The 60,948-nt window shown below is 39.1% G+C and overlaps 2 protein-coding genes and 1 pseudogene across 29 annotated transcripts; 1 reads left to right on the top strand and 2 right to left on the bottom strand.

The window, feature by feature from the left end:
* Positions 1-852: 852 nt before the first annotated feature.
* On the bottom strand, positions 853-29,492 carry SRRM1 (serine and arginine repetitive matrix 1). Of its 28 annotated transcripts, none has more exons than XM_039854768.1 (19): positions 29,335-29,375; positions 26,477-26,566; positions 26,062-26,184; positions 25,643-25,772; positions 23,785-23,955; positions 23,150-23,265; positions 21,479-21,682; positions 20,843-21,037; positions 20,449-20,568; positions 18,404-18,678; positions 13,659-13,739; positions 13,040-13,126; positions 11,540-11,684; positions 11,130-11,171; positions 7,675-7,785; positions 5,203-5,667; positions 4,459-4,654; positions 2,274-2,483; positions 854-1,901 (listed from the first exon to the last, which is right to left on the bottom strand). In XM_039854768.1, the coding sequence occupies exons 5-19, from the start codon at positions 23,938-23,940 to the stop codon at positions 1,797-1,799; spliced, it is 2,508 nt and encodes an 835-aa protein (XP_039710702.1). In that variant the 5' UTR covers positions 23,941-23,955; positions 25,643-25,772; positions 26,062-26,184; positions 26,477-26,566; positions 29,335-29,375; the 3' UTR covers positions 854-1,796. The 28 variants fall into 28 exon arrangements, with proteins under 28 accessions (XP_039710689.1, XP_039710692.1, XP_039710702.1 ...); XM_039854781.1 differs by having other exon boundaries at positions 13,040-13,123; positions 21,479-21,592; XM_039854769.1 differs by lacking the exon at positions 29,335-29,375 and adding an exon at positions 24,644-24,786 and having other exon boundaries at positions 26,477-26,536.
* Positions 12,658-12,776, top strand: LOC120596382 (uncharacterized; annotated as a pseudogene).
* Positions 29,493-46,020: 16,528 nt separating the features above from the next.
* On the bottom strand, positions 46,021-53,700 carry NCMAP (non-compact myelin associated protein). Its single transcript, XM_039854194.1, has 5 exons — positions 53,555-53,700; positions 53,338-53,405; positions 51,637-51,725; positions 48,325-48,409; positions 46,021-46,166 (listed from the first exon to the last, which is right to left on the bottom strand). The coding sequence occupies exons 3-5, from the start codon at positions 51,716-51,718 to the stop codon at positions 46,025-46,027; spliced, it is 309 nt and encodes a 102-aa protein (XP_039710128.1). The 5' UTR covers positions 51,719-51,725; positions 53,338-53,405; positions 53,555-53,700; the 3' UTR covers positions 46,021-46,024.
* Positions 53,701-60,948: the final 7,248 nt, after the last annotated feature.

Below are 60,948 nucleotides of genomic sequence, written 5' to 3'. Positions count from 1 at the left end.
TAAAAACTAGATATTCTGTGCTGTCCCATCATATTATTATAAAATTGAAAGAAAAGTCCCATGAAAGATCCTTGAAAACTCTTAGGTTGCTGCACACACATGAGATTCTATTACTCATCACTAGATTTAAAGTTCAGTCCCTACAGAAGTGGCTTAAGCTTTTTTGCCTTGTTGCAAATCACTCTAAAAATCAACCTGTAAAAACGGCCCCTTTCTGTTCATGTCCTTTAGGCAAAAAACAAAAACAAACCTAAGTTTTCCTGGAATTGAGATGTACAGACATTTTCTTTCTCCTTTTTGCTTCAACTGCCAGAAACTATAATCAAATTAACTGTCTATGTGTCGACCTGCTCAGCTTAGATTCGTGGTGCCAAAAACCCCTTTTTCCATGCTTTTTACTTTATATATTGTCGACTCCAAGTTTCCTCAAATTAATTGTTCTGCTAAATCTTAAATCCAAAAATGACTTGATCGTGGAGAGTCAAACATCAAACGCACACCCACACCGAGAGGGAAGTTGCTTCAGTTTTGCGTTAGCCTTTACTCCCTGGAATGTGCCGGGCTCCTCCTGCCTCAGGGTGTAGATACAGTTTGCTCTGTCTGGAACTCTTCATCCACACCCGGCTGACTCGCCTTGCCCATTTTATATGTTCCAATCACACCATGCACCGTCCCTTCACAGCACTTACCACATTAATTATTAAAATAAAGATGGTAAAACAAATTTACCACCTTTTATTTCCCTTGCCCTTCACTCTGCCCAAAGTGCCAAAGAGGTAAAAATGTAGGCACCGCAAGATCTCTAAGGTAGATAGTTCCTGCAATTGAGATAAGTAAAAGTGAGTGGCCAACATTTTTAAATTTAGAAATTTATTCTGTTTAATCCACAAGCTTTATATAGCTTTAGTTTAAAAAAACAAAACAAAACAAAAACAAAAACAGTGAAAACGAGACACTATTTCAAAGTCTGGGCCCTTCCAGCCTTCCAAATACAAGAGCTCTGAAAGTTGTATATATCAATTGGAAGAATAAGACAAAATTATGAATGGAGCCATGACATTTCATAAAACAAATTTTATATAACTGAAGGATCCTTCCTGGGACTAGTTAATTGCCTTTACAAAAAAAAAAAAAAAAAACACAACAGAATAGGATGAAATTCCAGTGTTCCAAATCAACTTGTTACACATCAATATAAACCCACAGTGTCCTGGCAAACAACATGCTTTCATTTTCTGTCTCATCCTAGAGCTCGAATCCTGATTCATTTCAGCAGAGACTCCACAGGCAACAGGAAAGATTGTGGCATTAAAATATTCATGTTATACTTTTGTGGTAGTTCAACAGTGGTCTTATTTTTGGGCAAGCTTGCAAACCATACAAGGTCGGAAGCATAACTTAAATGGGTGCTAAGACTCAAATGAAAAAAAGTAATGGGGAAAAAAAAGAAAAATGAAAGAAAAAAAAGGAAAACTTCTGGAGATAGTAAGGGGCATTTAAAGAAATCATAAGAATGCCAACAATATTTAAACCCCCTTTTTTAAAAAGGGGATTTTTTTTTGGCTTAAAATATTTCACTCTAAATGAATTTATGTCAGCTGTCAATGAAAGAATGTCACTAATACACTGTGGACACCTTTTGCAATGTAAATCCATGCCCTTTTTTACATGGTGAACTTCAACCTAGCAATTATTACAACAAATGTTATAGTCTAAAGCTCAAACACATTTTAGCAATTTTGAAATTGAATTGAGTACAAACCAAATAAAATTTACATCATAACAAACATTTCCACCTAAGACTGTGGGGACACTTGAGCCTTCCGCATTGATCTCAGGGCCTTTTCGCGTAGGTGCTTTTCTAAGTCATCAAGGTTATCTTCAGCTTCACTTTCAGTCTCCTAGAAAACCCAGAAAAGTCATATTGTTAAACTCACAAGACACTGAGTACAGAGCAAAATCAAATTGCGGTGATGGATGCCCAACTCTACGAATATGCTGTAAACCACCGAACTGTATATTATAAATGGCTAAATTATGTGGTATGTTAATTGTATCTCGAAGTGATTTTAAAAATATGCACAAGGCTTTTTTGGCAGCCATTCATATTCTCATCCCTAGTCTTGGCAAATTCCTGTTCTTGATAGGTCATCAAGAAACAGATCAATAGAATTATCATTCAAGCAGCTGATCATTAGAAAAATCATTTAGCTACTTTTCAAAATCAAATCCACCCACTTGTATAAACCACAAGACAGTGTGTCCACAAATACCTTCTTAGGCTCTGGCTCTGCCTCTGGCTCTTCCTGTGCTGATGTGGTCGTGGGAGCAGCAATGGCTGCAGGGGTCACAGTAGCTGCAGCAGCTGCAGCCACAGCCTTTTCCTTCTTGTGTTTTTTGTGTTTCTTGTGCTTCTTATCCTTTTTATGTTTCTTGTCCTTCTTTTTCTTCTTTTTCTTTCCACCTCCTTCTTGGTCTGAATTCTATAAATCAAAAAAATTACAGCAATAAAATCGATCATTAAAATTCTGTCCAACTGAACATTTCCTCAAGGAAGTAACTAAATGGACCAAACGTCAAGATTTCTTAAGGCTTCAGGGGAATAAAAGGCCCAAGGCCAATCACCACTAATAAAAGTGCTCCTAGAGATGGGAACCGCATTGAAAGCAAAGATATTCTTCACCAATTTTGAGTCAAAATGAACCTTGAAGATAACTGGTTTTTTCCAATTTTAACCAACTAACTTCATATTAAACCAGGTTTCCTGACCACAAGCTGAGTCAGGTCTCCATGACTGCAGTGAGTCAGGGTCTGTCTCCAGATGTTAAGGAAAAGCATCATGTGCAACAGAAAGAGAAGGCTCTGAACTCAAGTAGGCTTAAGGTGAATTCTGGTTTCTGAATCTAGTAACTATCTGACCTCATACAAATCTGCTCGGCTTTTTTCCTGAGCCAACCTAAACTGTGTGTAATAATCCTTGATAAAGCTGTTGTGGTGATTAAATGGGTATATCTGTAAATCACTCACACTACTAGCCTATAGGGCATGGATTTACATTGCTCTGATATGGTTATTACTCTAAATACATGCTTGTATGAACGCCATGTCTCTGATCTCTCCTATCCCTAGAATGGAAGTGGTTTATTCTTTACTGTGTATGTACCAAATTAAGCAAAGGGCAGGCTCTGCTATAATTGAATCTAATCTGTAATTCTTAAATTTCACATTTCACATTTCTAAGCAATGACTTAAAATTCCCCAATCTATTCAGTTAATTTGCACAATAATTTAGTCAACCCTATTTAGTTGGACACTTAACCCCTGATTTTATACAATACAGCAATCTGTCCAAAATCATAAAAGGGAAAAAAGGTTTAAACTCCAATAGTGCACCCTAATAATATTTAAACTTGACAATGTCAAAAAGAGTGGTATTCTTATGTAGCTTGCCCAAAACAAGACTATGTAGGACAATAAAGTACTTTCCATTCCATCTATTTCAGATTTGAAGATTCATTTTTTCTTATAGAAATAATATATAGTTGACCCGTGAATAAAATTAAGGTTAGAGGCGTCAATCCTCCATGAAGTCGGAAATTCACATATTAACTTTTGACCCCACCCCACCCCAAACTTAATTACAGCCACCCCTCAGTATCAAGAGGGGAATTGGCTCCAGGAAACCCCAAGGATTCTAAAAATCCAGAACTCTTCCTTACAAAAATGGCTTAAAAACAATGCAGTTGGCCTTCCACATTCATTTTATCTGGGGTTGGCTGAATTTGCAGATGCAACCCCTGGGGATATCAACAGCTGACTGTGTATTTATTGAAAGCCAACAAGCAAAACAAATGAACAAAAAAACACAGGTATAAGTGAACCCGCACAGTTCAAGGGACAATTGTTATTTCCACTGTAGGGAAAATAAGAGCATTAAAGAGCAAAGAAGAAAAATTCAAATTACTCAACATTCCCTTAACATGTAACCCACTGTCAACTTTTGGTATCTTTTGTGATACATACTTTTTCCTTTATAAACACCGAATCATTATTAATAGATTCAACTTACGATTTAAAGCTTTACTGATTTGTGAGATCGTAACTAGGTATCCCCAAATGTGTCAAACACTAGAGAAACCAGCAGAAAAACTAAGGTGCTTTCTCCCTCAATAACAGAATCATGGGCAATTCTTTCTTTCGTTCTTAAAGATTTTCGATATAGTCTAATCTCGACCACCAAGGTTCTGGAGTTTAACATGACTACACACATCACAAATTAATGGGTGGCTAGACTGTTAAGCATGAATTGCTGATGCAATCACCATCGCTTAATGGTGCCTCCCTGAAGTCTACCCGAACCACAAAAAATGCTCCTGAGCTACAAAAAATAAAATTTTCTCTGCTTCCAAATGACCATATACAATTATAAAGGATGTCCAAGACAGGGTAGACACATACCCTCGCCGGCGATGGGCTGGGTGTTGGGCTTTTAGCCTTTTTGACTGGTACGGCTGGTGACCAGTTGGTAGAGGGTGACTGAGACTGGACAGGAGATGGAGGTGCTGGGGGTTTTTTAGCTGCTGGCTCAGGAGATCCTGAGACAGATCGGGAAGATGAGACCCTCCTTACAGATTGAGGGCTTGGTGAGGCAGCCCTAGATTAAAGGAAAAACAAAACATTTATTATCGAAGAACAGAGATCTTTCCTAAGAGAGAATAAACGACTACCATTATACAATCAGGTCAGAAACTTTAAATACTTTACGGGCCTTAGTTTGCTGGTTGATTCTACTAACTCAGATTTATATCATCTAAGTCTCCATCTAAGCTCTACAAACTTCTTTCTATTCTAATGATTCTTCCTATATTAAAGTAACAATGCCAATTCTTTGTATTTAAGACTGCTTTTATCAGTCTCACGTAGACATCCAAGAAATGTTCTATGCATCACTTCAGAGTTTACTTTTGGAAGTACACCCTCAATTAACCTGATACTCCTAAAAACCAAGTAAAAATCCTACGGCATTGAGTTTATGCCATAAGGAACTATCCTTAAAATAGAAAAAGATCTCTGAATAGTACCTAGAATGTCTCAAAAGTTTGTGTTCACAGCTTATTCTTTTCTGTAATTTCTTAGTAAAGGAAAAAAAGCTTCCAAACACAAGGAGAGAGTTCCTAACCAAAAAGCATAAAATGTTTTTACTTTTTTGTCTTTTTGGGTTCCGGAGTCCTGGAGACTCTCCTAATGGGCCTAGTGCTTGGAGATGGGGACTGCCTTCTTTGGGGTGAAGGTGACGGTCCTCTTCGAACAGGTGGAGGACTTGAGGTCGTCTGGGGAGCTCGAGGCCGTGGTGAGGGCGAATGCCGTTTGTTTGGTTGTGGTGATCGGGCCTCCCGGGTAGATCGGCTCGGGGAAGACCCTTTCCTATGCTTTGATGACAATGAAGGTGAACGTCTCTTGGTGACTGGGGAGCTTCTTTGTTTGGGAGGTGGAGAATGGGAGACCCGATGCTTTGGTGGTGGAGACGGCGATGCCCTTCGTTTAGGAGGGGGTGGGGGAGAAGCTGTTCTTCTCTTTGGAGGTGGGGAAGGAGAGTATCTCCTCTGTATTGGAGGAGAGTATCTTCTTGGGGAAGGTGAACGTCGACGTGGAGGAGGAGAAGGAGTCCTAGAAAAAATACATCATTAAGCTGAGAGGTCCAACAAAGAAGCACTATACAAAGCAAACTAACCAGCAATTATGGCTACACAGGCATACCCCACAGGTATTGCAGGTTTAGTTTCAGATCACCAGAATAAAGAGAATATTGCAATAAACCAAGCCAAATTTTTTGGTTTCCCAGGGCACGAAAAGTTGTTTGCACCATACTGTAGTCTATTAAGTACGCAAAAACATTGCCATTTTTTTTTAAAAAAAGATATATAAATTTAAAAATACTTTAAAAAAAAAAAGTTGTCATTCTGCTGGGGGAAGATCTTGCCTTGATGTCAATGAAAACGTAGTATTTGCAAAGCTCAATAAAACGAGGTATGCCTGTACTGTACTAGCACCAGGCAAGGGAATAGATTTCTAAGTAGAAATGCTATACCTCTATCCTCATTTCAAGTAATTATTCCTGTTTATCATAGATGACTACCAAGTAGGACATTCTGAATAGAGAAATTTAGTTTTCAGAATGAATTCAGATTTGTCACATCATTTAACCTTATCCATATGAATTCAATTTAATGTTTTTTTGGAGAACAGAATCTTGTACTGCTTTGAGGAAACGGAATACCCTGTATCACTATATAATAACTAGACAACTACATTAGCAAGACTCTACTGACTGAAGTCAACTTACGAAGTTTGTGCATTAAGAGTTCTCTTCTATGTGGTACCCTTATTGAATTGGCATTTGGACTCTAGCCACTGCTAGGCAGGAAGCATCCCTGTCATACTCCAACCTGGTCTTCCTCTTAATGCTATATTCCTACATAACCCTTACTTGCCTCTTAGGAATTAGGCCTGAAAATAAGTAACAGGTCCAACTATCTAATTTGCTCTTGAAACTTTCAGACCTTGAGCTCAAATTATTTTCCTGGCTAGAATTAGATTTATACTAGGCCATTATCTTTTAGGCAACATGGTAGAGTGAAGTTCCACTTTTGTCCATGCGCAATTTTAATAACTCTGAACCTCCATTCCTTCACCTGAATATGAGAACAATACCACCCACCAAACAAGGTCACATTGAGGACTGGCAATAAAGCACATAAGCATCTAGCACTTCACCTGGCACATAACAAGCATTCAAGAATGGTAGTTGCCATTACACTGCTTGGTAACATACCTGAGCAACACCATTATAATTTTTTTCTGTAACTTTTTTAATTTTGAAATCATTTTAGATTTACATAAGAGCTACAAAAAGTGGCGATTTGCCACTTAATATCTTATATAACCATAGAAAAATCATCAGAACTTAAATCAACCTCAATTGATATTAAAATATCACTATCGCCTATTTTCCAGTAATGTCCTTTTTCTGTCCCAGGTTCCAAAAATCAGAATCCTACATTGCATTTAGTTGTCTTATATCCAAAGTTCCTGCTAATTTGTAACTGTTACTCAGTTTGTCTTTCATGACTGACATTTTTTAGGACTTACTGGTCAATTCCTCCCTAGAATGACCTTCAAATTGGGATTGTCTGATATTTCATAATTAGACTGAGGTTCTGCGTAACTGGTAAGGATTCTACGGAGATATCTAGGAATTGTGTGATGCCAATATGTATCACTGGGTATGTTAACTTTGATTCCTTAGTTAAGAAGGCATCTGCTGGAAAGTCTTCAATAAGTTAATATTTTTCTCTTTGTAATCACTAAATAGAGTGTTTCTGCCTAATGTATTTAACATCATTAACATAATTCGCATACCATAAAATCCACCCATTTAAATAAAGTGTACATTTCAATAGTTTTAGTATACAGTTGAACAATCGTTATCACTCCCCATTACCACCTTGGCAACACTAATCCACTTTCTATCTACAGATTTCTGTGTTCCAGACTTTTCACATAAATGGAATCATATAATCTGTGGTGTTTTGTGAATGGCTGAGCGATGTCACCCTAATGAAGTGTTTCGATCCTGAAGAGTCATAGCTCTCTAATAAGCCTATCTGACAGCACCTTCGTCGGGGTGGCGGTGTGGGAGACCTGCGCCGTCGGGGAGGAGGAGCAGGAGAAGGAGACCGGCGTCTTCTGGTGGGCGGTGGGGAGGGGCTTCGCCGCCGTCTACCACTAAACCAAAGAAGAATTATAGTTGATTCTGAGTTAGTGGCATTTATAATCAAGTGCACCAGATGAGTTTCAATCTTTGTAAACCCAAAGTGCAGCAACTGTTACTCTACCCATTGGAGCAGTGTTCTTCAGACTACAGGTCAAGACCAGTAGCTAAGACCATGGGTAACAACCAGCATTTTTTAAAAAATAGAAAATCAGAGTCTGTTACTTGTAATAAGGGTAAATATTGTTTTGTGAAATTTTTGTTTCAGTGTATAATTACATAGTCTGCGTTATGACAAAAACCTTAACATAATGTAGCAAAAATGTTTGAAAACACTGCCTTAGAGCACTGTTTTAAAATTGGCAGGCACGCCACAATCACCTGGGAAACTTATCTGAGCTCTGTGTTCACCAGATCTGAGCTATGAATATTCCAAACAGGCTCTTTCCAGGTGATTTTCTGATTCCTTATTACAAGTGCATTAAAGCCTAGAAAAATTCAATGTTCTAATAGAGAATCAAAACTTTTAATAGTCACCAGCAGCTTAAAGCCCCTAATCTGGGTGTTACTACTTCATAGTTCTTGATTTTTTTAAATTTCCACTGTTCAAGAGTTGTATACTACTAACACTGTCCCAAAGACAAAGGACCAAAGTCATCTGAGCATTAAAAGCTATCACTGAAAGTAATTTGGTTAAGATAGAGACAAAGATCAAACACCTTAATCTGAGCTCAATAACACAATCAACACAAAAAACACCTGAAATTATGATTTTATCAACTAGACTAACTCGTAGCAATCTCCCTATAAATATATTAAAACATACACTAAGCCCATTTGCCACCTTTTGGTTAAGTTTGTGTATATAAAAAAGTTAAATAATGTTAATTCTTAATTTCTTGCCCAGTTCAGGATTCCTGTGAATCTAAAAATATTTTCTGAAGTTTACTAGTCTTGGTTCCCCTTTCAGACTAAGAGCTCTGTTAACAGAACATAGAAACTTCTGAAATTATTAGTTTTCAATCTCTATTTGTTTATGCCTTGTGGGGACTAAGGCTTGCAGGTTTAAAATCTAACTATTAGAGGTGACATGTTAAGACAGAGAAGCTTCAGAGAAATGAAATATAAACAAAAACTATTAATTACAAGACAAGACAGTTAAAGGAGAAAACACTTCAACAGCAGGGTTCATCAGAATTATGAGACCTGGAGAAACAAGATGGCTACAGTATTGTTTCAAGAGGCAATGAAAATTTCAAATTGGAAAAGATATCTGGGTTTTGACTTAAAAAGAAAAAAGCAAAGGTTTACATTTGCAAACTTTGAGAACGAGGTGACATAAACCAGAACTCTTGAGATGCTATCAATAGGTATAATAGCATAAGGAGCTATTACATTTTGATTATGTGGATTCTCTTTAAATATTCTCTCAATTTCAGGTCACAAATTTTAATCAGAAATTCTTATTAAAAATTAGACTCAGATTAGAATCTATTATGATACATTAATGACCCAAGATATTTATTTTATGCCTGTTTCATTTGTAAAATGAAAAGCTTAGTTACTAAAAGGTCCCTTTTTCAGTGATGACCTTTAATATCCTGTGTTTCTATGTGAGAATAATCAAAAAGAGAATAAAAATAAAACCATAACCAAAGTAGTGTTAACTTAAGGAACTGCCAGAAAAATCTGATCATCATTTATAAGTGAAGTCCTGATACATACATGGCTCTATGACCTAAGGGCTATTTTCTTAACTGATCTGATAAGGCACACACTTCAGGGGTTTAAAAAAAAGCTAAGCATTTTCTCATTACTGATTACTGATGTCAAGTCACGCCTTCAAATGTGTACGGAAATTGTTGAGTAGCAAAGTTTTCCCCCTAAACTGTGTGAGAATCAGTTTCAATAAGTCTCGATATGTGATATAGCTCTTAGCTTCTCAAGAATTTAGGAATAGATGAGTATCATAAGAAGGAGCCAGCTTGCTATCTCTGCAGTGATCACTTCAGAACAATCTCACTTCACTAGTTATGCTGGTAATAGAGATGTGACAACTACCTAAGATGTCATCAACTACACTAAACATAAGTTAAGGGGTGTTCAATAACCAAAGACAATTGTTTAAAAGCATAGAAAATGTTACACTTTTCTGTGTTTATGTATACATAAAATATTTGAAACCAAGGCTGAATTTCCCCTCTTAAAATACAATAAATACTGAAGCATGATTTCAAATAATTATTTCTCCAATTCTAGACATCTGACAGCAATTTCTAACATCATTAAACTTGAGGCTACTAATATAACTTAGAACTTTTTAAATGAGAAACAAAACATCTTGGAGTACAGTAATAAACATTAGTTTTGATATTGTAGTGCAAAATCACTTTCTGGTAAAGAAAATAGTTCCATCATGGGTGGGGGAAGAAGAAAGGGAAAAAATCTTACCACTAATCTGATTTTGTGAAGTCATTTTTTAGCTGCTGTACTAGCAATTTTACAAAAGCTAGGGGTAATTACAGGTAGGAAGAGAATACCTTGAGCACCTAACTTTATCTCTTTTCAGTTTTTTGTGTTTTATTGACAAGTAACAATTACTTCCACAGTGTAAATTGCTCCACTACTAACATTGTTGACTGGTTCCAAAGAACCTTTCCAAGAAAATACTCTCATTAATGAGAACACCTAAAACAACACAGCTTCAAAAACTGAGCCAAAAATAATACCATGTGCTAGTTTCAGGAAGGATAAATGCTTAGAAATTTAGTGGCAGCTAACCCCCCAAAACTAGAAGACTAATGAAGATAGTATAATGGTACAATGTCAGTGACCCAGGTCTTTGTCACTTCGCTCATGAGATAGGCCTAATATAGAGATTTCTGAGTATAAATTGACTGTAAAATGTTATGGTTTTATGGTCACAAAGACAGTAATAATCAAAAAGGTTCAATAAGGATATGCAAATCTATCTTTCTACTATAAGGAACACCGAACAAGGGCCAAAGCCTTACATTCCTCTCCTACTTTTTTAAGTGTCTCCATAGTTTTTCTCGCCATCCCTAACATCAACATAAAGTCCTTTCCCACTAAAACTAAGGAACTATTATTATCCTACCTTTGGAAAAACCAGATACTGTAACTGCACAAAAAGCTAACTTCAAACAAGGCCCTAAAATGAACACTGTGTACAATTCTATTATTAATTTGATGTATAAAGAAATAAAATCAAAATAGCTTAACTTCTCCGTAGCCATACCCACTGTATACCTAGGAATGGAATAAGGTCACCTAAACAGTAAATTAAGCCATAAACTTTGACATGTAACCCTAATTTACAAAGTAGTGTCTAACCAACCTTTTAGTCATTGGCGATTGCCATCGCTTTCCCATCTGCATCCTGAGAGCAGTGGAGAAAAACAAATGTCAAGAATTCCGTTCACCAAATTATTTACTTTAATGGCGTTAAATTATCACTAATGGAGATATATTTTTAAAATGTTCAGACATTCAGGAATTAATGCTAGAACTTAACTGGTATATTTCTGGTCATGCACACATATGACATGGTGGCACAAAACTTATGAAGTTCTCGTTAATTAGCTAATAACCACCAAAGAGAGCGAAGAAAACCCCCAAAGCCCCCCAATCTGACCACTTCCTTGTGTGAGTCCTTAAAATGAAGGAGTTAACCAAATTCTAAAATAAGACCGTAGCCCACCGCCCTCCATGGAACATCAGTGAAGATCATCGAAGAAAAGACATTACCGAGGAGAGGTCTCTTTCTGGCGCTTTCGAGGTGATGGAGAGGCACTCCGGGAAGGGGAATGTCTGCGCCGCCTGCCTACCTCACCATTCTTCACATGGGACCTCTTGGGTCGCTCATCTTCTGAGGAAGAGGAGGAGCCAGAATCTATAATTACACAATAAATAAAATATTTCAGTACGTCTGTGCTTAAAAGTCTGTCTACGTTTTCTGAATCTAAGTAGATAGTGTCCACTAACATAAGTGAGCACGTATACAAGCTATCACTTTTGAACAAAGGCAGTATCAATATTTGCTCAATGACTTGAAACCCAAACATAAATATACATTACTATATAAATGAGATATATAAATCAATCATTTCCACAGCACAATTCAATAAGACAATGTCTTTTAAGGATCAGGCAATTTTCCAAATAAGTAAAGCCTAAAAAGCACCTTAAGCAATCACTTGATTCTTTTTACTCTAAGCACTTTTTAAGGCTATGGAAAACCCTATTAGGGTTTGAATGGCTTATTTCTATATCCTTAGCATTTATCAAACAAAGAAAAATATGTATGAGGCCTAGTGACAAATGTCTAAGACTGCAAGGAGAAAAACTTCAATTGCTTGCAAATGGTTTCCTTAAACTGAAAATAATTAACAACTGTTCCCCAAATATCAAAACTCAAATTTAAAACAAAGTCCCAGGTACCAAAAACTCCCAAGACCTATAAACATTTTCAAACCCTTCCATGATTAACCTCGCCTTAAGAAAGTTGTAAAAGCTACATAAATAACTTTTAATTGACTTTCTGCTACTGTGGGATGCTTTGGTTTCCATTTTATAAATCCAAAGCAAAGGTAGTGTGCCCAGACTGTCACAAATACCAACTGATCTAAAAATCAGAACACCTGGTTTAAAACCCAGCTTTCTATGCACATATTCTAATTTAGAAATTTCACTTCTAATTAATATTTTAGATATATTTACACAGTACACACACACTCACAAAAACAGAAATAACCTGAATGTCCAAAGAGGCAACTGGCTCACTAAATTATAGTATATTATAACAAAGAAGGCAGATCCATAGGAATAGGGAAACAGGTCTAGATATTACATTAAAATCGCAGGCAGTCTATGGCCATGCCACCATGAACAAGCCCAATCCTGTCTAATCTCGGAAGCTAAGCAGGGTTGGGCCTGGTTAGTATTTGGATGGGAGACCACCTTGGAAGACCAGGTGCTGTAGACGTAAAAAATAAAAAATAAAAATAAAACATCAGAGGTCCTTCAATCTGTGAGATCAACCAAGGGTTGCCTTGCCTTAATAAACAAACAAACGCAGGCAGCATAACCTATAGCTTGAGCTTGTGTGGATTTTTTTTTTCTTTTTAAACTACAGATGTTTATATGTGCATAATTTCTGAATAAAAGCTTTGGGGAATAAGACAGGGGAATGGGGAAAAAAACTATACTTTTCTAAGCAGGAAGAAAAAATTTAATCATTGTCCATACCAGATGAAGACTGCTGGTTCTGTCGTCTGTATTGGCGTCTTTGTTGCACAGAATCTGCTGCAGCCATTTTGCCACCTTTATCTTCTTCTGAAAGATGGATGCATTTAGAAAGTGTTTCTTTAGTTATGCATACAGAAAATATAACATATTTGAATAGGATTGAATATGGCCTCTTAAACCTTTTATCTGGTTGGGTGAAGCAATACAACTACCATGTATTATTATTTATTTATTAATTTTTGCAGAGGAGCTTAAAATGCCAATTTAGACTCTCAATCACCAAATGTACTCAAGCTTATTTAGGCATTTGCAACAGGTCAGGCTGGATGCCAAGCACTTTATAAACATTTCAGTGAAACAACAAAACCCTAAAGGGATGATATTCACATTTCAGATATGAAAAAAATGAGGCTCAGATAAATTAAGTAATTAAACAAAAATGGAGTTAAGTAGTGAAGTGTGGGATTCAAACCAGGTTGGTCTGACTTCGGAGTCCTAGCTCTTAAGCACTAAGCAATATCCTGTAACTAATCTTTAACTAAACGGGGATGAACAAATGTGCAACAACAAAGCTAATTCAGCTACAAACACACACATACACACACACACAGACACTTACCTGATTCAGATAACTCTACTTTTCTAGGCTTGGGTGCTGGTGAAGGGGACTCTCTTTTCTCAGTACCTTTATGTTTTGTCACTAAAGAGTTAAGGTAAACAAACAAAAAAAATAAACAATAAAAAACCCCCACTTAAATACAAGGGAAAAAAAGCATCACAAGACACCCTAACAGTACAAAAACAGGTATGACTATTCTCATAAAGAATTTACTGAGAATTATTAAATTCTGTAAGACCTTTTTGTCATTATCTGAACAATACCTGAAATGAAAACAATTTTTTTTTTTGAAACCAAGAATTTTTTAATGTTAGATGAAAACTCTCAAAAAGTTCTATGATTTTTGAATCTTGAGATTCTTCCAAAGAGAAAATAGTTGAGAGAAACTGGAAGCTGTTTCTGGGTAGGACAAGCTTTACACTATGTATATAACATTCAGCTCAGCAAACTTGTGTGCGACCCAAAACATACTCTATGGAAGCCTCAACAGACATAAAAGCTTTCAAACATCTATTATAGGTGAGTTCAGAAAAGTTAAATAAAAGTGATAAATGATGAAGAAACCAGATCTGCGGTAGAGGAATGAACTAGCCACCCAAGAGGATTGTAGGCTCTTAATGTAGAGCCTAACATTCACAGCAGCATGACAGATTTGAACTACCTATAAAAAGCTAGACATTCACAATGGGAAAAATAATTAAATACTAAGGCTGGAGGATTCTTTCCAAAGCTAAAAAGTAGGGGAGGGAGGGGAAAGAAGCAGCAGCAGTTCTGAGATAACCTAAGGTAGAGAAGAGCTGTGGATATCTTATGAATTATCCAACTTTTCTTTTCCCAATTGCATGGAAAATTATGGCAACCACCTTTTGTATGCTTGCTGTATTATTAAGTAGTTACTAACAATATCCATTTTACAAAAGGAACTGAGGTTTAAAAAGAATTAATTTCAAAGTCACAGATAGCATAAGGAAACTAGGATCTGAACCCGAGATTCTATTCCTAGGACATAGGCTTTAATTTCCAACTGTTACTAGCTCTGTTTATAATATCTATGCAATGCTTCAACTAAAATCAGAAGTACATAGATAGAATCATTAACCTTACCATAGATTAACCTGAAACATCATATGAAAACATTACTCTAAGAACTAAACTGGAAGACAGTGGGACCTTCACACCTCAAGTTCCTTACTACTGTTTTGGGATCTAGAATGCAGACACATTTCATTTAACAGACACTCATATTCAGAATTCTGTAAAGGTTTACTCAAGGGGCAGTAACTTAGAGAACTAAAGTTCTAAAATAGCAATCTCATCTTTGCTGAAGTAGTCAAACTGGAGAAATTTACCACTGTACTTTTAAAATGACCAGCATTTTATTAATGTTTCTGCCTAGTAAGTATTTTGGATAAACAATGGATTAGGTAAAGAATGGTTAACTCCAAATTATCATGAAATATGGTAGCAATAAGACATTTAAAACTTGTATTTTAACAAATTCAAAGAACTAAAATAGAAATACTTTTAATTTTTAAGGATGAGGCTATTTTTTTCTGGTCAGTATTCCTCATTTTTAAGTGTTAGTTAATCTTCACGTTTAAAAAAAGATTTTATAACACAAGTTATAACACAAGTAAAGATGAATACTGATTTAAAAAAAGATTTTATAGGCATCCAGTTATCTATAAAGCCACATGTCCAAGTTGCCACCTTGGAAAACTGCATTCCAAAATGTGTTTGGACATCAGAAAGCATTTTCTCCTAAGAAACATTAAAAATGTGATTATGTTTGCAAGATGCCTGGCAAATGCCTACTTAGTAAATAACACAGCTGAACTCTAATATTACTTACGTTTTTTTTCCCATGAAAATACACATTTATAGTTTTATCTTGATTCAATCTCATTAAGGGCTTAGCTAAAACAGTCTATAATTATTGTTAATATATTCATATCATTAGACAAGTATCCATTATATACCTCTACTCTGGTTTACTAGGACTAACTGAAACACATTATCATTATAAATAAAGTTAATATTTCATCGAGGTTTGTCTAAATGGATTTTAATGTTTATGTTAATGTTTTTTTCATATTCAAGAGGCAAAATCATTCTAGCGTGAAGTCAAAATCTTCTAGTCAACAGAAAAACCAGAATTTTAAATTTACTTCAACAGTCCTATTAATTATTAATCTCCCAGACTTGCACAAAGATCACTTGTAAGACAAGTCACCTTGTGACCAGAATTACTAAAATAATCATTACGTATCTACAAGTACAGTTTATATAGCTAAGAGGATCTAAACTCAAAACTATCGCTCCCACCACAGATAGAAATCCTCCTTAAACTTACTTAATTTAATATCCCACCGATTTCAAAGCACTATTTTATGTACTAAGATAACGTCGATTTAACTATGGCATGCCATTGACTATAAAATGCTTTCTGAGGACCCTTTCAGATGAGAAATGTGTATTATAGTCTGAATACTTTACCTCTTAAATTCCCCCAAATACTATTCCTGCCTTCTTTCCACTCCATTTGCCTCCTACCAACAGGAGAACCTTTTAAGTCCTGGTTGGTGACTACATGAAACACAAAAGTAAAATTTATTCCATTTCAATGCTGTCATTGCTCTTATTAGCCATGGAGACTGCAAAAAAGAAATTTCTGAAATCATACCACGAGGTAAAAAGCTAAAGAATTTCACCCTGCCTTCTATTTCCCTCCTCCAGAAAGCAGAACAGGCATTTCGAGGTAGGAGAGTTGGGCAAAGTATACATTTTTCAAATGGGAATGAGAACCTAAATTCTAGTCCTGGCTAGCTGACCTGACCAAATCACTTAACCCGAGAATCTGTTTCTCGGCAACAATCTCTAAAGTCATTTCTAGCTCTGAAATCTCATCACAGAAGGCTTTTTTACTATAAAAAGTTATTTCTAAGTAGTTAGAACCAACGATCAGCTTCAATGGTCACAAGGCAGCCTCTGACTACACTCATCGCCGTGGATCTCTTTGGTTGGGTTTTGTTTGAACATGGAAAAATCTGTCCCAGAATCCACAGGAATAGAACTAGTCCTTTTGTCATCCACTTTGACTTACTTCTTGCTTATATACCTGTCCACTGTGACTTGTTTCCAAAAGCAACAGCCACTCCCCAACAATACATCAAAACATGAACGGTTGCTACCTATGCACCTTAAAAAAGGTAACTCCTCATTCTTAACAATCAACCTATTTTAATAAGGATTCAGTCATTCTGTTCAGGTACACTTATTACCCCTTTGGCTATATGATGTAAAAAGAAATATTATAACTTGATACGCTTTTGTAAAATAACAAGTAACATTTATAGTATTTTTTCACTAAAGAGCTTTCTGTTCCAATACAAAGAAATATTAAGAGTGCAAACACTTTATAGAAAAAATAGATCAGAACGATGGCATCAGATTTGGATGTTGTCACTAGAAACTATAGACAGACTGAAATTTCCCTAAGTTTTGATCAAGAGGTAGTAAGAGACGTGAGGTTATAAAAAATATGTGATCTTAAAGCCCCTTCCCATACTTTAATTAAGCTTGAACTTGGAAGATCTAAAGGTTTCTGTTCTTATCCAGCTGCCTGTTTGGCCTAAAGAGCCAATGCAACAAAAATCACCACATAGTATTTAATTATGTAACACTAAATTAATCTTTTAAAATTTAGAAAATAATCTATATATTACTCTTTACAGATTACCATTACCTGCCAAACCTCTTTTTCACTAACAGCTTGTCTATATCTCACTAAAATAAGAGTTCAAAGAGGTAAAGCAAAATTTGCCTTTCTGGCTATCAACACGTCACAGGGTTGGGGGGAGGGGAGACAAAGTAGTAGGGGCGCTAATTAGAAACTCTGATCTCATTAAATTCATTAAAATATAGTCAAAATTTTCCCTATCCTCATTCTTTCTCACTTCTAAACCGAAAATTTAAATGTGATCAAACCAACTGCAGGTTGCTCCTTAAAAATCCAGCTTTTTAGATCTTACCCTTCCCCTCACTACTCACCTTTCAGACTGTATCATTCCAGCTCTAAGTACCAGAAGCCAGATTCAAGTACATCCTACAGTACGTATTTAATGCAAAAGAAACAAACCCCAACAGACCACAACCTTCTCTCAGACTAACAATGCATTCTACCTGCCTGGAAGGATCACAGATCATAAATTCCTCAGAATTCAATCCACAGAATAAAACAAGGACAACACTAAGAACCCTGCCTAGAGTCTAAATTAAAAAAAAAAAACAAATCAGCTTTTAAGAGGACACCGTGTCCTTCCCAATGTGGCCAAGAAAAAATTAAAACAGAATATGAAGTCCTTGAATAAAATATCAAACAAAAAAATCTTTGGGGAAAAAAGTTAACCGGTCACTTAGTAATACAATGATCTCCTATCATGACACAAACTTCAATAAGTTGCCCAAAATCAAACAGCCCCTGGCTGGTAATACATTTCTCAACCCACTCCATGCCAGAGGGCATTGCTAAAAACAAAACACTTACATGAAACTATTTCATCAAATCCCAAGAACTTAAAGTGGGAAAGAAAAGGTGAGCCTCCAAGTAATTTACAAAGAACATCACATGAAAAAATATTACCCAGTTACTTCATACTTTGAAGGGGGGAGTGGGTGGCCAACAACTGACTCAGCACTATGTAAACAAATGAAAAAACATTTGTTTTTATGTGTTTGATTTTTACCTTTACCTGAAGTTCTCCCTGGAGAGACAGAAACACGACTTTTTCTTGTACGGTTTGACTGCTGGGGTGTTGGGGAATGACGAGCTTTTGGCGGTGGAGTTGCTGGAGGTGATGGCCTATGCCTCCGCCTCGGAGGACTTGCTGAAGGAGATAACCTACGAGTTTTTCGAGGGGGACTGGATGTCCTCTTGGGAGGCTTCTTTGGCGGTGACCGGGACCGGGACGAAGAGGACGATGAGCTACTCCCAGACAAGGATGCGGATGAACGCCGCCTTCTGTGGGAAAAAAGTATTCATACTCATTAACTGCATTTGTGTAAAGAACGACCTCACAGGTATGCATAGGTTACACAGAAATACAGCTATTTTTATCAACTTTTGAGTTTATGTAGCTAAGCACATAAATGAGTCTTTAAAAAATGGGAAACAAAACCATAACCTAGCACAGGAAACAGCTAAACGACTAAAGACATAAATTGTTCTGATAAATGCGTCTACTTAAGTTGTCTCTCCAGTTATAAGATGTGAAGTGTTGTAAAACAATAACCAGTCTCTTCCTTAGGAATATTAGTGTTTTGGAGTTTGCATACAAAATCTGGGTGGCAAAGTATTTTCCATTTAATAATACACTGTCGAGCAACCCTTAGGTTACATTTTTAAAAAGATGTGCAAGATTAGGAATTCATTTAGCTACATAAACTTAGAAGCAGGGGCCTCTCGAATTCTGCAGCAAAATTTGTGGTAAGTTCTGTTGCAATTATGTGTACCTGCAGAATTCACCTTTGGCGGAAGAATTCCTGAGAACCTGAAAAAAAGAAACCCTACCTTAAGTTTGAGATAAAAACTGCCTGAAAGGGAATCTTACACAATCTGCAAAATATTTTGATCGCTAAATGGCTCAGTAAGCACAAGTAAAACACACTGTTTGCAAAACTCCAAAATAGGAAATAGCTGTTTCCACTAATCTTGCACTAGAAAGCATCAGTATTACTTTGCTAAATAGGAATAATCAGTTTTAGAAGTGTGATGCCTAAATTGACTGACCATTTATATCTTTAGTCTCCTTTATCGATAACATCAATTCTATAATTTTTAAAGTTATAAAAATGATTCGATATACCTTGACGACCCCTCCACAAAGAAAAATATATTTTTAAAAATTATGGGAATATGAAAAACCTCAAACTGCAGAAACAAATATTATGGAGCTTATTGTTCCTCCTATTTCCAAGTTGATTTGGCTCCCTGAAAATATCTTAGACTTAAACACAAAAAAATCTGTCCTGAGTATAATCTGAAGCATAATCATCAGTGCTCCTTCCAAAAACAGAAGATACATTGTCAAGAAGGCACAAAACTTTGATACCAGTGCACCAGGCCTCTATTTTGGGTATTTAGCAATGATTTTTATTAAATGAGATAGATCAAAACATTTTACTGTATGCTAATTTCAAGATAATTTTTTAAAGAATGTTGATATTGACAGGGTTACTTTTATGCCCAGTCTCTTCAAAATAACCAGACAACAAACTGCTAATAATGGTTACACCTATGGAATGAGATTTATGTTACTTGTTTGAATTGTTTACAATAAGCACTCATTATTATTATAATGAGCAAAAAACACTTAAAAATACAAAAGCACAATTTATGGATAGATTATTTTAATACAGGTAAAAGCAGCTTACTGGCTCTTTAGTCATCTACTTTTCAGAACCCAGTGGTAATTATAAGCCAAAAAAAAGAGAGAAGATGGCTAATGTCTTTGATAGGATTTCCTGGGGGTATGAAAAGTAACGGTTAACATGAGGTATCAGTAAGATGGCGAATTTTTTATTTTTCAACACTAAACTGACATCATTTTTCATTGCACAAACAGCATTAAACCTCAAATGAGACAGGCTCTTTGGAAGACGTTATCTACTATCACTCCTAAGTTCTTTCTTCCAGGAGAACATTAATACAAAGATCAGCTTAAAACAAACATATGGTGCACTTTCATACACCTGACACTTCCAAGATTAAAAAAAAAAAAGAAACCCTCACCGTCTCACTGGAGATCTACTCCTTCTATGCCTTGGTGGAGGAGGCATTCGTCTTGGTGGAGTTCTTCTGCGAGGAGATGGCCGCCTTCTTGGACTTGGCCGCCTTCTAGGTGAGTATGATCTGCCATAACAAACAAAATTAGGACCTGAATAAATGAGGAATGCGGAATGAATTGCTTGATAGCTTTTCTCAACAGGTACATTTAAAAAATGAACTCAAGGGATACAATTCCATTTATGTAGATTTTTGTGACAGAAAAAGTTCTCAATTCTCTCTAAATCTAAAGAATAACACTTTACTCAATGTTTTCTATTCTTTAAATCTATTTCTTTAATTCTTAGGAGAGTAGCACATAAAATCTAAGCTCTACGCAGATCTTAAAGCCACAACTCACCTTGATCTGGATCTATGGCGTCGTCTAGGTCGAGTATGAGAAGGAGAGCGAGAACGTGTCCGGGATCTTGATTTGGAACGTGACCGAGATCTTGGCCGGGTCTTTTCCTTTTCCTTTTCTTTTTTGGAATTTTTCTCCGGAGAAGGTTCTTTAGGCTCTGGTACAGGTTCAGGCTTGGGAACTTTCAGGATGTCACTATGGAAAGAAAAAGCTTATTTTCCCCCATCTTCTAATCAGACTCCTAAGTTACAATTCAACAAATAAAGTTATTTCTCTTTAAAAAAATTTTCAAAATCCCTGAAGACTTCTCCCTAGCTCTAAAAGATTAATGAAATCTAGTGAGCAACTAACAGTTCTAACCATAGTTTTTTTTAAAGTGCAGTTATCCAGATATTGAGAAAAAAGCAAGTCACTGTATATAAAATATCTGAAAGAATACAACCAAAGGATAACAGTGGTCACCTTTAGGGTATATTATACTCTCCTACACTATTTGAAATTCTGTTCTACAAACTGATTTTAATTTTAAAAATCTATTTTAAAAAAAAATCAAGTAATTTTATGTTAAACTCAGGTGTAAGTTCACTTAATAATAGCCTAAAACTGATATTTATAAATAAATTTTAATGTACTTGCCTAGTAGAAGTGGCCTCTTGTACTGATGGTTCTTTTACTTTCGCTGATGGTTCTGGGAGCTCTGGAGTCTTTTCCTTCTTTTCTGGAGCAGGGGAAGGACTCCGGCTCTTGGTTCTGTGACGGGGAGATCGAGAATGACTGCGCTTTCTCTCTCTCCTGACAGGGGAAGATCGTCTTCTAGGGGAAGGAGATCTGGATTTGCGTCTAGGATGAAAGCAATTTTTTTCAAGTTTTTGAATAATGTGAATTGGGGGAGAGGGGTAAAGGCAGAAGTGAGAATTAATCTTTTAAATTCCACTATTGCTGTTTACATCTGAGAAGTTCCCATTGGAAATAAGATCTTATCATGTTTACTTGAGAGAAAAGGCCAAGAGAAAACCAGAAAGGCAAGCAAATGAATAACAACAGGCTCTAGTATACCAGCTTGAAAGGAGAAAAGCATTGACCTGGGACCCTGGATTTAGGTTCAATACAGCTGATCCTTGAACAACACAGAGGTCGGGGTACTGACACCCTCCAGGCAATTTGAACTGCATTTAACTTCTGAATCCCTAAAAACTACTAACAGCCTACTGTTAACCAGAAGCCTTATCAATAACATAGTCAATTAACACATATTTTCTGTTCTATGTATTGTATACCGTATTCTTGCAATAAAGCTACAGAAAAATGTTAAGAACATCATTAAGAAAAATGTATTTATTGAAAAAGAGCCACAAGTGGATCCCCACAGTTCAAACCCATGTTGATCAAAGGTCAACTATAAAGAGATTCTCCAATAATAAACCCAACAAAACAGATTAGATGCAGATAGATCCTATTAAAGTTCATCAGGTAGAGCCGTGGTATTACAGAAAAATGGCCAGTGCAATTATAGCAATATGCTCTTCAGAAGAGACATATCAAACTTACAAAAAATCTTTTGAAAGAGAAGTCCCTTTACCTTTTCAAAAGTAGTTTCCCTAACTTAAAGTAGACCAGTATACCTGGTTCATCAGTAAGTCAAGTAGTTACCACTATGATTTGTGCTGAACACTAAATACTGCTCCCCAATAAGTAGATTTTAATATCAAACATATAAATGAAAAAGGACAAAGAAACTGCCTCCTCCCTTTACTAATTCCAGCAGATCCCTAATGGAATTTTCACCTTTTAAGACAAATACAGTAGAAGCTGAATTGTGGATTTAAAAATGAGAACCTAACCACAGTATTGGAAGGAAGAAGAAAACAAATGATCTGTTTGGGGTTCAACAAATCATCTAAGAAACGCAGAACAGGGAATTAGAAAAGTATAATATGAACAATTAACGGGCACAGATTTCCAATAAAAAAAAAATGTAAAGAAAAAAAGTTGGAGTGTACTAAAATATTAATTCAATTAAATACTACATTTAAACTAAAGCCATATGGAAAACAAGTCTAGATTTTGATTCAAGGATTAAGAGTTGAATAATTCAAGATTTTACAGACAATGACTAGTCAAATTGTGTCTCAAATGAAAGATGAAATTTTTTAGCCTAGAGACAAGCCATAGCTCATGAAAATTGTATGATAGAAGAAATTTCTTTAGTACTGTCAGCTTCCTTTTTAACTTTAACTTTCTACATACAGAATACCTGAATACCTAAAGTACTCATACAACATTAGGTATACATCCATTGTATTCTACCTTCTTGGGCTTCGAGACCTCTCCCTTTTTTCTCTGCTGCTTTCTTTTTCTTCCTTATCCCTCTTGTCTTTGTCTTCGTCTTGCTTTTTCATAGATGCCAACTTTTCTTGTTCAATCTGCAAAGATCAGGTTTTCAAAGTAAACATAGCTGAACATTTGAGACCAAGAAGCAAATTCAAGACTGCATATCTGATATCACACCAATGCTATAACTGTCTCTGCTTTTCAGCAAGAGCATATTCTTTCTTCACTACACACACACATTGAGATTGGCACTAAATAAATACTTGTTGAAAATTAATACCTGATCTAAAGAGAATGGCCGTTTTAAAAAAGTTATTTCACATTAATCTTTTGTGATTTAACACATATTCCCTGCATGAAGAGCTTTGTGCACACCTTTTACACTGCTTTTTTTAAAAAAGCTATGAAAACACTGGACTCTCAGAAAACGACATTCTAAACTCAATGTTTGAGTTAGGAGGGAAGGAGTAGTGAATCAAAACTCAATGTTCAAATATATTACAGAGTAAAGCAACACTCTGATCCTAGCTGGGTCAAGTAAAATCTAAAGTTGTCTCAGCAGTCCAGATACTACTCTCTCAAATCTACGTTACAAAAAAAGAAAGTCTTACCTGTCTCTGTTTTATTTCTTCTTTCTTCAGTTCTAGGAAAGCAGAAGGAATTCCAGCGATGTTTTCTTGTGCACTTAAGAGAAGGGGCCACAGTTCTCCCATAAATTCTCTAGCATTTTTTCCATTCAAAAACCCAGTCAGGTTGATTTGCATCATTTTGGAGTCTGGATTCTGCAAAAAGACATGACAGGAAGAGAAACAGGTTACTTCGAAACAAACCAATGAACCAAGCTAAAACTCATTTAAATTAGTATTTTTTAAGTCTACCATAGGGGCTTAGATAAATATTCTTTACTATTTTAAAAAGTTTTCCCTAGTAGTTTCTCAGCAACATAATCTCTAGCACAGATTACCAAATTCTCTCACTCTACCAAAAGCATCAGAGCAGCCTGTTAATCCTTTGTGGATTTCGTAAGTATTTTTAGACTATGTGGCTGTTAGTGGGTCTTACGTTTATTAACTTTAAAAACCATCATGGAACATCCATAAATTCTTGTATTTATTTACTAATAAGGAAAAGTGTCTGCTCACCTAAGAATTCTCCCCTAATGAGAAATGGAAAAAGTACATAAGCTGTTCACTTCTCTAACACTGTAGATAGCTTTCCATAAAATATTCATAGTCCAATTATGAAAACTAACAAGTTATGCATGCATTCTGTAACCTTTGAAGACTAAGCTGAACACCTGACTTCTACATAAGGAAAATCTATTATAACAATGCCTCAAATTCTCAACTGTCCACAAAGGGCTAAGAGGTCAAGATTTCTCAAAAATAACTGGGTTTTTTAATGCTAAATCTGTTGGTCAAGCAACAAGGTCCATATAACAAGCACAGCTCAATAGCACAAAGCAAGTACAGATTCCAGGTGTCTTCAGTTTCTTCTTGGAACCTTGGGGGTTTGGAATCGCCAAGTCCCCTGTAGAGAAAGATGTTCCCTTGGCTTGCTTCCGACTCCCTACTGCAACTCAACCACCTTGAGTTTAATGTTATATCATTTATCTAAATTGCAAAAGACGAACAAGCAATAATGAGTACACAACCACAAAAAAAGAAAAGATCGTTAAAAAAGTTCTAAACTTTAATCTCATGCTCACTACAAGGGGAATACTACCAGATACTTAATTTTTAAAAATGCACTAAAATACAAATCAGTAATGCATATCTCCAATAAAATCTATCTTTAATCATCACTTTAAAAATGTTTTCCCATGTTTCTGGTTTTCTACATAAAATATATACATATTAAAGAAAGTGCTTTCTTAAAATTAAATAATCTTTAAAAATGTTCAGAACAAAGTGTAATTACCAAATTATTTTTTAAAATATAAATACCTTATCAGTTGAAATGCCAACTGTTTTGTCAAAACACAAGGGTGAACTCTTTGGAAAAAGGATTAATGTAAAAGTAAATTCACATTGGTATATTTGCCAAAAAGGTCAAATGATACATCTTACTGGCCTTTGGGTTGTCGTGCAAATAGCAAACTACCTTATAATAAAATTTTAAAACATTAATTCTAGCATCTCATATTATCTCATGTATGAAGAATGGAACAATTAACTGGTTCTAACAATGCTGCCAATTTCAGTCTGAAGTTAAAGTATAACGTAAACAAAAATTGTGTCTAAATGTAATTGATGACTAGCTGACATGCAGCTACAACTAAAGTCTTTAGTTTCTTGATTATTTTAAAAACAATATCCTTTCAAATCAGAATTGCCCCTTATGCTTCACATAAACGTCCATCTCATAATAGTAAAAATTTTTAAGAGCAGTGTATAGATTTACCCAATTGCTCTTTCCTGTTTGTGTTTTTTTGTTGTTGTTGATGTTTGGCCACTTTACACAACTCACCTCCAAACACACACTGCATCATCAAGGGAGTTGGGTCAGAGCGACATTGGGACACTCACTCTGCTGTGACCTAATAAGGTGATGGTGCTATACTTCAGACGCAAGGAATAACTTCCATTTTGGTTCAGGCCTTTTAAATCATAAATCACATTATCATTAGAAAATTGCTGTCAAAGTAACTTAACATGTAACAGCAAAATTACAAACAATAAGTTTGATTTTTCACCTGTGTAGCTTTCAAAACTATGTACCTTCACTAAACTTCCAGCCTTAATAGTTGTTTACAAAGTGAATTCTTTTCACAATAAACATTGTAAAATAACCTTCCTATAATTGTATTCCATAGAAAAATTCAGTTTCCATAGATACACAAAATTATGTCACAAATTCAGAAATAAGAACCATCTGTATATTATTACCTTCACTTCCAGCTGGTTGAATATAAACTCAATCACAACATCATCTTCAAACCCAAGGATTTCTGTTACTCGTTTTGTTATCCAAGGCTTTATAACCTCCAAATTTACTTTGCTCATGTCCACCTGATAAAACATGCAAGCAATTATTGAGTAAAACCTCACAATCCTAAAAGCTCCCTTAAGAGTTTTATCTAACAAAGTTCCTTTTAGCTTATGAATTTTTTTGTACAGCATGGTATAACTTGGCTTATTCTTATTTGGTGGCCATATTTTGTGTATGTTGTTGCTAAAAGGTGAAAACGTTTAATTATGAATGTTTTCCTTAGCAATTATAATATGGTGCATCTCCAGAACAATCTCAAAATGTCTCAATGAAATGTGTTGCACAGGTGCAAAACAGTTTTATCCAGAATACCTTTTTTTCTAAGCATTCTGCAAATTTCAGCTGCTTCAGAAGCTTCTTCTGTTTGTTGCTGAACCGATTATCCTGTTCTGCACTTGTTCCCTACAGGAAGAGAAACACATTTTAATTAAGAGTTCAAAGTTAAATTCCTGCTTTTTGTCAGCTGATAATGGTTTCTGACCTTTACAGTCAAAACAGGGTAATCAAGTAAGTAGAAACACCATAGCTAATATTTATAGATGCAGAACGCATATTTTCCCCTAACTGAGCTGACATTTTGTAAACTTGACTGTATTTAAAGTACAAAATAAATGCTCACTTTAAGAAGTCAAACAACATAGCAGTACTTAGCAAAATGCTAAAAACCTCCCCACAACCAAGTTAAGTTCAATGTGTATCTTTTTAAACTTTTCTATGCTAATAGGCACTTAAGACTTTGTTTAAATGAGAACTCATTGAATAACTTACTATGCTTAATGTATATTTTCAAATAAGACCATTAAGTTTCATCCTCTTCTCAAAGCCAGTAGCTTGTTTGCAAAATATCTTGGCAATGCATACATAAACAAGGGGGATAGAAAAAAGAACACCCTAGGCCTCCATTGTGTTAGTTTACAACTTTAAGAATTTGGATCAACTTTATTAAAAACAAAATATCTGACCTCACAACCTACAAAATAGACTTAAATATTTAGTATATTCCCCATTTAAGCCAAGTATGTTGGATCTCCCATATAAAATACATATTTCTTGAAAAACAGTATCAGTACAGTATGATTGCATAGATGGTTATTAATAACAATATTTTAAAAACTTAAAAGAATTTGGAATGCATGAAAAATACAGGTTTACCTTAAAAAGCTTAATCTCAGCAAAGAATTTGGAAAGACGAATTTACAGATACTACATCAGACCATCAAGTGATCATTAGTCTTGTTTTGTTGTTCCTACTGGCCCAATACAGAAATAACTGGACATGTGAATGTGAAATCTGATTGGTTTGTTGAGTTGGCCACTATCCCTTGGAAAATGATCAAGAAAAATTTTGTTTGGAAAGGTAAAGTACCTGGATTAGATAGAATTCCAACTCTGCCATTACTTAAACTATATGTTCTCAAAGCAAGTTACTTAATCTGAGAATGTTTCCTCACAGCGCTGTAGATATCAGAAATGATATATGTAAAGTAACTGGCAAGTGGCAGTTCAGCTAATAAAAGCTATCACCTTTATCTTAACTGAAATTCAATTTACTATCTGATTGGCAGTGTACTAAAAAGATAACTGCCCTAAAATCTTTTAATTCTGAGCTTAAATCCAGTCAACTCCTCTAAGGAACTGTAGGCAGTATATGAAAAACCGCACACCTTTCCTCCTGACTTTTATCGAAACCACAAACTTTGTTTTTAAGCTTATCAACCACCTTGCTCCTCTTCTATTGGCACTCCATTCCATGGGAAATAAAAATATCAAAATAGGCTTCTGCTTCAAAATATTACATTTGGACCACAGGAAACACTATTTACTACATAATACTTTGATGAAAACTACAAAATGGAGTTTATTAGCTGGGTGAAATTTGATAAGCTCTCAATTGAGACTATCATTATGTAAACACAGTATCGTTTGCATAATCTAAGAACAGTCAAATAACTATTTTAAGTCAAATGCATGAAATATTGCAACTTAAAAAAAAAGTCGGCACACAAAGTCGATCAGAGACATTTCAACGCGGGCTATCAAAAACGTTATCTTCAAGTCCTGGTCTTCCCCCTCTTCCAACTTTTCCTTTAAAAACACACAAACTGCATATTATATGGTCCGGGGAGTGGGAAGAGCCAATCTACATTACATAAAAATTAGATTTTAACTTAGACCTACTGATCTCTATATAGTCCGTGCTGCACTAAAATTTGCCAACTCTAATCCTATTACAGTCGCTTTCCACCCATCTAGATCACGACTGGGTGTTCATTTCCTGCAGAAGTGGAATCAGGGGACAAACAAGAACCCGCAGGAGCCTAACAAAGTCTGGACCCCGAGGACAACTACGTCGTCGTAAATTCCTGGTCTGCAGGTGATGGGCGCACAGCCCCGGGAGAACCTAGCTAAGGGGCACCTTTTCTCCAGAGGACTTCAAAGGACTAAAACAATCGGGGGGAGGGAGCGAGCGGGAAGGAGTAGGAGTTGGTCCACCCTATGCCTCCCTCCACACACGCACACTTTTTGTTGCACCCTCTGCCGTCAAGAGAGTCTCAGATTCGAATGTTACGTATTACCTGAGTTCCCCTCCCTGAAGGAATATCAAATTGGGCGGGAGCTTCCGCGAACTCTGACCCGGAGCTTTCGCGAAAGCTTAGGAACGGAGGGGGAGGGGGTCGGTGCCCGCTTTCTCCTTAAGTGGTCGCTCAGCGCTGTTTCCTTTCCTTTCTCTAGCACGCTCTCCTGGGGTAGTACCCCTAAAGCTGAACTCTCCAGAACCCTTCCGCCGCCAGTCACCCCAGGGCTTCCCTCCGGCCTCCCCCCAGGGACTTCCTCCTCGCGGCTCCGCTAGGCCCCAGGACCCGGCGGCGCGCGTGGCTTAGCCTGCAGGCCCCGCCACACAGGCAGGAGGCGAGGTACCGCTCCAGCTCATTCCCGCCGCCATTTTCCGGCGACCGTCGCCGCCGCGTAGGGGGGACGATCCGGGAGGAGGAGACTGCGCAGGGGCGCACCGGTCTCCGCCGCAAGGCAAGAGATCGTCTGCTAGCGCTGAGGATCCTATGGATCTTCGAAGCGCCCCCCGCTAGGCACTCTGCCTCAAGTTTAAGCTTCCTGCCGGGCCTTCCCGATAAGCCCCTACCCTCACCCCAGATCCCCGCGCTTCTACTTACGCGGAAGAATCCCGCGTCCATCTTGCTGCCTCGCTCGGAGATCGCTCCCTATCCCAAGATGCAATGCGCCGTCGCGACGGAGGGCGGGACCGGCAAGGAAAGCGGAGCGCCCGGACGCAGCGCGCGCCGCTCCACTCGCCCCTCCAGCCGACACGAGGCCGCGCCTGCTCAGTACAGGGAGCGCCCGCCGTGCGTGCGCAGGCGCACCCAGGAGGCGGGTGCCGCCTGGTTCCGAACCTCCCAAGTAGCCTGTCGGGAGGAGAGCCTCGTGATCGCAGCCAATGGGAGCAAGAGAGAGAGCTGTCGGGTCGCCCCGCCCTGCGACTCTTTTGTGGCGCGTGATCAGTCTTGTTCGCGCAGGGTGACTTGACCCATCGTTCGACCCGTAGTGGGGGAGGGCTCCCGCCGTGGGGGTTCTAGGGAGCGATTGAAGAGAAAGGCTGTTACCTCAGAGTGACGCTGGTAAGGAGGTCCCTGCGAGGAAAGGGAGCCTGCGGCCTTCCATGTCATTATAAAAGTTGTCATTGTATTGGTTTAACGAGCTTACCGGTTATGAGATGGGATCTAAAAAGTAGTGGAGCTCTGCAGTGTGAATGAAATCTGCGTCCTGACTTAGTTTCGTGCGTTTTCTCTTATCCACGTAACGCTCTGGTTTTTGGAAGAAACTGGCAAAGAACATTATTTGAGTTTCGGTTTCGGCTGCCAGGGAACCACGCTAACTGGCAGGAAGCTGATGAGAGAGCCTTGGCCCTTAGGCCGCGTGTCGGGCAGGGATCCGACCAAGCAACGGGCTGCCCGTCCCCTCAGAGCCCATGGCCTCTGTCTCGTTTTGCCTGCCTGGGCCTCCAGCTTTGGATCCATTTTGCCAGAATTCCACTAAGCGCTTTCTCTTTCTCTAGGGAAAAGCACGCGTCCCTTCTCTGGTTTTTATTTTTATTTTTTACTTATTTATTTTTTTTTTGGTAAAAGACCTCAAACAATCACCTCTTTCCTGCCTTTTCCTCACAGCACCTACCCAACTGAAACTAAGTATTTGTTCACTCTTGAGGTTTTAAAGACCAACTATATGCTGACAACTTCTGTTTATCTCCAGCTCTGACTTTTCTCCCAAAGTTCAAATTCCTATAGGCTACTTCCTGCTTGACATTTCCGTTTGGATAGATTTCACAAACTCAAATTGACCAGGAACTGAACGCCTCATACCTACAACCCCTCTTCCCCTACCCTCCCTCCCCATCCCACCTGCCCCTCAAAAATCTCCTTTGCCTCTTACATCTACTTCCAAACCATCAGGAAACCCACTCTGCTCTAATTCAAGTTCAAGACATCATCTTTTGTCTGAACTTCTGCTCTGGCCTCTTAACTGGTCTCCTTGTCACTCAGCATCTATTCTAAATGCAACAGAGCGATCCTATTAGAAAACCTTAGACATGTAATTTTTTGGCTCAAAACCTTCAAGTAGCTCTTCATTTTCTCAGCACAAAAGCCCAAATCCTACCTGATTACCCCTCCCCCCCTCCCCTGCGACCCCCATTCTTTGATTTCATCTCCAGGTAAGGTAAAGCTGTTCACTGCTTGAACTTTCTAAGCTTGCTTCTTTCTCAAAACCTTTGTGCTGGTCATAACTTCTACCTAGAATGCTTCCCCCACTCGCCCCATATCTGCTTGGCAAATTTCAAGTTTATACTCAAATGTCACCTACGCAATGAGGCCTGCCCTGGCTGCCGCATTGGAAATTGCTTACGTACCCTCTCTATACCCCTGATGCCTCTTAATCTACTATTTTTTTTATAGCATTTATTACCTAATACTTGTTTACCTATTTTTATTTTAATGTTTGTTTATTTTCTGTTCCCCACAGTAGAATGTAAAGTCCCTGAAGTTAGGGCTTTTTGTCTTTTTTGTTCATCTAACTGTCCCTAGCACCTAGAATAGTATCTGGCACATAGTATAGGCTCAATAAAATTTGCTGCATGAATGAAAGCTTTGTCAGAGGAAGAAAGATGGAGAAATGACTGACTTCCACAGAACGAGCCACTTGACCAAATAGAACTATGAAATCACAATGCCCCACATCTCACTGAGTGTTCTCTATGGTTCTGATCAACTGTTTTATACTTCCTTCTCTGCTTTTTTGCTGCCAATCCTGTAAATGCTGGTTTTCTTTGTGGTTCTGTCATTGACCCTTTTCTGTTTTCCCAAACCTATATCTATCTCAGGCATAGGTCTGCCCCAGACCTATATTTTCAATTTCCCCAGTGAGTCACTGGTGACTTTTTGCTGGGTCTAATCTTTAAGTCTTTAAGATCACATTCACTTGGATGTCCTCCTTTAGGCACCTCAAACTCAACATGTCCCAAACGGAATTCAGCCTCCTCCACTTGGCTGAACCTTCAGTTTTGCCATTCTCAGTGAATAAGCCCAACTTTCTCCCTTTCATTATTCTCTCTCCCTCACACTTTACAAACAGCAAATCTTGCCTTTCAGCCTCTCTTTACAATGAATAGCTTGTAAATCTGTCAACTTCTTTCTAGTCCCATTGTCTCTAATTTAGGCAAAATAGATTATTGTCTGGGTCACTACAACAACCATTTCCCCTGCCTTCAGGCTTGATGTCTCCACCCTATATCCAGAGTGATTTTTCTAAAATGATAATTTTGATCCTTTTACTTTCCAACTTAAAACCCTTGAGCGGTTCCCCATTGTCCTCTAGGTCAGCAGTCTCAAACCCCAGGCCGCAGACCAGTCCTGGCCTGTTAGAAACCAGGCCCCACAGCAGGAGGTGAGCAGTGGGCTACCGAAGCTTCATCTGCATTTGCAGCAGCTCCTCAGCAGCTAGCATCACCACCTCAGCTCCACCTCAGATCATCAGGCATTAGATTCTCATAGGAGCACCAGTCCCTGGTGCCAAAAAGGTTGGGAACCGCTGCTCTAGATGAAGCCCAAACTACTTGCTTTAGCTAGTTGCATAAACCAGCCCTTCATGGTTTGTTTACCACTCTTTCTCCAGATTCATCACATGGGTCCTCTCTGCATCTCTCACTTCTAAGCTACAGCTACACTGAACTACAGAACTACTAGTCTAATTATGAACAGGTTAGATTGTGAAAGTCAGTTACTTGTCAGTATGTTGGTAAGCCTAAAGTGACTATGTGTGTCCCAGGCCTGGCTGGTCCTAGGTCTGACTGTGATCCAGGCTCAGGGCTAGGACTAGGATCCCAGATTTAGAATGTTACATTAGTGTAGTAGTGAGCCTGTGCCTAAAATATGTAAACAATTCAGCTTATTGTACACACATGTGTGGCTGATCCTCTAGGCACAGACTCAAAGATTTCTCTATTTAATCATCCACTTTTCCCCATTGCTTGTTGATTGCTGTTGATGGTAGAGGTGTTCACTTGTTGCCTATTCTCTCTTGAATAGCTTGTACTGAGAATACACATCTGATAGGCAGGTGCAGTTTTTGTAATTTTCTGATCACTTTCAGCTTTTGTTACCATTTCCACTTTCGATTCTATCATTTGCCTCATCCTTTTGTGTTTCCTAGATAAAATAGGATTAACAATCTTTATTAAATACCTCAAAAACTAAGTACAAATTTACCAAACAAGCTATGGACTAAAATAATTCAATAGTTGCAGTAAAGGTGATTAATTTTTCTCTGGAAAGTGTCTTTGAACACATCAGTATGTTTAATAACAAATGACTCCCCAAATTTAGCAACTTGAAACAATAAACATTTGTTATCTCATGCCATTTCTGTGTACCAGGAATCTGGAATGGCTTATTTGGGTGGTTCTGGCTCAAGGTCTCTCAAGAGAACATAGTCAGGGTATTGGCATAGACTACGAGTAACCAGAACTAGAAGATCTGTTTCCAAGAAGGCTCATTCACATGGCTATTGGCAAGAGGCCTCAGTTCCTTGCCACGTTGATCTCTCCATAGGGCCGCTTGGGTGTCATCATGACATGGCAGCTTGCTTCTTCCAGAGCAAATGATCAAAAAGAAAGCAAGACAGAAGTGACAATGTCTTTTATGACCTGACCTTAGAAATCATTCATACACCATTGTTTCCATATTATCCTTTTGGTTACACAGCTTACCCCTATTCGCTGTTGGAGGGAACCACACAAGGGTATGAATACTAACAGCTGAGGATCATTTGGAGCCATCTTGGATGCTGGCTACCACAGTATCTGTAACTGAAAATATGTAAGTATAGGAGCTCGTATGCTTCCAGATTTAGAAGGGACTGTATTCTTTCTCTTCCCTCAGGATCTTTGCACATATTCTGTCCCCTTGGTCTAGAACCAGTTTCCTCCCTTCTAGCCCTTCCTTTGCCCATTCCATCTTGCCTCTCTACTCTTGAGCCTTTAACTGGCAAGCTCTGAGTCTTTCTTTAGGATTTAGTTTAGATGTGACCTCTTCCAGGAAGCATTTCTGGTTAGTGGGATTCAGTATTTACCATCTGATTATCTTTCAGGCGATTACTGAGCTCCCGTAACCCTGGGCCGAGACCTCCCAAAAGAGGAGCCCCATGTTCCACTTAGGTTCTCATAGCATATTTTCCACTATTTTCTAATATATGTATATATACACACTCTAATCTTTTATATACTCATCTATTCCTTTCCCCCACAAGAAAAATTCTTTGAGGATAGGAACTATGTCTTTTTCCTTTTTATACTCAATATCCAAACAAGAGTTTGGCAAATAACAGGTTCCAAGTAGATATGCAACACATTTTGGCCAAATGCCCAGTACTTGAGTGTTAAAAATATTCTGCCAAAGCTGAAGATTTTCATTGTAAGATAAACTTTTGAGATACAAGAATAAACTTTTATCAAGATAGTATGAAATTTTAACAATAGGTATGAATATAACTATAATTTTATTGTTAAAACTTTTAGTCAAATTAATAGAATAACAGTAGTCTGATATTATTGTACCGGAATAATTTCTCGGTACTAATGTTTCTATGGTCACCATTCTTCACATTTTTCATACTAAATGGGCGCTTTATGATTCTTGAATTCCTCTTGACCTCCATATTTATTCCATTGTCAATGAAGATTGCATGACACTTTTACTGACTGTTTTTCATTCTATAAACAATGATTCACTATGAGGTTAACTATATAAAGGCCAAAAATCTCTCAGCGGTAGAGGAAAATAAAAGCTTAGTTGAATTTATCGTCAATATATCAAGCTGTCATACTAAAAGAAGATTTCTAGTTGCTTTTCTGTATATAAATATCAAATGTATAAGACGTAGAAATCGCATTTTTCTGAATCTCCCTTTCCTAGTTTAATAACAAACGTCACTAGATGGCGCTGTACCGTCTCAGGATAACATACCTCTTTGATTGGCCCAGGACTTGTTACTAGAAATGAGTAAACTATCGCAAGGACTGGTTTGACTGGTTGTTTTCGACTGAGCCCTTACTATGTGCTAAGCATGGTGTTTTTAGGTATAGTAAGAGATACAAAGGAAGTATAAGACAGTCCTCAAGGCCTGCTTTGCTTTCCATTCCATAGAAAGTCCCCCACAGATACTATATTCAGATGTTGTGTCGACGTATTTGTGAAACAAGGGCTGTAAGAACAAGAGTAATGCCCATCAGATGGGGGATGAAGAACCGTAATTGGGAGGATTCCCTCTTCCCCACCCATGTTCTCTTGTGTCTAGATGACAGTATCTTTTTTTATGTAGGTCTTCATAATAATAACATTTACCATTGGGGGACATATTATGTCGGGTTTTATGTTAATGCTTTAAACACATTAGATAACTTAATTCTCATAATAATACCTAGTATGTTGTTATGGGCAGAATTATGTCCCCTTCCCCAAATTCATATGTCGAAATCGTAAGCTCCAGTACCTCCTAATGTGACTGTATTTTCAGATAAGGTCTTTAAAGAGGTAATTAAAATGAGGTTATTAGGTGAGTCATAATCCAATGTGACTGGTGTCCTAATAAGAGGAAATTAGGACACAGACAAACATACAGAGAGAAGACCAAGTGAAGATGCAGAGAAAAGACAGTCACCTCCAAACCAAGGACGGAGGCTTCAGTAGAAAGCAACCTTGCCAACACCTTGATTTCAGACTTCTAGCCTCTGGAACTGTGAGAAAATAAATTTATGTTGTTTAAATCACCCAATCTGTGGCACTTTGTTACAGCAGCTTTTGCAAACTAATACATAGGTGTCATCCCCATTTTAGAGGTGAGCAAAGTGAGGTCTAAGAAAGAGAAGTTAGGTTGTCTAAAAATCACAGTTAGCATACACCAGAACTCACTTTTAGGGTTTGGGTCATCTGCTGAGGTCTGAGACCACAGCATTACAAATGGCTTGACATTCAATAGGTGTTAAGCAAACAGCTGGAGGAGGGCATGCAGACATCTTATCCTACTGGTGAATGAACAAAGAAACCTTCCTTAATCCCATCAGCGAATGCCACTCTGTCTGCGCCCACACCCAGGTGCAATGAAGGGAAATCAGAGAGGCCTGGGTCAATTTTCTTCACCTTCAGGCTCAGGACCATCTGGCGGTGGTGGCAATAAGAGGTCCTTGATTCAAATCATCCTTAACTTCATTTAAAATGAGCAATAACTCTTGTTACTCTAAGTGGTCTTTCTTTTTTCTCTTTATCTCCCACAGTCAAATTTCCTAGTTGGACAAGGTCCTTATCACATTGTCTGACAAATGCAGAGCTGGCTAGAGACCAGACATAGGGAACCAGTCAACAAATATAAATTTGGTCCTGTGACCTGTGGGCAAGAGATAAAAACCCTTAGACCAGTTGTAGAGTTTATGAGTATATGAATATGACTTGAAGTCCCACTTCTAGCCCATGAGGTTTGCTTACATTTCAAAGAGAGTAACCACATCTTATCAACAAGTTGGACAGGTCAAAACCACAACCTGATGAATGGGGTGGTCAAGCCAACTGTGCACTAATCATATCTAGAATCAACATACTAGGTAGGGTTCACTAATTGCATATAACCAATCATATACAGCAAGAGTGTGAATCGCATCACTCCTAGGAAACCACTTACAGAAAGGGGAGCCCCTTTATACTGCAGAGAATAAGAAAGCTGAGCTTTCATAGCGTCATGGCACCTGTTCCCACAGCAGGAGTGCCTGTTATTCCTCCACGCTCCTAAAATCCAGACAGCTATGGAAAAAGAGTGAGGAGCTTCTATACCTAAAGGCAGCTAGTGGACTAGTGCAGACATCCACCTAAAGGTTAAGATACTGTGGTCTTTAACCCCCACCCCAAAGAAGTATGAGTAAATGTAGAATGCGTTGATAGGAATGTTAGTCTAGAATAGTAGATTAGATATTTTATATTGGATAATCTTTTGTTGTGTTGAATAATCGTATAATTAAAAATAATGTTTTTTAAAGGCAATCTCTGGTCTATTTCCATTTCTTAGTTAAAACCCTCGAGCAGATGTGAAACAATTCACTGTACATCTTAGACACTGTAGCTCTGACACCCCGGAGTGGGGTCGTCATTCTTTCCTAGAGGCTGAATTTTCATTTCCCCTGAACATTTAAGAGACTTTCGAATGTAGAACTTACATCAAGCCTTTGAACACTGTCTCCCCACACACACCTGGGCAGTTCTTCCTGCTTCACCTCAAGTTCCTCAAGATGTTGAGTCCAGGGAGCTAGATTTTTTAAATGCAGATTCTTGGACCCCTTCCCCAGAATTATGATCTGTGTAGAATGAAGGAAATCCGTATTTTAAGTAAGCAGCCCCAGGAAATTCTGGTAGGGAACCTCACTTTTGGAAACAGTTTTAATTTTCCACTAAGACTTGAGAGCTGATTCCTAAAGCCAGAATCTTCTGCTTTAGACTCTCGGGATAATTATGTCCTTTACCAGCTTCTCCCACCCCCCACCGTTAAATCTTTGCAGACCTCCACAATGAAAGGCCAATGTTTATCACTCCCCCCAGAGACTCCTTCTACATATAGCTCCCCGCCCCTCCCTGTCCCAGCTTTCTCTTCTTGTGGAATAAACACAATTTCTCCAGGGCGGCTCTGGAGGAAGTGCCAAGCTGAGCCATCAAAGCCCCCTCCTTCAAACCTCAGAGTTAAGAATGGGGGCCTCTGACCCCAGATAATGGAACCCTCACAGTTGCAGACGGCTCAGAGCTTTGGGCAATCTGCTGTTGGTCCCTGATAAAGATCATTGCTACCTAGAGAAATGCAAGAGGTGAGGAACAATGAATAAAGTGATCCCAAATTTGACCCGCCATAAGCCCAGCTACCTCTGGGGTTGTCCTGATAAGGAAGGGTTGGTTACCTGCTGATTCTTCAGGACCTAGTTTGTTAAGGTCTGGTCTTTCAAAGCTTTGGGCATCAGTTCCAGCTCTCCAAGACTTGGCATCTCAGCTCTGAGCTCCATTTGACAGTCTTGCCTCCAGGAAAAGCCATGGAAGCCTCTCTTTTCTCCTTAGCCCTCAGTGGTTTTATCAACAGCAACTTTTTTTTTTATGGCGACGGAGGGAAGGTTAAGAGTTCAAGGTTGCCTTGAAGCCCAAAATTATTTCTCCTTGATTATAAATCCATCTTATACCAAAATGATTCAAGTATATCTGAATCTCAAAGAATACTGTCACCTTGGTAGATGGTTCTCTGTGATCACTGTGGTCCGAACTGAAGGCAAAGCACTTTTTATTTTTTCCTAATGGACGCTTGTGAAGTCAGACAGGGACATTATGTCTATCATTAACGTCTGACCTGAGAGGCCATCCTGGGAAAGGGAAGTGTTTTGGGCTTTGATTCACAAAAACAGGATAAGAAAGGAGGGTAGAGTCACATTTAGATTTCTTGAGTTGTTACAAGAATTGCTGAAGAAAATTAGATTTTACAGATAATTTAGTTAACAGTTTGTGCCAAAGTTTTATTATAACCTGTTATAGGGAAAAGGCTTTTAGTAGGCCAAATTTTTAAAAAATGTGCTCTACCATGGGAAAAGAAAGGATCATCATTGTTATAACAGATAAAGAAAAAAAAGGACTGGTTCAGAATTACTAAATTTGGTAGAAGACAGACTCTTAGATAAAAGTCAGCTGGGCTGATGAGAAGCTAGTCTCCCAGAATGAGTCTTAATTGCATTAAAATTCATCAAAAATTGCTTAAGCATTTTCTCAGGAATGCTTCCCCCAACCCCCAAAGGAAAGCTGAGACTAGCTTCCCACAAAAACATTTTTTCCTAGATTAGGTTTGGGACAATTTATATTTTACTATGATTAAATGAGTTTATATTTGTAAAATGTTTAGCATAGTGCTTGGTACGTACAAAGTGCTGTGGAAGTGTTTGAGAGGAGAGAGAGAGAGTGTGAGCTTTTAGAAGCTATATTTCTCTCCTTTTAAGTCTTAACTCCTAAATCTTGGTAAGAGAAACTATCCAAAATTTGGAAATGGGCAAAAGGAATTATTGCATTTCCTTTCAATGTTTTGGGGCATTGCCTAGCAGGCCCTGTAAGTGCTTCCGATTCTTTAGAGGAGTGTACTTTTATTTCATTTACTATTTACTATTGATTGAAACATTTAAAAACACCATAGGCTAGATATTAATGTGTGGAAAACTGAGAGCAATGCGAATGATTTTTGTTCAATTGCAATGCAAAAGAATTTTATCTAATAGAAAAGAGAATCCCAAAGATAACATTTTTATTGCCCTTTGAACGTTAATTTGTTTTTTTTTTTTCTGATTTTCAGTCTTCTGTTTTCTCTTTTGGGATGGTATCTATTGGTCTGTTTTTACATTCACTGATCACATCCTTGGTTATAGCCAACCTAATGTTAATCATATCCAAAGCATTTTTGATTGCAGATACTGTATTTTCAGTTTTGGGGTTTCTATTTGGTTCTTCTTTTATAGCTGCCAAAGATCTCCTAAAATTTTTCATTTTTTCAGCCAGTGTATACATCTTCTACAGATCATAATGTAGATCATTAACACATTTATCAATGTTATCTCAAATTCTTTGCTAATTCCAATGTTTGAGTCATTTGAAGGTCTTTCTCTTGCCTGATCTTTCTCTTCATTACAGGTCACAGTTTCCTGTTTTGTTGAAGTCTAATAATTTTATTATAATACAGATATTATGGATAATATGTCATAAACACTGGATCCTGTTATCTTTCTCTGAAGAACGTTGAGTTTTATTTTACATATACCCTCCAACTACTTCTATGGTCCCTTCTCCCATCCCATTTTATCCCCACCCACATTGTTCCCAAGCGTCCAAGACAGCACTTTGGAAAGAATTTTGCTGTGAAGAAAAGCAGAGAGGTGAGGCAGTGCCTGAGGTGGGCTACGTGGTCAACAGAAAGATTTCGTTTGTCTATTTGTTTGTTTTTAATATGAGACAAATTCTATAAATGAAATGGAGTGTCTCTGGTGGAGGAAAAAAGTAGGAGTGGAGATTCAGCGTGAATGGGAAAAAATCATTAAACAAAAAGGGGTTCACATGATCTAAGATTAAAGTGTGCCATGCATTGAAGAGACCTAGAACTATCTCTGCAGGGGCCTGGGCAGCATGAGAACAACCTCCATCACCCTCTTCTCCCTTCCTGTTCCTTATTATGCAGAGCAAAGTGCCCAATTCACAGATTCATCCATTCAAGGTAGTAGATAATCATACCTTAATGTTTTTTCTCTCTTTCACTCCTACATGCCTCCCAAGGCAAGAACTGGAAAGTTGGAAGGGATGAATAAATTGCCTGTTATGTTTCTCTGAAATCAACTAAGGCACTACAGCATTCTTTAAGAGCATCCAGGGACCTAGGTAAAATTCATTCAAAAGATTGAGTTTGAGCCCAGAAAGGACTCTCTCTGCTAATACCTGGCTGTACTCGAACAAAGCGTTTCACATCTGGCCTGAAGACCTGAAGGTCAGTCTTGTTTCTATCTGCTTCTCCCAAACATGGGCAGACAGTCAGAATCTGGAACAGTAGTATCTGCTGAACCACAGCAGTCTATTTCTTTGCCAGGAAAGTTTCTGTGCAGGGAATGGGTGTCATGGGACAAAGGGCTACAGAGCTGAGACAATGCCCCTGCTGTGTGCCCCCATCCAGTGGGCCTGCGACGATTCCTAGAGACATTTTTGTTGGGTTACTGCACACCCACAAATAGCTGTTTAAAAAGGGAAAAGAACAAAACTTGACAATTAGAGGGCTATTTAGAAAAGGCATTTTAAAACTAACAGATACTCAGATGCGCCTGTTCCTTCTTGCAATAGACTCTAAATTGTTTTTCCAGCCTCCAGTCTTTCCCACGCCAGTCCATTCTGCACATTGTAGCAGAATTAGTCTCCATAAAGCACAGATTTGATCTTGCCACTTTAATGCTCAGGCACCTTCGGTAGCTCCCTATTGCCTTTAAAATAGCCAAGCATTGAAGATCCTTCAGTCTGGAACCTCTCTTCTCTTCCCAGCCCATCTCCCACTGCTCCCTTGGACAGCTGCTAAACCAAAGCTCCACTTTCCAGAAAGGCTCTCTGTACATCTCTTTCTCTCCTTCCACTCTTCCCCTGACTCACTTCTACTCAATCTTTATTATTCTTAGTATAGATGTTATTTCTTCTGGGGGCCTTCTTCCCTACCCGCTGGTCTCTGTGCTGAGATAGGTGCCCCAGCAAGAGGCTTATATAACACCCCAAAATAATAATTGTTTGTTTATTTGTCTTCCCTGCTACATAGCAAGTTCTGTGAGGTCAGGAAGAAGACAAAGATGTCTGTTCCTTACCACTTCTATTCAATGTAGCACTGTAAGTTCTAGCCAGAGTAATTAGGCAAATTGTAAAGGAAGAAGTAAAATTATCGCAATTTACAGATGATGTGATCTTATATGTAGAAACCTTAAAGATTTTATGGAAAGGAAAAAAAACAAGGCTAATAAACAAATTCAGCAGAGTTGAAGGATGCTAAATCAACACACGAAAAATTAGTTGCATTTCTATTTACTAGCAATGAACAACCTGAAAGGGGAATTAAGAAAACAATTTCATTTTTAATAGCTTCGGAAAAGAACAAAATGTCAGGAATAAATTTAACAAAAAAAGTGCAAGACTTGTATAATGAAAACTAAAAATTTTCATTGAAAAATATTAAAGAAGACCAAAATAAATGCAAAGACATTCCACACTCATGGATCAGAAGGCTTAATATTATTAAGATGGCGACACTCCCAAATGATCTATAGGTTCAGGGCAATCCCTATCAAAATCTCAGTTGCCTTTTTTGTGTGTGTGTGTATGAAATTAACATGCTAAACTTCATGGAGATGTAAGGGACTTAGAATAGCTAAAATATCTTGAAAAATATAAAGATGGAAGACTAGACAAAGTTGGAGGACTCACACTTCCAGATTTCAAAACTTATTGCATATCAGGATGGTATTGGTACTGGCATAAGAATAGAAATATAAATTAATGGAATAGAATTCAGAGTCCAGAAATAAGCCTTTGTATTTATGATTAATTAATTTTTGATAAGGGTACCAAGATAATTTTATTCAATTTAGTAGTATTGACTAAGGCTGAATATACACATACCCTATGACCCAGCAATTACTCTACTAGAAATATTCCCAAGACTATAAATATATATATACATGTATATATGTATATTTCCACCAAAATGTTCAATAGCATTTTGTTACAGACCCAAACTGGAAACAACTTTTAGGTGTATCAAACAGTAAAATGGATAAATAAAATGTAGTTATAGTCGCATAATTAAATATTATCACAATGACGATGAAAGATCTTCAACTACATGTGACAATACAAACAAATATTATAAATACCAGAAACAAAAGAGTTTACAGTGTTATTCAACTAACAAACAAAAGTATTCTATGGTGGTAAAAGTCAGGAGAGTGGTTACCCTTCGTGGGAGGTAAGTAGGAAAGGGGAGGCTTTAGGGCACTGGCGATGCTTTATTTCTTCATGATCATGCAGGTTACACAGGTGTGCTTGGCTTGTGAACATTTTTTTGAGCTCACACATGTCTGTGTTATACGTTAATTAAAAAAAAAAACTACTTAAAAATATCCAACCCATTCTTCTAGGTTCTTTTTAAATAATTCCCTCATTAATATTTGCTGTCACAAAGTTTCTGGGATACCTATAATTGGAGGCACTCTACCCTCTCTGGGACTCTATAGCATTTTGTAGATCCTTTGATCACTTAGCTTTACTTGAAAACATCTGTATGAAAGGAGCAAGAGCTTTGAAGACCTGGGTTTCAGTGCCAGCCACTTCCTAAGTGGGTGACCATGAGCAGGTCCCTATAGCCATACGGTTCTTAGCTACAATCAGCAGGAAGTGACTGCTGATTTAACCAGGAAAAAAATCAAGTAGTTGCTGAAATTTTCAGAAGGCCAGAACCAGGTTCAGAGGTATGCTGCTAAGTATAATGCCTAAAACCATACTAAAGCACCAGTTTGGTACAGACACCAGGACTGTCGTTGTCAGACATATCTTACATAGCCAACTTCACGGACACTGGGTATAGACTCAAGAACGACTTGCCACTGCTCTGCTAACCGTTGATGTTTCTGTCTCTTGAAACGGAGAGTGCCAACACACCTGCCACCACAAAAGATTCTGCCAGTCCCTGTCCCTTGATGTTACCACCTTCTGGATTTAAAGTCTGTGGCAGGAGGGTCTGATTGGCAGAGCCTAGGTCATATGCCCTTGCCCTAGCTGCAAGGGACTCTGGGAGAATGAGTGTTTGGCCTTTACAGCTTTTTATAGCAGGAGGTTGTTCTGCCTCTTAAAGTAGAAGACTCCTCATAAATAAGAATAGTCACCAAAAAAAAATAGCAAATGTCCTACGCATGGGACATTGTAATGATTAAGGAACTGGTGTGTATAAAGGGCCCATCATATGCCTGGCACACAGTAGAAGCTTAGTTAATAGTTAACATCATTAATGGTTATTTGGGTTCCACTCTAATGTCTCCTATACTCCTAGGGAGCCCCAAAACTCAGCATCTTAGCACCTCTAGTAGTTAACAGCAGGCCTTGAAATGAGATTGCTTTTGCAATATTTAATCAAGTTAACAGAGTTTCCAAACTCACAGAAAGGTCCGTTGATAGTAACCCACCTTTTCCATCACTTTTGAAGTGAGAACAAAATGTTTAAAAAGGCTCAGTCTTCCCCACAGGACTCTGTTTACATTGTCAGGGAGAGGAAGTTTTTAGAAAAAGTCTTTGCTAGCTCTAAGCTTAATTGAAATAACTCAACAAACATTTGATTTAAAACTTTTTATTTTTAGACATTTTTCTTTAAGCATTCAATATCTTTTATTGATTTAGTGGCCAAATAAGGCAGCATCTGCTCAGTTAGAAAAGACTCCTGTCAGAAACAAAATTCATAACCACATTGCAAGATCCCTGTCACAGGACACCAGCTGCAGACCCTTGAGAGCAGGGACTGACTTCATGTGTTTAGCAACACCTCAACTTACACATAGGAGCCCTTAAAAGACTTTTATTAAAACAAAATATTAAAACCCTTTTATTTCCTCCCCCTCACCTCTCTACCTTCCCCTCTTTCCTCTATTTCCAAAATTTCATTTAGCAAAAGAAGATATACCAGAGGATAATTCCCCTAGTAATTCTGGGACGATTCTACTGTGGGCAGAAGAATCTGGTTTTAGGGCTGGAACATTCCAAGCAATTTTTTTCTTTTTAAGCAGAATATGTTTGGGAAACATACCTATCTGGGGTTGAGTCCTTAAGGAAATGGCTTTGCCCTAGGTCCACGCCTCACTCCATGAGCCTAAGTGGTGGGTGATGAATCAGAAATCCTTAGAGCTTCGGTGGGTTTAGAAGGGGCTCCTTTATCTACAATCATGGAAGCCCGAAGGAGGCTACCAGAGTGGCTTTGCCCCTAACTTTTGGTTTGGAAGCTAGACCCCTGACCTCCACTCAAACACAAAGACAAGCCTGTGCTCTTGTTCAACTCACAAATGAATCCATGTTTTTCTAGACAGGTGGAGAAGAATGTGATATAATGAAAAGATAGACTTTGGAGTCAAAGAGACCTGGGCTTGAGTCTTGTCTTTGCAACTTAGTAGCCATGTGACTTTGGACAGGTACTTTTTCTTTTTGAGTTTGAAATTCTCATCTGCAAATGGAAAAAATACCTCCTAGTGTTACTGGGAAAAATAAATCCTATGAGATGACTTGTGCAAAGGCACCTTGCAACGCGGCTGGTACTTGGTGGATATTTAAACACAATTGGGGGATAAAAAACACAATTGATTAACAAAACAGCTTTTTGAAAGAAAGAGAGCAAGAGAGAGAGATAACAACTACATTAACGGACCCATGAACTTTAAGCATGTTCTGATTTTAGAATCATTAAAATGTAAAAAAAAATATGTTTTGCAATTGAAGAAATATCGTCAACAATAATGCTGGCTCCTATTTGCTGGTGCCAGGCACTATCGGAGCTGCTTTATTAAGACCTTGACTTGTTATCATAACCCAGTGAAGCAGATGTTATCATTCCCACTTCATGACCGGGAAACCAAGTATAGAGAGGTCAAGTCACTTTTCCAAGGCCACGCAATGGGGAAGTTGGGTTCGGAAGGTGGGTCTTCTTAATTCCAAAATGCTTTCCCCTCTTAGTAGATGGTACTCCAGGCTGAAGAATCAAAGAGCTCAGCTCTCTACAGAGAAATGGTTTGTGAATGTCGTACAACGTATATGTCCTGAATTTCTGCAAGGCAACCATGAAGAGAATAGGTAACAGAGTTGTAATCTAATCAGTCTACAAATCCTGGTCCTCAGAGGTAACTGTTAACTGGAGAGTGAGGATTGATCAGAATCCAAATCGAGGGGAGCCTAGATATTAGAGTGAGTCAGGGTTAATCCAGCCTGGAGGGGGAGATAGGGTCTAACTGGCCACCAGGCATGTTCCAAGGCTCATGGACACTGCAAGGAGTTTTGGTCCTAGAGGCCATTATTTATCGAGGTCACCCTATTCCTTCTAATCTGACTCTTTACTAATGAAGTAGAAAGCTTCAGTTTAAACAGATAATTCAGTTTTCTGTGTAACCATTCTCAAGGAGGAAAAAAATAGGCTGACCAATAGTCATGAGCTAACTAGCGATCATCTAGTACTGGAACAAGTTACAAATTAACAAGCTGGTTTTCTCGTTAGTTAGTCTAAATTAGTTCCCCTCTGCCTCATTATGAGACTGAATATTTGGCTCTGCAAAGCTGCGGACATGGCCCTTACTCTGATATGAACCTAGTAGCAGACCCCATTGTGACACTCTCAGGAGCATGGCCTGACGCCTGACCCCTGACCAAAGACTCCTGGGCTATCTGTCTGTCTGTCTAGCTATTGTGCTTGAGGGGAGAGAGTTAAACCCACATAGCTCTACCTTCTCAGATGACAAGAAAGTGTCATACGGCTTTTTGGTGGGGCAGCAGGGATACGGTCATAGTTGGGGTGGGGCCATGCAGGGCAGGGCAGGATGGGGTTGGGGGTTGCCTGAAGCATCAGAGCTTGCATGAGATGCCCCTGTAGACCTGACAAGAAGGAACTCATAGTGAAGCTGCCAGAGGAGAAATGTGCTTCTTGGTCTTGACTGGAGAAGGCTCTTTCGATAATAGCTGAAATATTACCCGGTAGGGGTCACCGAGACTCCACGTGGACGTCAACAGGGCTGAAGGTCACAGTGGCAGGGTGTTGGCTGCTGCTGCTGTTGGGACCCTGGGCAGAAGGGGTGGCTGGTTTGGGGCTCTTGGGCTCCAGCTCCCGCCTTGCCCTCATTTTCCTGCAATGAGATACGCACACCCACTTGAGTGTCTCCCCTTGTGTGCTCTGGGGAACAGGCTCTATGACTATAGCTCTGGCGACAAGATTAATGTAGATAGTCGTTAAATCATGTTGTTTGATGCCAACCATGGAACTGTTCAACTGGAAGGGACCTTAGACTTCAGCTAGATTGGATTTTTAATTTTTTTTCCTATTAATGAATGAGTAAAGTGTCAGGTGGCTATATTAAAAGCAAAATGAAGATATTACTTTTTTTCTATTCAGTTGTAATATGAGTTAAATTTTGCACTCTCATTATGCTGGCTAAGTTTATTGCTAGCAATGTTTAGTAACTTTTTACAAAGCTGAGAAGAGAATGTACTTAAAACATATCCTGTTTTTCATTTTATACACCACAAAATTCAGTAACTAACAAAACAATCATTAATTTTAACATCTACATGATATTTCATCTTGTTGACCTATCATAATTTTTTAAAAAATTTTCAAATCCTCAGAAGTTGCATGAAAAGTGCAATTAATACCCAAATGCCCTTCACCGAAAAATTCGCCCAGTGTTAACAGTTTGCCACATTTGCTTTCTCTCCCTCTCTCTCTCTCCCCAGCCACATTTATGCACACATATACGTACACACAGAGTATTTTTTTTTTTTAAATCATAAACCACCTGTGAGTTAGTTACAGACATCATGGTATTCTACCCCTAAATGCTCCTAAGAACAAAGGCATTCTCTAATGTAACCATACTGCAATTATTATACTTTGGGACCCTTCCATTTTAAAGATGATAAAATCAGCACTAAGAAGTTACATGACTTGCCTGGTTTTGATAAACCAAAGACTGAACCCAGGCCAGACATCACTGTAAACAAAGTGGGGTGAAAAGAGTCCCTATCCACATTAAAACCTAGAAAAGGGGCTTAGAACAGCAGCAGTGATGGAGAGGAGTGACCGGTAGATGTTAGGGGTTGACACCACTTCCTAGTTTGAAATAGATTCAAATTATAATACTCCAAAGATTTTTAAAAATAATTAAATGTTATTATTATGGTGGGAGCACTTTCTTTAAAACCAGATGGGACTGGGCTTGAATCTCAACTTTTGCAATTATGGCTGAGTAATCTTGGGCATGTTACTTAATCTTCCTGTGCCTGTTTCATGCCTGAAAGATCAGGTAGTACCCACCTTGTAGGGTTGTCGTGAGGAGTAAATGAGTTAATACATATAAGGAGCTTAGAACCCTGTCTTGCAGGAAAAGATGAATATATGTTATTTACTATTATAAGTAATATTGATATTATTATAAAAACAATGCATGTTTACTGCTCCTCAAATATAAGGAAGCACAGCTCCTTCCCCTGCAACAACCAGCAGCCAAGTAACCAGCCATCCTATCATGCAGACACACTGGTTGTTAACACCTTGTTGTGACTCGTTTGAACCTTCCTTGGGTGTGAGTGTGTGTAACCCAAGTATATGATCATAATGTACATACTGTTTTGTAAACTTTTACAATGTAATGTAAACAGCTATCCTTACCAATAAATATGATTCTATGATATTTTTCTTTTAAAATGGCTTCCTGGTCTTCCATGATGTGGATATATTTATAGTTTTTTTATTTTGATATCGTCCCTGAAAAGAATTACCTTCTGCAAAGTTGTGACTAGAGGTGATAACACATAAGATAATAACACAAAATTTATTGTTCATGCAATTGAGTTATATTATTTTATTTCTTCCTATTTGGTCCCAGAAAGTGGCATCTCATGTATATGCATTCCATTATTTGTCACCTTAAATATTCATGTGGTCCCCGGAATACAACCTAGCAGAAGAGACCCTAAGAGGACTGAAACATTCCTCTATTGTCTATAAATTACATACAGGTGTTTACCACAACGTTCAAAGCCATTATCATTTTCACTATCATCGTTATATTTAAAAAATATTTCTCCAAGTACAAGAATATTTGGTCACTGTGAAGTTACTAAAGCAGAACAGATATCAAAACAGGACCCACAAAAGGTAGAGCATTTGATGATGGACTCATGGATACTGCTGGGCACATGACAGGCATCCACAAGTATTAGTTCCCATTCATCTTGGCATCACTGAAGGGACCAGACAGTTTTAAAGCCCAAGTCATCCCATACCTGTTGTACATCTTTAGCAAGATCAGAACCACGGTGAAGATGATGATGACAACCACCACAATGGCAGCAACGATGGCTCCAGAACCTATGAGAAGAGGAGGAGAGATGGCAAATATGCAAACCGAAATGCAGAGAAGCATTCAGAGACTGGGAGGGGGTCCCTACTGCAGCACCTGACATCTACACTGGGTCAGGGGGAGGAAGAGAGAATGCTGGCACTCGCTGCCGGCCCCAGGACAGAGTCACATCTAGAGTGGCAGTGCAACCCTACCCCCAATAGGGCTTGGAGAACCACGTCCTCAGCACATTCCCTGCCAAAATTCTGTCTTAGGCCTTGTCATGTTCTTATCAGCCCTAACAGTTTTAAATTTCTTTTGTGAAAGAGGCAAGCAAAAAACCCTTCCCTCTTTTTGGTAATACAAAAGTAATATGCGATTTTTGTACTTGATTTTGAAAATATAACTACGAGCAAAAAAAAGGGAGGGGGAGGATAAAGACCTCATTGCCCCAAGAATCACCGATCATCTACAGTTGACCCCTGAACAACACAGGGGTTAGGGCTGTTGACATCCAGTGCAGTTGAAAATCCATGTATAACTTTTGACTTCCTGAAAGCTTAACTACTAATAGCCCATTGTTGACTGGAAGCCTTACCAATAAAATAAATAGTCAATTAACATATGTTTTTTGTGTTATGTGTATTATATACTGCATTCTTACAATAACATAAGGTAGAGAATCGAAAATGTTATTGAGAAAATCCTAAGGAAAAGAAAATACATTTACAGTACTTACTGAAAAACATCTTCATATAAATGGACCCACACAGTTCAAACCCAGGTTATTTAAGAGTCAACCGTATACACATACTCATTCAAGAATGTGATAATGTATATGTACATATGCATATTAAATATCTATCAATCTTTTTGAATAATTTATTAATTCTATGAGTATCCATCTTAAGAAAATTTTCATAAGTATGGAGAATATGCACTTGATAAAAATGGAACCATGTTCCATATGCCATTTTATAACAATGACCTGATAATCTTTCCATGTAATTACATATTGTTCTTCATGATTTTTGATGGCCGTAGAGTACTCCATTGTTTGGATGTGCCATAATTTGTTTACCAATTCTCTATTAAGGATATTTAGGTTGTTTTCAATTTTGCACTACTAAAAACAAGCCTATGGTGAATGTCTCAGATTCTAATTTCAGTGTTAGTTCTCAGTCTAAATGTCCAACTCTAATTTTAAGTTTAAGATCAACATCATTGTCATAATTGATATTGCAAATATAAAAAACCATTAAAAGGTTAATACTTTAAAGCAATCTATTGGACTCTCGGGAGTTTATCTTAGAGAATAATCCTAAATATAGAAAAAGCTGTATGAATGAAGATGTTTTTTATAACATTATTCATATTCTAAATATAAGTATAGTTCGATAAGGTATGATACACCTACAACATATTATACTATAATTTAAATGATGTGTAGAAAATAGAATATATTACACATACCCACAAATACATATATACACATTACGATACAACCATTAAAATATGTGCATACAAACATAATGTTGAGCAAAGCAAGCCAGATACAAAAGAGTAACGTATGATACGATTCCATTTTTGTAAAGTTCAAAACCAAGTAGGACGAATCTCTGGTGGTAGAGTTGGAATAGTGGGTTCTTCTGGGGCAGAGGGGGATAGTGATTGCAAGGGGCAACAGGACTTGTGGGATACTGGTGGTGGTCTGTTTCTTAATCTGGAGGCTGATTACACAGACGTGTTCATTTTGTGAAAATTCATCCAGATGTGTGCTTATAATTTATAAATTAAAAAAATATTAATGTAATGCTTTTATAAAGGTTTACTTAAAAAATAAACCAACTATGTGCAATATTCATAGGAAGAAAGACTGGAAGGAAAAAAAGGAGGGATCGGGAATCCATCATGGAGTAACTTGTCCAGTGATGATAGTTTACTTCAGGATTTTCAACCTCAGATGGATAAATTTTTAGTTTTGGAAGCTGTTCTGTGTATTGTAGGATATTTAGCAGCATCCTTGACCTCTGCTCACTAAATGCTAGTAGCATGTCTCTTCCCACCCCTTCCCCTGCTGTGACAACCAAAAATGTCTACAGACATTGCCAAATGTCCCTTGGTGGTAGGGATGCCAGATAACATATAGCATACCCATTTAAATTAGAATTTCTGACAATGAATGATTTTTTAGTATGTCTCAGATATTGCATTGCTCATCCTCACATTTTAAAAAATTATCGCTTAGAGTCTAAATTAACTGAGTGTCCTGTATTTTTATTTCCTAAATCTGTTAATCCTATCTAGGCGGGCAAAATCGCCTAGTTGAGAATCATGACTTTCAGTTAAATAACAACAGAATTATTCCCATCTTGCCGAATATGATTCTATCTACCCTGCACTTCCCTTTGGAACTGTTTTGAGATATACCTCAGAGGCCTCTGTAGGTTTCCCCACCCAGCAAGGAGCAAGCTAACACATGGGATCCTGTCCCAAGAGCGACTCTGTCTGGGTCTCCACAGAAGAGAAACTTCCTGCCCTTAATCCAGCATCCTGGCAGCATCACTGCCTGTTTATTGCTGGGGGCAATGCTCCACGTGTATCAGGAGACCTGTTCCATTCATAGAGGTATATGCCAAGTCAACCGAAATGACGGAAATGGACTCAAACTTCCCCTAATGCAATCAATTGGTTTTCTGAAGAGTGGTCCTCAAATTTTCCTCTTGGGGTCCCCTTATTCCTGGCAAATGTCTCCCCAGGGATAACTCTTCCCACCTACATTCATTTACTCCTTTGTGAATTGATGGGATGTTTTTGCCTTGCAAAAATACTACAAAAGTAGCTTTACTTTAAGAGGACTCATTTAGGGACATCTTACAAAAGTTTCAAATGTCCATTGTCTTCTAGACCTTGAAACTTCCTAATGAAAATTAGTAATAGTAATAATAATAATAATACGCATTAGGTACTCAGTATGCACTGAGGCTGTTCTAAGCCCTTTACATGGACTATTTCTTTTAGTCCTCAACCTACCTTATGTGGGAGCTTCTTAATATCACCATCTTATAGATGAGAAAATAGACACAGAGCAGTGAAGTCACGTGCTCAAGGTCACCTAGTTGGCAAGCGGTAGAACTGAGACTGAGACCCAGGCAGTCTTGTCTTCAGAGGCCAACTTTTGACCTCTACACCAAGAGCTGAATACGACACTTGTCCCACCATCCCTCCCCCAGCCGCCAAGCCAAGTTGACCTTACTCTTGTACAGAAAATCTTCTTCTCTAGTGGTCACGTTCAATGAGAAGAAGGTGGTACCCCCCAAAGGGGTGGCCGTGGTCATCTCGATCCTGGTGAGAATGAAAGTGAAATTTTGTTTCAAATCATTGTAACCTTTAAAATCCCTGTACGTGGCTTCTTTCGGTTATTACCTAGATGATTAGAGAATATTCAAGCCTTCGGTTTCTCTTAGCGGCAATACAGGGCCCTTTACTACATACTGTGGGGAATTAAAAATTATCTGACATTTATAAAGAACTTCATTTTTCAAAGCAATGTAAATTCATTCAACAATATTTATTAAACTCCTCATGACTAGGTTTCACACAGAATGTCTCAATTGATCTTCTAGAAACTGCACGAGGGAGGTTATTACTGCCCTTCGATTGATGAAACCGAAGCCCCTAGAGCGACGTGGAGCCCTAAGTAGAATTTAGCCCAGGACGTCTGCCTCCCACGCTAGTGGGCCTTTCACTACCTCACCATGATGCCATAAATATTCTCGCTTTCAAAAGTTTTACGTTCTAAGAAAAAAAAAAATAAAAGCAGATGAAAAAACTAGCTGATTATTAAGTCGTCAGTGACATGAGCCATTGAATTGTGTGACAGATTTCAAGGAGATCGATTTGAATGGGCCTTGAAGGACAGGTGTGGTTTGGGGGTGAGAGAAGGGAGACCTAAGCCTTCAATGGGAGGAGAGTTAATGCGTGTTGAGCGTCTAGCATGCACCCAGCTCTGTCCCAGACGCCTTCGCCCACTGCAGCAGCTCATTTCATCCACATTTTGCTGCTGAGCAAGCGGAGGCTCAGCGTGGTCGAGTGAGTGGACCAAAGTCACACAGCTAGGAAGATGCGGAGCTTGGACTCAAACATGTTCTCCAAGTGCACAGTACATCTTCTTTCCCTGACACTGGTAGGAATCAAAGTTCCCAATCCTGTAATCTGCCAGGTCAGGAGTGACCCAGGGGGTACACAGTTAATATGATGTCACACCACCAGAAACAAGTGTTGAGATCCTCCACCAAGAATTATATTCTAAGCACAACAAAATGATAAATGCTCTGAGACACAGGCATCAAAAAAGAAGGGAAACGAAGCAGATTTTGCTTCTCAGAGCAGCAAAAGCTTCTACTGTAGCTGCTGACAATTTGGAGGCCGGCGAAGGACCTCCACCAAGTGAAGAAGGATCCAGATCTATTTGTGATCCTGAGAAGCCACAACGTCTCAACTGCAGTTACTCCATCTTCCAGGGAAGAAATATTCTATACATTTAACAAAATACTTGTGCATGAATTTGTGTTCTTCTTAAAAGCAGGACATATTTTTTAATTATAAAGAATAATAGAATAGGAGCCCATGTACCCGCCACTCGTATTGAACACACGTTTCCAGTCACATTGTCTTCCGTTCTTCACTTACAAAAAATAGTCAGATTTAGTTGAAGTCCCTTCTCTATCTCAATTCCATTTCCTTCCTCTCCCCAAATCACTACTACCTTGGCCATTAATGTGTATTCTTTTCTTCAAAGTTTCAAAATGATTACTACTTATATATCCGTAACCATAGTATATACCCATAAACATAGTTTATATCCATAAACATTGCATATATCCTTAGCCATTGTATATATTGTGGGTCTACATATTTATGAAACAAATACTAACCGAGCACCCAAGTGACTGACCTGTACTAAGAGCTGGGAATACACCAGTGAAATAAAAGACAAACTCCTTGCCTCCAGAAGTTCATATTCTAGTGAGAGAGAGACTGTAGGTTTGACCGTGGTCTTGGACTCAAAAAACAATCATCTCCCCAGTGCCCACACTTCCGATCTGGCAGCAAAAGCTCTTCACGAGCCATTTCCACCCTCTGTCTCCAGCCTTTCAGCTCCTCACACCAACCTTTGCCAAACTGCTGTGACAACGGACCACTCCATCGTCTCCCATCATTCCTGGTCTTTGTCGTCTCTGGGCTGGCTTCCCCAGGCTTTGGCCTCTCTAGGTCCACACAGTGGGCCTCTTTCAAGAGCCCCCACCTCTGGGCTACAGCTTCTCCACCCTCCCAGCTCCTGATGGAAACACTCCTCTACTGGGGTCAGCTTATCCGCACTCAGACTGGGGGTTCTGGTGGCTGTGACCTGCCTGGCCCACAGGAGCTTCAGCCTCAGACTGACCTGACCCACTATGGCCAGGCCCTGTTGATCCATACGGGATGGGCTCTGCCTTCACTTCCTCTGCTCTCCTGTAAGCCTAGGGCCCTGCCTAAAACCTCCCAGCTCTTGTTTGTCCCCTCCTCCCGAAGACCAGGTCTCCAGGACTCCCAGCAAAAAGTCCTCTGAACCCCGCCATACTGGCCAGCTTTTCTTCCTGGCTGGACTTCCTGTGTCTCACCTGCTTTAAAAAGGCCCGAGTCGGCCACGCTCCATTGCCCGCTCCCCTTCCAAAATGAACACATCCTTCAAGACTCAGCCCAGTCACCCCCAGTTAGACTCCCACCCAGAATTAGCCATTCTGTCCTCTGCACTCCCACAGCAGTGCTCTGCGAAGAACACACCACCGCATGTGTCTCGCTTGCTTTGTCTGGACGTCAACTTTCCATGTTCATTGTCAGGTTGAGGGCAGAGGCAGTTTCCGGTTCTTTTTCGCATCCTACCTCCCCGAGACAAAGGGTCTGGATCCTCTCACCTTTGCCAGTGGAAGAACTTGAGGGAGTAAGTGAACTTCTCCTACCTTGGTTTGCTCATTCGTAAAATGAGGTAGCTTTTCCCAAAGGAGCTGAGGGTTCGTGGTTAAGTGCGGAAAGTGCTTTTAAGCGCTCAATAAATGGTAGCTCTTAATGTTATAGTGGGCATTAGTAAATATTTGCTGAACTAAATTAGGGACAGGTGGATCTGGAGCGTAAAACAAGAAAAAATTTTTTCTACAAAAGTATGAAAATACGGAACGAACGTCTTCCCCCTCCCCCACACACTCCCAAAGGGAGGTGTCTGCTCCCACCGCTGTTCCCCATCCCATCTCATAAGGAGATTTTGTATTTGCCTAAACCATTTGCTTCTATCCCCACCAATATCAAGCTGAGAAGACCCACCAGTAATGCTCTCTGACAATTCTTTTTAAAAACAGAAAAGAAGCAAATAGGTGGCCACTGAGCAAGGGTCACTTAGTGAGAGATACATGGCATAATCACTGGATAAGCTAAACCCTGCCTGTGGACACATCCGCCATTAAACCAAAAATGACAGAAGTCAGCACCCAAGTGCCTGCCACATACGTGGCAAGACCTTGTGCCAAGCACTTTTTACTCATGTTTTGATTTAATTAGCAAATGACATGTAAAATAGGTTTTCTTCTCGCCTTGTTTCAAATGAGGACCCCAAGACTTGGGGGTATAAAGCTAACTTTCCATACTCATATAGCCTGGAAGCTGAAGAGGTGGCATATGAGCTGGTCCTGCAAATTTCAAAGCCTGCATCCTTCCCACTGTATCACCCTGCCCCTGGCACACATCTGGGGGGGTCCATGAGAAGCCACTACAGGAACATACATGTGCACAGGCACACAGACATACACTGACCAGTAATGCAGCCGTCTAAGGCCACCAGGACACAGGTTCCTCTGCAGGTTTTCGGGATGACTCCTGGATAACCTCCCAAGTTCCAAGTGCAACTCCCTTTCAGATGGGCCCCGCTACTCTTCTTTCTGAGAGAACAGTGAGAAATCTCAGATTATATCTGTCCTCATCTCGGCACCGAGGGCTCTCAATCACATCTCTGTTCCTACCACATCAGAGAGGGTGGGAGGGAGGATGGTGGAGCATCGACGGCCAAAGATGTGGGTGTTTTCATGTGTGTGTCTCCAGCAAGTCTTGTTAACCAAGTAAGGTCCTGTAGGGGAATTTCAATATCAAACATGACTACGACCAGGGTCCATGGCTATAGAAAAGGGGAGAGAGTACAGGGAGAGTGAGGCTGGTTTACTCTGGTAGAGGTGAATTGAATAATAATTTAATAATAATAATAATAATAATAATAATAATAAAGCAACTGTGTGCCAGGCACTGTACTCATGCTTTATGTGGGAGGTCTCATATCTATCTAGTCAGGAGGGTGCAATCGCTGTGCCCATTCTATAGATGAGGAAACTGAAGCTCAATACAGTGAATCAATCTAAGTTCACAAAGCTAATATGTAGCTGTGCTAGGATTCAAGCCGGGTCTGTCTTATTTCACAGCCCCTTCTCCATAAATCCTCCCAATGAATGCACCAAGCACAAATGGCCCAGCACCCAGGGTTCAAATCAACATCAAGCTTTGTCGGGAAAACCCACACAGCCTGAGGCACAGCAGAGAAAGTCAGAGAGCCCTTGCCCAAGGCATCTGAGCCTGACTGGTCCCTACCCTGGGCCACACACTGAACTTCTGTCTTCAGTGGAGCTGTAATCACATTTATAGAATACTGTTGTTCCTTGGGTTGTTTACAAATGACCTCGTGTGGGAGGTCAGTTTGGGAAGTGCATGGGTTATGACCATTTGCTCACTGAGCAACCTTCTCTGTTCCTCGGTTAAGTATAAGAGCCATAACTGGAAGATAAATGTTGCTAGACCCACCCGTCCAAAAAAAATCTCCCTTATTGCTTGTCTGCAGTGGTATCCTCCTTCTCTCTGACCTGACCTAAAAACTCTTCCTTGGATAAGACAACAAAGACACTACCAACTCCAGCTGACCCCTACTCGAATGGCCGAGTGTAACTCAGAGTAGGTAACCCCTGAACGCCTTAAACCCACCAAAACATTGACACTGATTTCTCTCAATCACCTGAGAGACAGAAGACTCAGTATGACTTGGTTTCTTCCTCAGGCAAGAATCTCACCATTCTCAAGCAGCCCTTTGAGTTTTTGGGATGTTTTAATTATCAGAAAATTAACCTTCATGTTGGAACCAAAATGTTTCTCTTTTTGATTTCACCCATTGGTTCTAATTCTCTTTCCACAAAGGTAATCTAATACCTTTTATACATGACAGCTGTCAAGTTTAAAAGTATACAAGGTTAAACTTAAACTTTCATGGATGGAGCAGTTACGGTGGGTAATATCAACACTTCCAGTTTATCTTCCACCAATAGAAAGTTGGCTATAGTATGTCCGTTTTAACCTAATCTACAAGTGTTTGGTAAATGTCCCATGATTCCACCTATTTCTAAGTAGAGAAGCTTTCTGCCCTTGAAAATGGCAATTGTATTTCCTTTGATGATTTTCTCCTCAGTTCCTTCAAACAACCTTTAGGGTAAAAATGTCCCTCATGGTTTCCTCATTTCTCTGTGTGTCAGTGTCTCCCTTAAATACAGCACCCCAAACCAGACACATGACTCCAGAGGGGGCCTGATATGTCCAGAATGAGATTTTCCTTGATACTTATCCGCCCAGAGCCTGAATTCTCCTATTTACTAGCTTTGTGACTGTGGCCAACTTTCTTTATCTCTTGGGTTTTCTGATCTGTAAAAACAGGAATTACAAACTCCATAGGGTTGTTGTGAAAATTAAATGAGATAAAACACGTGACACATTTAGCATAGTAGCTGTGCATAAACCCTATTAATATTACTGGATTAATGCAAACAAATAGCTCACTAGCTTTACATATGACCACAGCACACTGCTCATGCACACCCTGTCGATATGCCTTCAAACCTTTCTAAATTGCAAAATGCTATGGACATATAGGTAATGGCAGCCACGTTATGTATGGTGACAATATTATGATGAGCTGCTGTCCAGTAACTAGGTCTCCATTATTTTCTTGTGCAAATGTCTTTTTAAACTTGAGTGCAGGACTTTTGCATTGATTCCTGTTAGCCTTGACCTTGTTGATTTGGGCCCTTGTTGAACTGTGACGGTATCGTGACAAAGCACATGACCCAGAAAGAACTTTGGGGTTAGGAAGACCTGGGTTTTAATCATGACCTCACCATTGATCAGCAGTGTAAGTCGAGCCACTTCTGTAGGCCTCAGTGTTTTCATTTGTGAAACGGGGTTAACAACCCCTGTCTTGGAGTTGTGAGAATGAATGAGATAGAACTGCCCAGCGCAGTGCTAGCTGGATGGTGGGTGATAAGTCAATGTCAGTTTCCAGACCCTCTTCTCCTTTACCTTCTGTACCCAGTCTGCCTTCTCCCTGCTCTTCTTGGAGCTTGAACTCTCAGTTCTCCACCTGGTTAAGTGTTTACTACGTTCGAGCAAACTCAGTTATGAACAGGGAGGTCAAGCAGCCAGACCATGAAGCATGGTGTCCAAAGGAGGATATGGAGGAGGGATTCACAAGAACTTCCAGAGGGTTAAACCTTCTCCATCTCTACTGAGGGCAGAACTCTCCCCCAAGGAAGGCAAAAATCCTAATGGGACTGGTAGGGTGCAGGGGCTGCTGGGTGGGCAGGAAAAGTGCAAGCCGCAGATTTATAACTTGTAGTGAGAAGCAGGAGACCAGAGTTGTCTTTCTCACTTATTTTCCATGTGACTTTGGAAAGTTCTCTCCCCTCTCTGGACCTTGCTTTTCCCATCTATAAAATGGCCCAGTCCGAAGATGATCTCTAAGAGCTTTTCCAGTCAGTGGTTCTATTCATGGAACAACCATTCATAGCTTAACTCAAGAACCAGTGTCTCCTAAAAGCTCATCTTTCTTTGTAGATACTGACTCAGGGGGTGTTAGGAGAGGGAAGCCAGAGTGTGCAAGCCATGCCGGAAGGTAGAAATCCTTCCTGCGAGGCAGTGGAGACTGGAACAAATGGAGGAGAACCCCACAGAAGGGTTTTAACGTGGCAGCAACAGTGCATGTGGGACCCTTTGGAACAAACCTGTTGGGTATTCTGTTGGTTCATAGTAACCGAAGTCTGCCTGTATCCTAAATGGCCACCTCCTACGCTCTCCATTCCTGTTGAGTTCCACATCGTCGCCCCAACTCCATCTGCCCCACCTGTGCGTCACAGCTCCCAAAGGTGGGTCTGAATTGCCTTAATGCTCCCCTGAACTTGGAGCCATATATAATTACATGCTGAATTCATGTTCCCTGTGATTGGCTCCAAGAAATTAGGAAGCGCATGTCTTGTTTCATTTATCCATCCATTTTTTCATCCGCCCCCATTCATTCATTCATTCATTCATTCATCCAGACTCCCATCTGCTGTGCACACATATACCTCCCACCTGTTCTTCTGTCCATTTGCCCTGTCATTCATTCAACCAGTGCTCACCATATACACAGCACAGAAAGGATTTAAATAAGGGCCATGGGGATCATGTCCTTAGAGCTCAAAGAGGATGAGAAATGGAATTGTTTTCTTTAAGACTCTTTCCTTTAATCTGTAATTATTGGAGATCATCCTCCCTCATGTCTAGCCCAGCACTTTTCAGAGAGGTGCCTGATCAGTATCACACTGAAGTGCTGTGGAATAAGGCATGGCTTGAGGATCTAGAAGTCTGGATTCTAGGCCCACCAAGTCCATGAAGTCTTCTTTACCCACCTTGTCAAATTCTGGCTTAAACATCCTTTGTTTCTGATTTTTATGGCCAACATTGTAAAGAAAGGTACTGCAAGGAGCTCCCGACCCAAGACATGCCAATCTAAGTTCCATGTACTGAGAATTATAAATAGAAATCCTAGATGGAAGTGGTCACGAGGCTGATTTTTGCCTAGTGCCAAAAGGGTGGCACAAGCTGTGCTAGGAGTCAGTGCGTGGACAAGACCTGTGGGCGTCGTGCTTGAATCTGACCAAGAGCTGGAATGTGACCTGTGGCTTACATTTGCCCCTCAGTCTTTGGACCCAAGCCAAGGGCCCAGCTCCCAAGGGTCCTCAAACTATACCTGGGCTCCCACATAAATCTCCAGGTGTCCCCCCCTGTCCCCAAGAGGGAAAAAAAGGCACAAGGTTAAAGAGTTTATGCCCCGAAGTGAGCATGTCAGAAGAAAATAATTTCACCTCGACATTCTAGTCAGGAAGGGAAGGGATCTAACATCTAAAGAGGCACTGACCAGGTGCTAGGCACTGAGCTTCCCACATGTTTTCTCATTTAATCAATACAACAAGGCGGGTCTTTTTATCTCCACTCTGCTGATAGGGAACGGAGGCTCAGAGAGGTTAAGTGACTTGCTCAAAGTCTTACAGTGAGTGAGTAGAGGGGCTGAGTCTCAAACTCAGATCTTCTACCTCCAAATTGTCCATGGTTGCCAAGCCACCTAGGAGGTAAGCAATATTCCTGGGACCCTCCAACCATCAGCGGCCATGCTGGGCCAGGACTCTGCTCATTGTTCTTTCTATCTGTTGATGTGTAGAGCCCAAGAGGTTCAACTAACCTTCAGAGCATGGCAGAGTTCCCCATCCATGACATTTGGGCCAGATAATTCTCTGTTTGGGGTCCCATTCTGTGCATTGCAGGATTTTTAGCAGCATCCCTGGCCTCTATCCACTAGATTCCAGCAGCATCCCCTAGTTGTGACAAAAATGTCTCCAGATGTTTCCAAATGTCTTCTGGGAGGCAAATCACTCCTCACTGAGAACAATCGGAGTAGAACTAAGGCCTGTCTCTTGACAGTTTGCTATCTTTTCTATACAAGAAAGTCTAGACAAGAAGAGAAATGTCTAGTCTGTACTTACATTTGTGGATACACAACCAATAATGACAACGATGATGATAACGACCACAAACGCGACACTACCATTTATCAAGTGCTTGCTATGTACTGGTTACCACGCTAAGTGTTTCACATATATTTCCTAAGTGCTTCATATATACATTATCTCTATTTTCCAGATGAAGGAACTGAGGCTCAGAGAGGTTAGGTAGCTTGCCCAAGGTCTCAGTGCTAATATATGACAGAGCTAGGATGCATTAGTTTCTATGGCTGCTGTAACAAATAACCACATAAATAATATAAATTAATTTTCTTATAGTTCTAGAGGTTGGAAGTCTGAAATCAGTATCACTGGGCTAAAATCAAGGTGTTGGCGGGGCCGAGTTCCTTTTGGAGGCTCTCGCGAGAATCTGTTGCTGTATCTTTTCTGGCTCCTGCTGGCGACCTGCATTCCTCAGCCTGTGGTCCCTCCTCCACCTCCATCTTCAAGCTAACAGTGTAGCATGTTCCTAGCTCTCCCTTTCTCTGACTTCTGTTTCCATCATCTATGGGCTCTTCCCTCTAATTCCCCTGCCTCCCTCTCTTAAGGGCCCTTGTGATTACATTGGCCTCACCCAGGTAATCTGGAGTAATCTCCTCATCTCAAAACCCTTAAGCACATCTGCAAAGTCCCTT

The sequence above is a fragment of the Pteropus medius genome, unplaced genomic scaffold, assembly GCF_902729225.1.
Source record: "Pteropus medius unplaced genomic scaffold, Ma_sr-lr_union100, whole genome shotgun sequence".
Lineage (NCBI taxonomy): Eukaryota > Metazoa > Chordata > Mammalia > Chiroptera > Pteropodidae > Pteropus > Pteropus medius.
The sequence above is the reverse complement of the archived record's forward strand: the minus strand, read 5'-3'. Positions and strand labels throughout refer to the sequence as shown.

Coding starts and splice junctions, on each gene's coding strand:
- SRRM1 (XM_039854753.1), bottom strand. CDS start 29,355: ATGGACGCGGGATTCTTCCGC. Junction 7,786..11,129: donor CAATCGCCAATGACTAAAAG/GTTGGTTAGACA, acceptor TCTTTGGTTTAG/TGGTAGACGGCGGCGAAGCC. Junction 5,668..7,674: donor ACACCGCCACCCCGACGAAG/GTGCTGTCAGAT, acceptor TATTTTTTCTAG/GACTCCTTCTCCTCCTCCAC.
- NCMAP (XM_039854194.1), bottom strand. CDS start 51,718: ATGACCACGGCCACCCCTTTGGGGGGTACCACCTTCTTCTCATTGAAC. Junction 48,410..51,636: donor AGAAGATTTTCTGTACAAGA/GTAAGGTCAACT, acceptor CTCTTCTCATAG/GTTCTGGAGCCATCGTTGCT. Junction 46,167..48,324: donor TTGCTAAAGATGTACAACAG/GTATGGGATGAC, acceptor ATCTCATTGCAG/GAAAATGAGGGCAAGGCGGG.